A 60,948-nucleotide genomic window follows, 5' to 3' on the forward strand; every position below is an offset into this window, starting at 1 on the left:
TGTTCCTCTTTGGATCCAAACTGTTTGGGATTATCTATGCTTCCTGGATTTGTATGTGTTTCCTTCACCAAATTAGGAAGTTTTCTTTCATTATTTTTTCAAAAACTTTCCAGTTTCTTGCTCTTTTTCTTCTCCTTCTGGCATCCCTATGATTTGGATGTTGGTACTTGTGGAAATGTCCCAGAGTCTTCTCATACTCTGCTTATTTTTTTTTGAATTCTTGTTTCTTCATTCTGTTCTGGTTGAATGTTTATTTTTTTAAAATTTATTTATTTATCTTTAGAGGGGAAGAGAAGGAGAAAGGGAGAGAAACATCAATGTATGGTTGCCCTTTGTGCATCCCCTGCAGGGAACTGGCCTGCAACTCAGGCATGTGCCCTGACTGGGAATCGAACCGTGATTGTCTGGTTCGCAGGCCTGAGCTCAATCCACTGAGCTATACCAGCCAGGGCCTGGTTGAATGTTTATTTCTTCCTTATTTTCCAAATTGTTGATTTGAACTCTGGTTTCCTTCCCTTCACTATAGGTTCCCTGTGGATTTTTTCTTTATTTCACTTAGTGTAACCTTCATTTCTTCCTTTATGCTTTTGCTGTATTCAACCAGTTCTCTGAACATCTTATCACCAGTGTTTTGAACTCTGCATCTGATAGGTTGGCTATCTTTATTTTGCTTAGTTCTCTTTCTGGGGTTTTGGTTTGTTCTTTCACTTGGGCTGTATTTCTTTGTCTTCTCATTTTGGCAGCCTCCCTGTGTTTGTTTCTGTGTATTAGGTAGGGTTGCTTTAACTCCCTGTCTTAGTGCGCCTGTTAAGTTGTATAGGGCATGGCCTTATGTATTTACCTGCTTTATCTCTTTGTGACTCTGTGTCAGGGAAAGAGGTCAGAGAGGGGACAATGCTGCTACCTGGCTGCTGGAAGTTTGCTCAGCACTTTCCAGTCATTTCACCCACTTCCCCATGAGCAACTGGTGCCCATCTATCTGTTGCCCCACTGGTGGTTCCCAGAATTGGCGGGTTTGTGTACATTTTAGGGCCCTATGGACCCTTTAAATGGGCTCTCCTGCGAGACCCACAGTTTCTTTTGCTGGCCCAACCCCCTGGTTTTTAAAGCCAGAAGTTATGAGGCTTTATTTACCCACTGCTTGAACCCTGGGCTGCACAGTCTGGCCTGGGGCTGGGATTGCTCAGACCTTTTTTATCCCTGCCGATTTTTATCCACCCCATATGAATGTGGGACTGCCTGTCTGCTGGCTGCCGCTGCCACCCCCTTGCCATGCCTCTCTGATGCTACACCATGTCCTCTCCACCCCGCTCCCCATTTCCACCCCTCCTATCTGTTTGATGAATATGGCTTCTTAAAATCCTTGGTTGTGGACTTCCGTACAGTTTGATTTTTCTGGAAGTTCTAGGTGTTTTTTGTTTTGATGTTAGCTGTGATCCTTCTCGTGGTTGTGTGAAGCATGTCTACCTACACCTCCATCTTTACCAGAAATCGTCTTCTTAAAATTTTAAGAAAATAGTTAACAACACAAAAAGAAAGAGAATGTAGTGTCACACACGCCTTAAGAAACTTGGGAAGATTGGAAAATACATTAATAAGTCCTAGAAAACAAAGCCTTATGTTTGTATGCCAGTCAGGTGACTTGCAGGGTAAGCTGGTCAAATCAGCTGGACAGCTGACTAGGTTTTGTTCAGTCATTTGGTTGAAGGAAATCCCAATGATCTGTCCTTAGCATCCCCAGCCAATGCTGCACTGACTTCCAGTCAGCCCCATTTAGAAATACCCCACTTGAAGTCACTTCTTTGTCTCTCCCACTTGAGGTCTGGGCATCTGCATGAAGCAGTGAGGAAACATCCATTTTCTGGGTTACTCAGCCAAGGCCCCAGCAGGAGACCATCTCCCGGAGGAGAGGATGAGCCAGGAGACTTCAGAGGAGCCAACCACAACCAGTCCTCCCTGAACCATGAATAAGGCATGGGAACCGAGGCAGCGAGAGTCCTGGGAGTAAATGCACAGACAGCTAATTGCCTCCTGCTTGGTAAAGCAATCTGATGACTCAATTTTTTTTAACTTGGTTCCACTAAAAAAAAAAGAAAAGAAAAAGTGCCAACACAGTAAGAGGAGCCAAGGAAGTATTAGTTCTGTTTTTTTTGTATTGCTACATTTTCCGGTCAAAAATTGACTGGAAAATGTAGCAATCCATTATCTACACTGTCCTCTCTGCTTCGCGGCTCTAGCTTTCTTGCTTTACGGAGAACCCTGAGATTTCCCCATGTCTCTACAGCAGCAATTTTCAACCTTTTTCATCTCCCGGCACACATAATCTCATCACTGAAGTTCTCTGGTACACCCAAAAATATACTTTTTGTCATTCTGACAAAAAAATTAGTACAATTTTGATTCATTCACACTGGACAACAATTGTGTTGGCTATTGTCACTTTTGTTTTTTGACAATCTGAGGTAAAAAGAGGTCAGTGCCCCTGACTGGATAGTCAGGTGTGGCTTGTTTTATCATTCTTGTGGCACACTGATTGAAAATTTTTGCTCGAGAGTATATAAACTTATTGCTATATCTCAAATGATCTTCGAACTTGTGAAATGTGCCCAGATTCTCAGTCTGCAGAGGGGTCAGGAATGCTGGGCGATTTTAGGAGAAGCCCTGCATCAGGCTTCCCCGAGAACAAAGGTCGCACTGGGCACACGATGCCATTTTATAAAGCTCTGTTTCTTCTGTGCACAGATTGCTGTTCTGAGGATCAGTCCTAGGCCAAGGCTCACTCTCCTATACTCTCTGGGAGGATGGGAGGAAGACAAAGAAGAACTATAGCACTTACTGTTTTTTAATGAAAAGGACTTTTTTCTAGCAGGTGTGAGCTTAGAGCACAGGTTTAATAATAAAATGTTAGGAACTCCACTTGTTAGGTGGGTGAATCTGTTGGGACTCTGTGAATTCCAACTGAGAAACATCCCAAGACCAGTAAACTTAAACAAAGGGGAATTTCTTGTCTCGGGGAGATCAAAAGTTCAAAGGTGGGGCTGGCTGGATACATAACTCAGATTAAATGATGCTGGGAATCAATCAATCTCTCCCTTGCTAACTATTCATCTTATCTCCTCTGTTTTGGCTTTGTTTTCAGCACACTCTCATGTTGAACTCCTAAACAACCCAGGCTTGCAGCCAATTAGACTAAAGAGAGAGAACTTCTGTCTTTTTAAATAGCTCTACATAAGTCCCAGGACTGATTCATACTGAACTGACTTGAGTGACATGCTCTGCTTGAACAAATCAGGTGACTTGAGATGTGAAATTAGCTGACTGGCCACACTTAGTCCTCCCCCTGCTTCTTCAAAGGGAAATTGAAGTGATGTCACCAGAAGAAGGAAAGGATAGAGGTCAACCAAGAATATCAATGCCCCCCACCATGGGCTTGTGGTGGACTTGGGCAGAAGACTGTGTCAGGTACAGGCAAGGAGTGCTCAGGGGTCAACAGTTCCAAGCATCAGTCACGTCAATCATCCATGATCTCAAAAAGGCCTTCAAGAGAGCAGGAAAACAACTCTCAGCAATCCGCATCAGATTGTGGTCTAGAGAGAGGATATACACTGGGTGGGCAAGGGTGAAGACAAAAGAATAAAAAAGGTGGCCCTCTTGCCTGGTCTAGGGAAGATACTGCTTATAGCAAAGGGCCATCACACAGCAAGACTCATTTAGGTAGCCTGGCACCACACTGCTGGCCTGAACCTCCACTGCTAACCCTACCACACCACTCTCTCAAGAGGTCAGGGACACCATCCAATGGCCGAACCCGAGTCACCTGTCTTTCCCAAGGCTATTCAAGGCAGGAAGTGGCCCCACCTGGGCTCTTGAGCTTCCTCCCAAGACCATACACAGAAGTGGAGAGGGAATCTACGAAAGAATATCAGGGTGCTATGGACAAAGGTGATTGGTCAGACATCCCAAAGCAACAAATATGCATAGCTTTCTCCTAAGACTCATGACTTTTCAACTCATTATAGCTGTTCACTCTGTGCTAGATCCACAAGCGTAATCATTACCAATCATACCCAAAAGAAAACAAATCTCTAGTCAATACTAATTTTTTTTCATGCACCCATCCATAAAATCAAAGGTCAAAAAGATGCTTATTTTATTTATTCTTTGCTGGCATCACATCAATCTATCTTCTTATTTCTTTCTACATATCCCCAACCCCCAATCCAAAGGTCTTCACTACCCTGTAACTTATGTAAGTAAGAAGGAGTACTGAGAAAAATATCCAAGACTATCAGTTTAAAAATCCTTCAGATGGGCACAGAGTCCTTTTAATATGGCAGCGAGGAGAAACCTAGTTCTAGGACAGGATTGTGCTGGTATGGGACCTGAAAGAGATGCTTCTGCCATGACACCCTCCTGGCAACAACTCCATCCTGGGAACACGCCTGAGATCTGGGGCAGGGAGGGAAACAGCAGGAAAGCAGTTGAGACCATGGCAGAATTCTCACTAAAGCATCAGACACTGCAAGTTTCTATGTCTATTCCTTTATTTGTTAAAAGAGAGAGAGCTAGGCATTAAGTATGCCAGCATATAATTTAATGAAAGTTTCACATGCACATGTATCTACCCAAAGCTGGGAAGAAAAACAACCTTCACAAACTTGGAAACCTTTGTGTATGGATTTGCAATAACATCCAAGATATTGTTTAGTGGAAAAGGCAAGCTGCCAAAAACTGTGGTGAGTATGGTGCCCCCTGAGTAAAAATAAGGAGTAGTCACATATACATTCATACTTGTATATGCTGGAAATATCGCAAAAGGGTACATAAGTAAACTAATGAAAGTGGGAGCAGGGACTGGGGATGAAAAGACACTTTTCACCAATTTCTCTGGTGCAGTTCCTCTTGAAAGTGTTGTGAAAGCAAAGAAAAAAATTGAGATGCACCAGTTTATAGTGCACCATAGATCTACCAAACAATGGAACATCCACATGTATTTATTATCTATTCTAAATTGCAAATGGAATAAGAGAGAAATGCATTGCATAGTTAAGTCAACAGGAAAGTAAGCTGCAGTACTGGGTTCACCAGGGTGATGCGCCCAACCGCTCTCCTGGGAACACAGCCTTGTCAGCAAAGTCTTGAGTAAATGGGATTAAAAAAAAAACAAACTGGAATTCCTCAATTGCTTGATTGACATTATGATTTATTGAGACCTGAAATTTACTTTGAGAATTTGTTTCTTGTGTTTTTTTGCTTTCTATTTATTCCTTAATGAGTAGAAGAACAAGAATTGGCAACGTGACTTTCTAACATTTGTAGAAACAATGAAACATGGGTGAAGGAGATTCTAAGAAGCCAAGAAGCGCAAGAAGAAAAAAGCGCCCAAATGCTTTTTTCAACTTCTTGGGAATTTCTTGCACATATTCAGAAATGTCAAAAAGAAGATTTGCTAGAAAGAAAGGAAATTTGAAGGCATGGCAAAGGTGAACAAAGACCATTATGAAAGGGAAATCAAAACCTACATGCCCCCCCAGAGAGGAATTCAAATTATTGTTCTATTAACTAAATATTACTACTCTATAATTGAAAAATAAAAAGTTGTGAGTTTATTGTTGACATTCTGAGCACAACTAAGTAAACACATTTTTAATAATAAAGAAAGAAAGATGATATCGGCTGTTTGAAAGGAATCCTCCAACATTGCTTAAATAATTGTTTTCAAAGATTTGCTCTTATCTGTTGAAAGTGTGAATTGAGGAATGAAGAGAATTTGGTATGTGGGCACTTGATAAACATCATCTGATTTAATCCTTACAACCGCTCGGTGAGGTACAGGTACATGCTGTTTTTCTCCTCCTTTTTTCAAATGAGGAAACAGGCATCAAGAGGTTACGCATCTGCCCATGGCCTTTTGTTCACCTGGAGCAGCAGTGCAGGCTCCTCTGTGGGGAGAGGGCCATGTCTGCAGGGCACTAAGAATCTCCCTCTCGCTCTTAACCTTACTTCTATTAGGGCCAACCTAATTTCACACATGGCCTGTATCCCCCTGTGCTCAAACTAATTTGTAACATTGTCCTACATTTTCTTTGGATAGTGACTATTTGAAGGTTCTTCGTCACAAGGGCACAGACATCTCTTCTAAGTGGGTACCATTCCTGCTAATTGAGGAAGACTGAACATGGCAGCAAGCAGGAGGGCAGTCTTTGACTCAACCTCTCTGGCTTCAGCAGTGAAAATGGACCCTGGAGACGTCTCTCAAAGAGGAGAGATGATAAAAGGCACGGCTGGGATGCCACCTCTTACCCCGCTGAAAAGCATTTGAATACGGCTTCTGTCTGAATCAGAATTAGGGCTTCTACCACTGAAATTTGCTCAGACAGTCATCATAAATATCGCTGCCTCTTCTCTCTCCAAAAGTGCCTCTGGAACCACAAAAAATCTCAACTCAAATATTCCAGAACACCTCCTCCCACTGGCAAAGGAGGACCAAAGTTGTCTAATTTTAGGGTCTAACAGTTGGCATGCGATTAAAAGTATACTTATTATAGGCTTCAGGGGAGAATAATTTATTTATGGGTAAATTAGGATCATGGCAATACAAACATGCTCCCACGGATCAGGATTTAGCTATGCTCAACCAGGGACCGCAAGAACTCTGCCATTTTTACAACATGAAGCTTATTGTTTCAAAACAAGCAAAAGATCAGACACTTCTAGTCCACTGTTCAGCCTCAGTCCCCAATGTTACAACAGGGATCCAGTCAAGACCCTGTGTTTCAGCATTGCTAATGATCGGGGGCCAAAGGAAATTACAACCAAGACAGTGGTTGAAAAGAAAAGGAAGAAAATCAATTACATTAGTTTAAAGTTCAGAGAAGCTGCCCTGGCTGGTGTAGCTCAGTGGACTGAGCACGGGCCTGCGAATCAGAGGATCGCAGTTCATTTCCCAGTCAGGGCACATGCCTGGGTTGCAGGCCAGTTCCCAGCAGGGGACGCATGAGAGGCAACCATACATTGATATTTCTCTCCCTCTCTCCTTCCCCTCTAAAAATAAATGAATAAAATCTTTTTAAAAAACGTTCAGAAAAGCAGACTGAATATTTTGTTTCTGTGGTTTTCTTTTTATGCTTTAAAAACTTTGCTGACCAGAAATTTAGGCTGGGATAGACTAATTTCATTATGCCAGTTTATTTTGTGTTATTGATTTGCTAAAACAAAGTGGAAAGTGCATTCTTATTATTTAAATAATAAGTAAACAATAAAAATAAATAAAGTAACTTACAGTCTGCAACCACTGGTCTCCTGAGAACAAGGTTACCATAACACTCTTGTTAATTCAGGATCACCTTTTATCTAGTTTAAGAGTTTTCCAGCCTAACAGGACATGTTTCCAACTCCACCTCAGCAGCATTATCGAAGATGTAGAGCATATAAAACTACACAAAAGCATGTGCCCCTTCCAAATAAACAACTATATCACAATGTTCGTGGAGGCAAAACATTCTGAACTTCTTTTTGTGGTCTATTACAGAAAGAAGACTAAAACCTAGAGTTAAGAGCTAAGATCTAAAACTTAGAGCTAAGCTAGTTTTGCAGCTTTATTATTTGATTTACTCTCCCCAGATTGAGGGCTTTAAATGATTGGTAATCTGTGACTGCATTCTCTGGATTATGTTTCTGCTGCCTTTTTTCCTGCCCATTCACTGTTATACATTGGCCCAGATATGAGTACTTATGCATGATCTCTAACGAGTACCTTTACGGTCAGACCCATTCAGCATAAAGAGAATTGGGGAGCTGATAATTATCCCTGAACACCCATCCCAACTGAGTACATAGACACCCTCCCTTTTGGTCTGCCTTCATCATAGAACCTGTTATGTTTTCATGGAAACATTCATCACTCTATGAAATAATATTGCTCACTTATTTGTGCACTTGTTTATTGCCTTTCTCTTCTTACTAGAACATGCTTTCCACAAGATTAGAAAAGTGTCTTTCTAATTTATCCATGTCCCTAGCACCTAGAACAGAGTCTTGTCACAAAACAGAGATTCAACCAAAGTCTGCCGAAGCAATGAATTCCCTAACACTTTGGGGAATACAGTGGATCGACACATGAATCCCTAAAAATAGAACTCAAGGGTATTAGAATGGATAGAAGAAATCTCCTAGGTTATTCAGAGTCGGCAGATTTTTGTTAAAGGACCAGACTGTGAAAATATCAGACTTATGGGCCGTGTGGTTACTGCCAGGACTACCAAAGTGGGCCATTGCAGCAGGAAAACAGCGACAGACCCCGTATGCAGGAGCATGGCTGTGTTTGCGACAAAACTGTGTGCACAAAAACAGTCACTGGTGAGCTGAAGTTTGCGGACCTCTTCTAGACCAACAGTTGCCCAGCAGAACTGTGGCCCATCCCACTCCCATGCTCAGCCACTTCCTTACTTTCCTCACATAGTCCTCCTGGTCACAGGCCTATTGGATTTGCCAAAGCCAAGCCCCATGCCGAGATCTCACTCCAAGGGAGGAGGAAAAATAAATGTTGATTTCTCCAGCCTCTTTGAACAGGTCAGGTTAGAAGTGGGTTGGCGTGGGTTTCCAGGAAACCAGTTCACAGCCCCTTTCACGGGAACCGCAGGCCCGGAGCTCTTCACCTTTACCTCCACACCAGTTCGGACTACCTCAGGGGACAAGGGAGCTTCAGCCTGAAGGCCCATGGCATAAACACATTTTATGGAAGAAAAGTAACATCTCAAGTTGCCTAGTGGATTGATACCCCAGGAATTTTTTCATCTTGTTAGCAAAGTCACACAAGTAGAAAAAGTGAAGAACTGGGGTAAATTACCCAGGTATTTCATATCTCATCACAACTTTGCCTTGTCACTAAAGCAAAAAAGGTACAAACAATAAAAAATATCCCTCAAAATTCAAATAAATGCTTTAGTCATATTTTGCACTTGTAGACACCACTTTAAACCCTGGAGTTCGACTGGGTGGGGTTGGGAATTGCTCCTTTTTGGCGGGGCACATTGACTTTTGCACACACCTTTCAGAGCCAAACAGGAGTATCAGTGAGGTGACTCACCCCTGAACACAGGGGAACACACAAAGTCGTTGGAGAAATCACATTGGCTTCTTTTTGACTATTAATAGATAATTACTGAGTTAAGAGCTGGGAACAGCACAATTATGCAAAGTAAGTTTGACTTACAATGAAGTTTGTTTGATGTGATAGTTCCATTCATCAGAGACCAAATTAGACACACCCAAATTTCAGTAGTTGTTATGCCTAAATAATGGAATTGTAATGACATTCTCTTAAATTAAAAAAAATATGTATACACTGTGTGCATGATCCTTTTTTGTAGATTTATTGCTTACTTGGTCATTCCATCAGCCACTCCAGAGCCGTCCTCTGTCTGCCCCGCACACAGGACCTGCCCGGTGTGGGCAGCCTCGCCCACCCTCCTCGCTGCCGCCGGTCAACTACTCTAGAGGGAGACACCGAAATGGAGTTTCGAATACATAGTCCTTTTGTAAAAAGACAGTGATTTGCTTTCAAACAATGTGTCAATATATAGGCATTTATTTATAATGCATTTTATTATCTTTAACCCTTCATTAAATGTTTATGGTCCATTAAGTGCAGGATGATATGGAAGACATCCAAGCCTAAAGGATGTTGGTGATATTATCCTTTTCTCAAGAAGCTCACAATTTAATGACCAAATCTCATCATTACAAATACAACAAAAGGCAAAGTATCCTTAGAAATATTTACATTAAGAGAAACTGTTCATGTTTTAAGGAAATGTAATTCTTGGATGCATGAAGTTTGTTATGCTGTGAGTAGGTGAGGGGCTGGTGAACAGTTGAAGGAAGCACATCACACTGCAGGGAAGAAAAACAAAGACTCACACAGAATGTTTAATGTTGCTGAGAATCTCAGCAGTGTCCTCAATTTCTTAATAGAATCTGGTAACCAAAAATATCACTTGTGAATAATTGTGTAATAAATCCTCTTCAGGATTAAAAACACATCACAAAAGTCACAGCCACTGAATTTTCTAATGAATCAAGCCAGGACAAAAGATGTTATGTGTCTCAGTTTAATTCGTTTGGGCTGTTACAACAAAATGCCACAGACTGGGTGGTTTATACATAATAGAAATTTATTTCTCACAGTTCTGGAGGCTGGAAGTCCAAGATCAATGTATTGCCACATTCATTACCCTATGAGACCCCGCTTCCTGGTTCAGATATTGATGGCCATCTTCTCCCATGGCAGAAGGGGTCAGCGAGCTCTCTGGGGTCTCTCTTATAAGGTCGCTAATCTCATTCGTGAGGACGTTGCCTAACCACCTCTCAAAGGCCCCACCTCCAAATACTATCATGCTGGGAATTAAGTTTCAACATGAATCTGGGGGGGGGGGGACACAAATATTCAGTCCACAGCATTACATCCTGGCATTTGCAAACAGCAGGCTAAAATGGCACGGGGTTGCCTAGCATGTTCTGTCAAAGCCAGCAGCTCCAGAACTTCTTTGTCCACTAAGTGTCTTCACTTACCGAATTAGAAAGTCAAACTTTAAAAAGATTGTATCAAACCCTGTTCTAATTCTCTTTCTCTAGATTAATGTGAACATTCTCTCCTAGGCTCCTGGTCAGTTTCCAATCAAAGATGCTTAGAGTGGAGTCTACTCAGGTCCTGAGGACTTTTCCTCCACCAAATAGGAAACACTGGTCTGTTGCAGCCTATGAAATGTGTTTAGGCAGAAATTTAAAAATCTACTTTGGATGGAAAGTTGGCCTAACCAGCCTCTAAGATCCCTTCCAGGGTACCTATGTTTCTAGGTAAAAAGTGGGCCCCAATGTGCCACTTTTGTTCAGCTCACATGCATGTACTTGAGAAAGTGTTAAGAGAACGCAAGAAGCCACCTTTCTTACCTTGCTGCCCTGCTGTGACAGTTCATTTCATGTGTCAATTTGAGTGCGCCACTGGGTGCCCAGGTATTTGGTCAAAGATTATTCTGGGTGTTCTGTGAGGCTGTTTTAATCAGCAGAGTAAATGTGGGTGGGCTTCCTCCAATCAGTTGAAGGTCTGAATAAAACAAAAAGACTGACCTTCCCCCTAGTAAAAAAGAACTCTCCAGCACTCTGCCTTTGGACTTCATCTGCATCACTGGCTCTCCTGGGTCTCCAGCCCAACAGTTCACACTACAGATTGGATTTGGCAGTGTCCGCAGTCTCATGAGCCTATTCCTTAGACACACACACACCCCACTGGTTCTGTTTCTCTGGAGAACCCTCACTAATACAAGTGCCTTCTCAGTCTCCTTTGCTGATCTCGTCTCTACTTCCCAATTCCTAAATGTTGGAAACATTTTAAATCTAAGTCCTCAATAATGTTTTCTAGGTATATCTTTCCATAGGGGAGACCAGCTAGTGCCATGGCTTTAAATCTCATCCTGTACATGCTGATGGCTTCCAGATTTATATCCAGCCCCCACCACTCACTGGGCCTACAGACTATACTTCATGTTTCTTCTTGGACATAATAAAATCTCAAATTTGACATATCCAAAACAAAACTCTACCCTTACTACCACTCTTTCCCATTCATCCACCCATCTTAATTAATAGCTTGACCATTCACAGTTGCTTGGACTCCATACCCACAAGTCATCCTTAATTCCTTCTTTACCCTTCATATCCAACACCCAATCCTTTAGTAAGATGTATTAGTTACATCCAAAATATGTCACAAATCTCCCATTTCTCATCCTCAGCATTACCACTCCCTGCTTCTATTCTTGCTCTCTTCTGTCTCTTCTCCTTAGAGCTGTGAGTGGTTTTTTAAAAATGTAAATCTGATCACATCACTTCTGTACTCAACACCCACCATGGTTTCCCATATTGCTCAGAATAAGGTCCAACACCTTACGAGAATACTTCCAGCATTCTTCTGCTAAACAGCCCAAAACAGTTTTTATTAAAGCCAGGATTTGTTACGGTACATACCTTTGCCTCTCTGACCTTATGTCCTACCACAATCGCACCTTTCTGCTGTTTCTGGAACATCCAAGCCAGTTCCCACCTCAAGGTCTTCACACTTTCTGTGTCCTCTGCCCAAAATACTCTGTCCCCAAATCTTCATGATGGCTTTCTCCTTCACAGAATTCACATCTCAGCCCAAATGCCCCTCTTCTGAAAGTTTTCCCTTATCTCCTTTCCTCCCTACCATCCACCTCCTAACACTGCTTCAGCTTCTTCATGGCTCTTAGGTTTGTCTTGAATAGGTTGACCTCTAGATGGAATCCATACCGCTTGCTTCCCGGGTTCCCCTAAAAAAGAAGCTGGGCCTCCAGACTACCCAAAACTTAACTAGCCAGTAGTAGAGGAAATTGCTGCCTCACAACCTGTAGAACCCTGCTAGCAATGGCAAAGAAAAAGTCTCCTGAAGTGCATGTAGAAGGTGAGCTCTGACCTGACCCAGATGAGCTTGCTACATGGAGGACAGCTGTGAAGAGAGACTGCCATTGGTCATGAGGTGCAGGCTGGCCAGGGAGAAACCTGATGGAGATGAGCCCCAAGCTCTGCAATCAGATATTACTTCTCCTTGGAAGTAATGGACAAAGAGGAGTACTGAAAGTGAGAGACTGTTCATGGAGACATGAGGTCTGGGAAGTAGGGATTTCTCTACCAATTTAGGGTCATAAAAATATTGTTTGAGGTGAAAAGCTGAAAAGCAAGTTGATGAATTTGTCTCTAGAAGACCCTCCTCCAATCCCAACTCAATACCAGAAGAAATGCAGTCTCAGTGATGGCATTTGATACCTTACTATTTTATGTGGAAAATTGCTCACACTTTACTGGTGACTTATCTGTGGCAAATTAAAGCCTACATTGCCCTACCCCCATCACCAACACCTCTTCTACATGAACCCGGTTACATAACTTAATGATCTTCCTACTTCTCCTGTCTTTCATGTCATTTGCAAATTAAGTTGCCTCTCTCTTTGGTGGCTGTATTATCTTTCTGTATCTCTGTGAATATCATGCTAAATTGTAGGTTCTTCATTTCAACCAAGGTAGCAATACAGAAGCAACAGACTTACTGAGCAAAATGACATGATGGTGAAGGTGCTTTAAAAAAAAAAAGAAAAAAACTAAACACCCTCTCTTTCTCCCATCTTCCAAATGCACCTTCATCACTCTCCATGGGTTGAACGCTAGCCCCTGTCCCTGCCGAGTCACATGACCCTGCAAGCCTGACTGGCCCAGCCTGATCTGGGCCTTGTCTTTGACCAGGACTTCTACCATCTCTCTGACAGCAAGTCACAGGTAAAAGAGTGGCATTTTAATTGATTGTGAATACTTTTGAAGACAGAAAAAGCAACCAAAACTGAATTTTAAAAAATGTATGACATGTAGTTGTTGTTTTAAAACATATATAAAGAGCATCTATAGGAATAAGGGCAGCTTTAGCTTGAATGAATATCTGTATCACACCAAGAAAGTCATGGGAACTGATGTGGCATCTAAAGCCATTTCTAAATACGCATATTCTTAACACCATTATCTTTGAGTCTTAGCTATTACTAGGTATTTAAAGAGCACACAAGTCTCTACTTCTAGCATTCTTTTGCAAAAACAGTCAAGCAAAGTTTTATTAAAGCCAGTTTTTACTAAAAAAGACCAAATTTAACTGTTTCAGCCAAGATTCTTCTATGGCAAGCAATAGAAACTAACACCAACTAACTTGGCAAGAAAAGAGATTTATTGAGGATAGGATAAATGATATTCACTAGGGAAAAGCTAAAGAACCAGGTCTCAACAAGGAAGAAATTAGGCTGCTCCGAGAATGCAGGTAGTTGAAATCAAGAATCTCTTCAAGATGCCATCATTGAGTTCAATAAGTTCCATTTTCTTTTGTTTGTTCGCTTTAAATCCACAGAGATAGAGCATCTGATATCCCTGCCTTGGTCAGTGTCAGCAGGACAGTCCCACTGAGACTGTAATCAAGGGGAGAGGGGAGTCTATTAAACGTAATCAGGAAGCTGTGACTAGAACACAAGAGTGCGTGATGCTGAGGAGTGGGGTTGGGGTTTGGATGGTGGGGGGATGGATAAAGGTCCACTTTAAACCACCAATCATTTATTAATAGAAGATGTTTCCACCTTAGTCATGTACTTTCAAGTATTAATTTGGTGACAGTGACTAATTTATACATAAAGAAAAGTCTCTTTCTGCATTCGCTTAGCAATCGAAGCCAGCTACACTGTATGGTGATTGTCTTGAATGTGCACCAGAGGAAATGCCCCATGTTCCACTGAGGGCGCTGTCTCCCTTTCCCATTAGCTCACAAATCCTTTTCATCCATTTCTCAGGCTCCACATCCCACACATTTGCTTCCCTTTTTCTGTTTTACGAGTCAGGGGTGTCTAAATCCCTGCACTTCTTGGAGAAAATACAAACTGAACATTGTTACGTTTTTTCATTTTTGCACTATTGTTATTTGGGGAGATATATATACTCCAAACATGGGTGGTTAGACTGTCTTAATATTTCCTCCCATGAACTTCTAAGTAGGCAAACATTTTTTAAATGGCTTTTTCATTGGGGATTTTATTTTTACGGTCTATGCGAATCAAAGTCATTTGCATAGTTCATTTATTTATGCCTTTGTTTCTTTTTAAAATTCTAACAGCTACTTTCAATAACCCGTGTAAACCAAGTATCACTTGTGGCATGTGTGTGTTGAGCATGTGTGTAGATGAATTTCTTTTTCTTTTTTAAGATTATAACAGCTAAGGAAACATTTGTCTTTCCTTTTTTGAGCCAAAATTAAAATTAAAAAATTTAAAAAAAACACTTTTAAGCTTCAATTGGTGAAATCCCATCCTTGCTCACAAGTGCAAATACATAACGCCAGTCACTGCTGCTGTTCCGGGGATGACAGAAATGTCTGGGTAATCACCAGCAGGTTGCCTTTTGTTTTATAACTGTTAAGAATGTGACAAGTTGCCAAGCATTTGTTGAGAGCCCCTGATTCCTCTTCTTCTAACACTCATCATGCAATCCATCAACACTCCTTTGGGAACTCCCTCTCAGCCTTAGCCTCTATCCTTCCGCTTCTGTTTTCATTACTATAACACTAGGTCCAGTCACCATCATCTTTCATCTGGACAGTATAGTAAGAGCCTTCTAAAGTTTCCCAGCTTCCACTTACAACAACTGATTCTCCAGACAGCAGCCAGAGTTATCTTTAAATAACCTATAGCATGGCAATTAGAACCTTCTAATGGCTTCACATCACACTGAGAATAAAATCCAAACTCCTCCATACAAACACCAGGGCCTGAAATAATGCACCTGTCAACCTCTCCCTCTCATATGTTGTGTCCTTGTCATTCCTTAAATAACCAAGCTAGGGCCTACGTCAGGGCATTACACTAGCTAGTCTCTCTGTCTTGAACACTCTAGTCCTGAAGGTTGTGCAGCATTCTGTTTCTTATTTCTCAGTCTTGCTGCACATGGCAGATCCTTGGAGAGCCTGAAGTGATTACCCTTAAATTGCCACTACAGTCTCATTCCTACTCACTCTCCACACCTCTATATTGCTTATATTTGTTCCTGCAGAGTATATTATTACTATCTGAAACTAGTCTATATGTCTTTCTTCTGTTACAAGATAAGTTCTAACTTCTGGCCAAGATGGAGGCATAGGTAGATGTACTTTGCCTCCTTGCACAATCAAAAGGACAACAACAGATTTAAAACCCCAAAATAACCAGAACTGACAGAAAACCGAACTGTACAGAAGTCCAACAACCAAGGAGTTAAAGAAGAAGCATTCATTCAGACCAGTAGGAGGGGCGGAGATGGGCAGCCAGCGTGGAGAGGATGTGCAGCAAGGCAGCAGCTGGAGGACCGGGTGGGCAAGGTGGTGGCTGGCAGACCAGGAATTCTCACACTTGCATGCAGATAAACTGGGAGGAAAAACTGGGGAGTGAGACAGAGCACACAACCCAGGGTTCCAGTGTGGGAAAAGAAAGCCTCAAAATCTCTGGCTGTAAAAACCTGTGGGGGTGGCCTTGGCAGGAGAAACTCTCAGTCTCACAGGAGTTCACTAGAGAGACCCACAGGGACCTAGAATGTACACAAACCCGCCCGCCTGGGAATCAGCACCAGAAGAGCCCGATTTGCTTGTGGGGCGCGGGGGAAGTGACTGAAAGCCGCCAAGAACCAAGCAAGCAACACTGTTCTCTCTCCAACTCCTCCCCACAGACAGCAACACAATGTGGCAACATGGGCTGCCCCACCCTAGTGAATACCTAAGGCTCTGCCCCTTACAACATAACAGGTGCATGGAGACAAAGAAATATGGCCCAAATGAAAGAACAGATCAAAACTCTGAAAACAGAACTAAGTGATGGATAGCCAACCTATCAGATGCAGAGTTAAAAACACCGGTAATCAAGATGCTCACAGAAATAGTTGAGTATGGTCGCAAAAGAGAGGAAAAAATGAAGGCTATGCAAAGGGAAATAAAGAAAAATATAGAGGGAACCAACAGTGAAGGGAAGGAAACCTGGACTCAAATCAACGATTTGGAGCAGAAGGGAGAAATAAACATTTAACCGGAACAGAATCAAGAAACAAGAATTCAAAAAAATGAGGAGAGGCTTAGGAACCTCCAGGACAATTTTAAACATTCTAACATCCGAATCACAGGGGTGCCAAAAGGAGAAAAGGAAAAGCAAGAAACAGAAAATTTACTTGAAAAAATAATGAAGGAGAATTTCCCTAATCTGGTGAAGAAAACAGACTTCCAGGAAGTCCAGGAAGCTCAGAGAGTCCCAAAGAAGCTGAACCCAAGGAGAAATATGCCAAGGCACATCATAATTACATTACGCAAGATTAAAGATAAGGAGAGAATCTTAAAAGCAGCAAGTGACAAGGAGAGCATTACCTACAAAGGAGTATCCATAAGACTATCAGCTGATTTCTAAAAAAACAAACAAAAAAAACCCCAAAAACCTTGCAAACAAGAAGGGGCTGGAGACAAGTATTCAAAGTCATGAAAGGCAAGGACCTACCTCCAAGATTATTTTATCCAGCAAAGCTCTCATTTAGAATGGAAGGGGAGATAAGATGCTTCCCAGACAAGGTAAAGCTAAAGGAGTTCATCATCACCAAGCTCTTATTATATGAAATGTTAAAGGGACTTATTTAAGAAAAAAAGGTGATTAAAAACATGAACAGTAGAGTAATAATAAACTTGCAACTGTCAACAGCTGAACCTAAAAACAACAATGAACTAAGCAAACGACTATAACAGGTACAGATTCACAGAAATGGAGATCACATGGAGGGTTATTAGTGGGGAGGAGATGGTAGAATGGGGGGAAGGTACAGGGAATAAGACGCATAAATGATAGATACAAAATAGGGGGAGGTTAAGAATAGTATAGGAAATGGAGAAGACAAAGAACTTATATGCATGACCCATGGACATGAACTAAGGTGGGGAAATGCTGATGGGACAAAGGGTGCAGGTGGAGGGGAATAAAGGGGGTAAAAAATGGGGCAATTATAATGTATAAATCAATAAAATATACTTAGATGAAAAGTATATTTTAATCATAGACTTATCATCTATAAGAATAAGAACTTTGCCTAAATTACTGCTGATTCTCTAGCTCCTATGATACTACTCATTACACAACATGATCTCAATCAATACTTGTTGGATGAATGAATCCTCCTACTTCGGGATACAATAGTTATTCCCATGAGCTATTTATGAACCCAGATCATATAGAAAATTTATTTCAGTGTGGAAAATGTGGTATAAAAGCAGCAAACTTGGAAGAGACCCTAGAGATCACAATCATTTCAGATAGTCTCCTCCATTGTACCATATCAGATTGTCCCTGAGAGACTGTCAGTAATTCCCTGCTCTCTGTACCTTGAAGACCTCTAGCAAGAATGCATAGTTGAGGGCATAATACCTTACAAGATGAAAAATAATGAGGAATCAATCATCTGCTCTTTAACAGACTAAAGGAACTAGAAATCTGGCCCTTCCTATAAATCCAGGCCTGTGTCTTGAGAGTATTGAATTTGCCTAACCTCCTTTGCAGTTGTGGTCTAACTCTGACTCTACTTTCCTTAGTTTTTTAAAATGATAGACAGTAGCTATAGTGGCAAGAACTCTGCACTCGGAGTCAGAAAACACAGACTTGAAGTTAGGAGCACTGACACTTAATGGCTTGTGACTTTGGTCAAGTTTCAGATGAACTGACTCTCTTATCTGTAAAGTGGAAATAATGCCACCTACCTCACAGGTGATCGGGGAGGGCTGCAAGGTATGGCCATGGCAGAGCCCTGCCCAGTGCTTTGCGTGGAAGTGCTCAGTGTCTGATAGCTTCCTTCCATGCTTCGAATTCTGCAGCGTTTCTCCTGTCATCCTTCACTCACTCACAAAAGAATGATTTGGCATGCCGTGTATGCTTTTAACAGCATCGAAATACGGCTCTTAAGTTTTGTTTTCCGAGCCTCACATAATCAGATCAGTTATGTCTAAATCAGCCAGAGATGCAGTCTTCTTCAGATAGTAACAGCTTTCGATTTTGAAAATACATTGCCTTCCCTGCAATTTATTCTCTGTGCATCCCTAAAATGACAAGCTGCCTTCCTCAGAATGTATCAGGAATTCTGTTTCTTAGCAACACCCCTCCCACAGGCAGTAAAAGACAGAACATAATTCCCTTTGGGCATTGGGAGTCTGCTCACAATACTGAAAATGTGGCCAATTTTCCCTCAGTTGCAGACTTAGTCATCAATTCTCCACCTCTGAAAGACAATACATTTGAGATCCTTCAAAGTAAAGTGTTTAAAAAGTTTGGAACATTTCTCATTCCAATGCCTACTGTGTCAGGGCTTATTTTCAAAGATAGTATAGAATTTTAATGCATTAGGTCTTATAATGTTGCTCTTCATCATCCAAAATTAAGAATGAAGGTTTTCTAATTCAAAGCTGTTTCCTCCCACCACTTTCCAAGTTCATCATTCAAGGAAGTATAACAACTTTCTAGTTTTAAACACCAGCTGCACTCTTCAGTTTTATATGCTAGATTTCAGAAAATAAAAATTTTACATTCTAGTTATGTATAAAATTAGCTCATTGTACATGTAAAAGTTTATTTAAAGGTTAAAATCAAATAAATCCAGCATTTATCTTATTTTATTATCAACTTTGTCACCAAATAAATGATAGTTGCTACATCTACTAAGAAATTTTGTCCAAGTGTTCTACTTAGCCCTGTCCATTCTTTAATCATTCTTCATAAAAACCAATAGTGGTGACCTAAGATTGAAGTTCTCCATAGGACATAATAGACACTCACTAGTGCTATATTTTCCTGAGGAGATACAAGATTTATCAATGAAAGGTGATGTGGGAAAGTAAATAAATGTTTCCCAAGTATAAAAAAACAAACTCACCACTTTGGGACAGTATGGATTGACCTGGAGAACATTTTGCTCAGTGAAATAAACCAGTCAGAGAAAGACCATATGATTTCATTCACATGTGCAATCTAATGAACAAATTGAATGAACAAGCCATGCAGAGACAGACTTACAGATGGAGAGCAGGCTGGCAGCTCTGGGAGACAGAGGTTATGGGGTGGAGGGATCAATCGAGAAAGAAAAAAGAGACAAAGAACTCATGGACATGGACAACAGTGTGGCAGCTGCGGTGGGGAGGGGCTGAATGGAGGTGGCAGAGGGTTAAAGGGGGACAAATGGGAATGGAAAAATAAAATTTGAACATGAAAAGTAAATAAATAAAAATTTAAGAAACTAAAAAACCCTTATGTGGTAGGTATTATTAATTCTCATTAATTATGGAACTGAGGCTTTAAAAGTACCTAGCTCAACGTCACACAGCTAGTAAAAGAGACCCATGCACTTAGGTAATATATTAATCTTTACACTCTAATAAATTATTCATTAGTTCCCTTTTTTATTTTGTGTTCTGCTCATCAGAACCTATTTTGTTGAATCTAATTAATAAATAAAACCACATGTAATTTTATATTTCTAGAAAAGGTAGTACTTAGTATTTACTTAAGGAAACTTGAACACATTCATAATTAAAACTTCATACTTTGACACTGTAATTGCATGTTACAGAGAAGGCATGTTGAGTGAATTCAATGCAGTAAAAAAGCTCCAGTGACCTTCGACTTGTGTTCTGAGCAGATCGGTTTCTCATCACCAGAGCCAGACTATTTTATCAGCTGTTTGACAAATAGAGTAACTTACCACACCTTCCCCGCAGTTCCATCACGTCCTGGGGGTAACTAGGAGACTAGCAAGCACAACAAATGTGGTCACAATTATTTAAAGTGTGTTCCCATCTAATGGATCTAATTTTTTCTTAGACACCTGACATTTGAATCGCTATCATTTTCTACAGCTAAAAACATTCTTGCCATTATAACCTAATAGGCCACTGCTTAACTTCTACACAAGTACTCCAGCAAATATACTCTGTTACGCTGTTGGCACAATCCAACAAGGTGCATTAGCATTTAGCTATATATTAAATAGTATTTTGAGAGGGATATATTCTCTCTCTTTCTCTTTCAGTATACACTCACGTATATAATATAAATTTAAATATATAAAGTATACAAGTTCTGTCCAGAAAAACTCCAGCCTTTGTTAGTGTAACAAGAGTGGTTTCTGTGACATGGATGTAACCTGGCAGCCAAGGACAGTGGACTGGAATGTATGTGTGTGAACAATGAAGACTCGACCGTACTAGTCAGTGAGTGTGGTAGACACCATTGAGTGAACATGTGTACTGTGTGGCTGTTGCATTCAAAATGACTGAGTGAGTAGAGCAACAAATCTGCATCAAATTTTGCATTAAACTTGAGCATTCCTCTGTAAAAACTATTTGTATAATTCATAAGACTGCGCTATAGCTGGTAATTGGCAGCTTTATCATGACAACATGCCTGCTCATGCATCATGTCTCATGGAGTTTATGGCAAAACATCAAATCACCCAGGTGACTCAGCCCCCATTTGGCACCCTGCAACTTCTAGCTTTCCTCCAAACTAAAACTACCGTGAAATGGAAGAGATTTCAGACTGTCAATGAGATTCAGGCAAATATGACGGGACAGCTGATGGCGAGTGGGAGAACTGTGTGAGGTCCCAAGGTGCCTGCTTTGAAGGGGACTGAGGCCTTATTGTCCTATGTGCAATGTCTCTTGTATCTTCTTCAATAAATGTATTTTTCATATTACATGGCTGGACACCTTCTATTTTTCATATACATGTCTGGACACCTTCTGGACAGTCTATATATGTAATATGTATATATTAAATGAAGTATCTTGAGGGTCAATATATAATAAATAATAAATGGAATGCTTGTGATGAAAAGATATATTAAATATGCATTTCTTCTTTTGATTCCTTGAGCTGTTAGTCCATTGCTAGAGGCATACAAAATTCTCTTAAAGAGCCATTAACCACTAAATGCTCCACATATGTGTAAATAAGAATAAAAATAAAAGTTGTACTTTGTACACCAAAATAACCCAAGCAAATTTTTTCTAGTAAATTAGAGGAAATGCAATATACAAACTTTCATCCTCCTCTTTGACCTGGACATTGAAGGAAGGTTTACTCGAGCTAGGTCTACAGTGACTACAAAGCGAAGACTGCTGTGTGGCTTGAAAGGTTCTCAGTCCCAAATCTTAGCCTCATTACAGGTTGCTCTCAGCAACTTTGCTTTCTATTGTGGCAGAGGAAAAACAATGTTCACATTCAGAACTAAATGCCAGGGGCATACTCAAGGTCACATGGCACGATTATAATTCTATGCTCTGCTGATCCATTAACAAAGTATAGCTGAATCCTAGGGAGAATATCAATATAAGAATGACCTTGATTCCACTTTAATTTATAAAACTCAAAATCTCTTAATAACTCTGGTACTTGTGACCCAGCACAATTAGAAACGAGACCGGTGGACTAGCTTCGTACAGACTATCCACTCATCCAAACACATGGAAAACAGTGGATAAATATACCTTCTCTTCCCACCTCCTCCCCATTTGTTTTTAATACATAGCTGAGTGAAAGAAAGAAAGACTCTTAAGTTTCCGAAATGAAGAGGGGAATTTAAAGCCAAAGTGTAAGTGTACCAGCTAATGCCAACACTGATGATGTGGGGTGTCTAAAGACTAGGGACTAAAAGTTTAGCACCTACAGAAGGCATCTCCTTTAGTAGCAATTAGAGAGGGAGCTGAAACTAAATTCTACATGTGTCGGGAACCTGGGAAAGACTATTCCTTAAGTAAAGGGGCCAAGAAAACCTTACCTTCTAGTCCAGTGAGGCAGCAAAGAGTCTTTGCTGTCTATCCACAAATATGAATTGGGTGAAAAACAATATGCTTCCATGAGAAAGTGGAACTTTCTGCACAGAATCCAAAGTAACTTTGCTCTCTTCATGTAGAATATCCAAGCTGAAATTTTAATAGAAATACTGATTCTGGAACCAGTAGGGTCCTGGTTGCTCTGGAGAGATATTCCCAAAGCCCTGGACACAGAGGCCTTCCACTTGAATACCACCTGCTGAGCATAGCCACAGAAATAGGGTTAGAAACTCCAGGAGGAAAGACTCCCTCATGAAAAAAGCAATCTTACCAAAAAGAGGCTTAGCATCTAGGAACTGAGATAGTATAACTACAGGGGAGCACAAAGTAGGAATTTTCAAAGAGGGGAGAGAAATTGAGAACACAACAAAAAAACTTGAACAAAATAGAACTTCTAAAAATAAGACACAGGCATTAAAATTTTAACATTTCATAGATGTGTTACCATATTAGATAGAAGATAACAGAATTAGTGAATGGAAGAAAGGTTTAAGAAATTAGAATCTAGTACAGGAGATTAAAGATATGAGGAAAGCTCAGAGACAAACAGAGACTAAAGGTCTAACAACATGATGGACAGGAGTCCCAGAAGGGGAGAATACAGAGGATGAGGAAGAGTCAGTACTGAGATACAGTGGGTGACAATTTTCTAGAACTAAAGAAAGACCTGAGTACACAGACTGAAGACTCATACTTACGAGTTATAAGGACACATATACAAATCCCATCTAATCACATCATAAGGAAACAGTAAAATGCTGAAGACAGAGAATATCTCAAAGTAAGTGAGAGGAAAAAATGAGTACACACAATGGAACAAAGAATGACAGAAAACTTAGCAACATTAGAAGCCAAAAGATAATTGAATAGTTTCTTCAAAATGCTGAGGAAAAAGCTGTTAGTGAGACATAGTTTAACACACACAGCACTCACCTCCCGCTGCCTCAAAATAAGAATATTAAAGGTACTTTATATATGTCTAAAGTCTGAAAATTAATAAACAGAACCCTCATTTAAAATGGAATTGGGAAGCTAGAAAAGAGAACTCTCATTCACAAGGCACTCAACGCACAACAGACCACTAAAACTCAACAGAAGAGGCATACCTTGCATCTCCAAAAGGAAGTGATACTATTTTATTGCCTCAGCAGAAGAAAGTTTTCTTGCCTAGTAACAGCTCATCCAATGGGAGACTGCCATAGCTATACTTAGAACTTTCAGCTTCCTCCAACGGATGTTTCATTTACAAAAGTCCCTCCCAAATTCATAAAAGAGAATTCCTCTCCTTTGTTTGTCTGGACTTGTATACAGTTCACCATTTGACGGCAGGCATGTCCCAAACTGCAATTCGTTTTTGTTCTCAAATATACCCATTTTTATAGAGAAATATCTTGTTATTTGTCACAAGTTAATAATAGCAATCTACATTACTTTAGAGGTAAGTAATTTTTCTCTCAAAAGAAATGGAGTGTAAGTAATAAATAGCACTATTAAAACTGGTAAATAAGTACATTTGAGCACAAACTAAAACAACAACCATAAAATAATTCATTTGGATGGAAGGAATATTAAAACCAAGGTGAACCATCATCTTAGGTTTCTAACAGCGTACAAAATTAGATATACGTGGTAAGAGTAAAACATTCCAAGTTCCTTGCAGTATGGATAGATAGCTCAGTAAACCAGTATGCATGTTGCGTTAGTTTTCAAGGGCTGCCATAACAACTCACCGCAAACTTGGCTTAAAACAGTAATTTATTCTCCCAGGACTGTGGAAGCGAAAGTCCAAGATCAAAGTGTCAAGAGGTCTATCTAGTTCCTTCTGGAGGATCTGAGGAAGAGCTTTCCTCTCTCCCAGCTGTTGATGACTGCCAACCACCCTTAGCATTCCCTAATTTGTAGCTACATCACCCAAATCTCTGCCTCTGTCTGTACAGCTTTCCCCTTTGTGCTGGCTCTGTCTTCACATGGCCTTCTCCGCTGTGTCGCCACATCTTCTACTATTCTGTCTAAGAACATTCCTCCCTGGATTTAGAGCCCATTCTGATCCAGAATGCTCTAATCTCAAGATCCTTCCCTTAAATACATTTTCAAAGACCTTTATTACAAACAAGACACACTTGGAGGTTCTCAGCTGATGTATCTTTGAGAGACTACAATTCAATCCAGTACACAGTATGTTAAATATACTGTGTAAACTATGTGTAAAGGTTGCCACTAAAAATTTTTAAGTGAAATATATAAATTCTAAATAAATAAGAGGGATAAAGAAATACAAAGATCAATCTTGAAGGAAGGAAAAGAGAAATAATAGCTAAGCAAAAGCACGGTCAAATAAGATGGTAGAAGTTAAGTCAAAATTAATTAGAAATAACTTTAAATGTAAATAAATTGAAAGTAGAATTCAGATTAGATTAAAAATGAAACCAAACCAAACTCACATATACCATGGCTGATCAAATATTCACAGACTTGGGTTCCATTCTTCTTAATACCTTCCTCAATTGCCTTGGCTTAGCAGGGTGAAAGTACATTCTCATTTGATTAGTGCCCTAAAATCATTTTCACCTGTGACAACATTAATAACAGATTATGAACAGGGGTTGCAGAACAGAAAAAAGAAAAAAGCTGCTTTCAAACCAAATTTCCCACATTCTAATTCAGGGGTGTCAAACCCATTTTCCCCGGGGGCCACATCAGCCTCACAGTTGCCGTGGGAGGGCTGAATGTAATTTTAGGACTGTGTGAATGGAACTCAGCCGTTAAGTGAGAGCTCACCGCTGGCGCCAAGTAGAAACAAGGTGCAGGGTGGAATAAAGCAAGATGGCGGGCTTGTGTCAGCCCACAGGCCATGTGTTTGCCACCTGTGTTCTAATTGTATTTAAGGAGTTAATTTGGGGGGATCTGTTTCAAGGTTTTTTTAAAGTACTTTTTAGATGGCTTAAAAGATTAACAAAAAGTTAAAACTGTGAGATTTATTTTTGATCCTTTACTTATCTTTATTCTTCTGCCAATTTTCTTTAAAAAAATTTTTTTAAATTCCAGACTACAGAAAACAGATGTTGTTAGTGAACCTGGTAGACTATGATTGATTTTCAATCATAGTGAGCACGAACTGTACGGCATGGGGCAGATTTAGTAAGTTCAGAATATAAAATATGTCAGCTGCAGTTATGCATACTCCTGTCATTTTATGTAAAAAAGTAAACATTTAAAAATAAAAGTACAAATAGTACTTTTATACACAGTATATAAAGTACAAATTTTAGCACAATAGTGATGTCAAAAAGATGAAGAAAATTCAGTCAATAGACTATGTGCTTTTCCCCTAAACCTCATTTTAATAAAAAGATGAAAGAGCCAGCTAATCCCAGTGTGAACTATGTTTTTTAAAAGTGAACAATGTAATATACAAGGAATTTTATAACTCAAGACCTAGCTCAATTCTAATTAAACCTAAAAGTCAGAAAAAGCTTCTGCCCCTCAGAATACAGTTGAAGATTAGTTTTGTTTGCCTCCCCCCAGTACTGCTCTCTTCAGTGGTAGGATTGTATTAGTAATCTTTACATCCCTGACTCACTGCACAGTGTTTGGTGATCAGTAAGTTTATCAAATATATGAGTTTACATGATAAATTCCCCCCAAATTAATTTTCCTTTGATCATACAGACCCTTTCCCTTAAAGTTTTTGTATACTGGCAGTTGAGAGGAGTTAAGTTCCAAGAGTCTGATCCAATAACATTCTTTCATGTTATGGTAAAAAGTGGTTGGAGCCCAAAGAAAAGCCAATGCATTCAATACAGAGCACCGTGAGGGTTACCAGCAATTCTCATATTTTAGTTTTTACCACCTTTTTTCAGTATTTAAACAAGGAGAATATTTTCTTTTAATAAATACTCTTAGACAATTAAAAAAAAAAGACTTTTAACTTTGCGCCCACCTACTCCCAACAAACCTCAAACATTTCATTTTTTAAGGTCTATCCAAAGTGGGAGAAAGACAAATTTCGCCAACTGAAACTTTTAATTCTATTTCAGTAATCACAATTCTAAATTTAACATAAAAATCTAGAAAGTCAGCAAAAGCAGAAAGAAAATAGATTCGTTGAGCAATCAGCTGAGACAGGAAGATAGCCATTTTAGATTGCAATAGATTAAACACACAAATTTCTACTTTAACATTTTATACACTGTCTTTTTTACACTTCCTTATTTTGATGGTGAGCTACAGTTTAGTCAGATTCTTACATTACAGAAAAGTTACACTTTGATGTCTATACAAAATAGTCATTAAAGAAAGTTTTTTGGGGGACAAAGGGTGCTGCCTTAAGTAATGCTGGGAAATGGTATCTGGATACTCTAAGGCTAACAACAAAAAGAAATAGAAAAAATATGCATAAACATTGTATCTCATGTGTAAATTTCTCACAAGGTACTGGGTTAGCAATTCTGAAACTACATTATATGTGCACTAGAGTTGAAAGAATAAGTAAATAAATTTCAGAATGAGAGTTAGGTTTCTCACTTATAGAGGAAGAAGTTACAAATAAGCAAAAGGAGATAACTGGGATGAATCCTATGGTACTGGATCAAGAGTTGGAGATAACAGTATACATTCAGGTTTATTTTAAATATATACAGATAAATACAGAAGGCATTATAGATATGTCTGTGAGTATGTACACACAGTCAACAAGAACAACCAACAATCAAGACTGGGATTCTAAATGCCATTCTCCAATTAAAGGAATAGTTCTTTAGAGAAATGGCTGACTCTAGGGCTAGGGCAAAGAATGTATGAAGATGAGCCTAGAGTATCTTGTAGTGCTAGAAAGTGAGGAAGGGCTAAGGGGGGAAAGGGAGGTCATGTCAAAGGACATAACTCCCAAAGGCCAAAGCAAGAATAATTTGAGTTTCAAAATAATCATAGTATTTTATAACACACAAAAATAAAATATATGCCCTTAAGCCTATATGAAAATTAATTAAATGATAAGTAACAAATCTCCCATACATTAAAATTCCAAATAATATATGTGAATACCCCCTTTGGGCAATAGAACTTAATTCCTCTCCTCCATGAGCAGGTGTTGGACTTATGGCTGACTTTCAAAGAATACATGTGGAATTGAAAAAAATGTAGCTCTCCAACAGAGAAAGAGCCTGGTAAGGTTAATATCACCAGTGATAAGTCTCAGTGATATCATGTTCCGCTTATGTGATGTAATAGAAAATCACTTCCACTCTGTGGCCTTCTTCCCCAGAAAATGATCATCCCAGCAAAATCACGAGAATCTATCAGATAGATTAGAATTGAGGGACACTTTACAAACTATCTGACCAGCACTCTTCCAAAACACCAGTATCTAGGAAAACAAGGGAAGATTAAGAAACTTACAGACTGAGGAGAAAGAATAGCTAAAAGGTATTATAGTGTTACATAAGGTCCAGGAATAGAGAAAGGTCATTAGATTAGCAGAAAAACTGTGAAACCCCAATAAAGTCTATAGTTTGACTAACTATTGTTTTGCACCAATGTTAACTTCTTAGTTTTCATAAACTAAATTTGATAAGCAGGTAACACATACGATGTCAACATTAGGGGAAGCTAGATAAAGGGTATACAGGAACTCTGTAACTACTTTTGCGACTTTTCTGTTGATATGAAATTACTCCAAATTTTTAAAAAGTCTTGAAGTAGGCCCCAGTACCTCTCTTCTCAGCTTAGGTTTGACCTACAGGCGCCCGGGAGAAGACGGCCTCCTCGGCAATGTCCACGCTCTCCCCGCTGTTCTGATGCTTCAGCACCCCTGTGGCCATCTGCCACGCTGTGTGGACATTTGTTCAGGTATATGGTGTGGGAGGTCGCTACTCCAGTTCTTTATTCTACTGCCTCTAAACACAATAAACCAGAAGGACAGAAGGAATTGTTGAGAATACAAATCTTGAAGGAATCCAAAATGGCTGCCCCTTTTCAAAGCCCTACATAAAGCATTGCGTTCCAGTGAAAAGCCTGAATGATATGACCACGAAAGAGAGGTTTTCTCCCTTCACGTCCAACTTGGCTTGCTGAAAATGGTTGCTTGAACAGTCCCCCTGGAGTCACTTCTGCCTTTTCTGCCACAGTGAGTGTCCACTGTGGAGCAGTACCATGCAGAGAGCAGTGCATGGTCTGTAAATGAAGCCACTCTTTCTGATTTAAGAACGGTCCTGAACAGCTTCTTACATTAAAATCAAATGTTGAGAGTGGAAGTTAAGATTGACCCATCAATCACGGGTGAAATGAATGGCCATTTTGGATAGAAATATGTTGATATATCTGCAAAAACCAAGATTCAGAAGCTTACGTGGGAGGTTTTCTGAAACTGATTTTTCTGTCAGTGAAAATTCATAAACTTGAAGCAACAATGCTTCCTCAACAGAAATGTCTTGAAGTATTCAAAGAAATAAAAATATTCCACAATTCTAATTTGTATAATTCATCTGTAAAATAAAAAAATAATTCTCCTAATTCAAACATATTAAGACTTGTTTAAAGTCAGCCAGTGATAAAGAGAACACTACAAATGCCAATTTTAGGATTACAGAAAAATCAGAAAGGTTTAAATGTATAAACTCTTTGTGTGTAACTAAAGATTCCACAATTTCTTTATAAAGTTACATTTAGATGAATAGAAGGTATCATAACATCAGGTACCCTTGAAGTAAATAGAAAGGAATTGTTGCCTACTGGCAAAGAATGTGGACTTGTGTTGCTACTTTTCTGGGGGGTCTAAGATACCCTGAAAGACATGGGGAATAGCTCTAATTATCCCATAACACTCCATTATAAGCCGGTCACATTAATTTAAATTCATCGTTAACCTAATTCTAATTTCAGAATTTCCCAAAATTTAGCTACCATATACTACTTTCACAATTTGTCCTGAAGAATTTAAGATTTAAAACACACACACAAAAAAACCAAAATATACCCAAGCATTAATTGTGTATACCTGGGAGAGTAGTCTGGTTTTCTTTTTGCTTATTTTTCAAAGTCTTCTACAATGAATGGATACAGTAATCATCATTTGGCACAGTGCCTGATACTGAAGGATTCAGTATTACTGACTGAGTCCTCAACTGGCATTACTTTTATTAAAGGATCAAGGTGGGCATAGTCTTCCAGACCTGAAACCCAGCAGCCACCTTAGGATAATCCTGCAGCAAGAGAACTTCTGCCTTTCCTGACTCAAACTGCCTGTTCCAACGGTGGACAGGCAGGGAAGGACCGACCAGAAGTCTGTGAAGACCTGAGGTCTCTCCTCACAGGGTTCCCCAGAGGATACTATCCCAGCACCCATCTTCACAGCACACCCGCAGGGAAGCTCACGCCCTGCCACCACCACCAACACATGGACACCAGTCCCTTCTGCCTGGACATCCTGGAGGACAAGTGGTCAGCCCTGTGATACCAGGACCACCCTGCTCTCTGTGCAGGGCCTGCTGGGAGAACCCAACATCAAAAGCCCTCTGAACACACATATCATTGAATTCTGGAAACACCCACACCCTTTAAGAATCTGCAAGGAACATTAGAGCAGGTCTCCTTCCAAGAGCCCCAACCCGGCTGTCCAGCCTGTCTCCCTGCGTTGTCCTTATTTTTGCCTCAGATGGTCTGTCCTTTTTGTCTTCTGTGTAAGACTTTGGTTATGTCAAGCTGTGGTATCATTTTTGGTTTGGTTTTTTTGTTTGTTTGTTTCCAGTTAAGCCCTGTGATCAGTACATTTTGTTAAAAACAAAAGAATCAAGGTGCCTATGAAATTTTAAATTAAACATTACCATATGTATCTTATTTAGTTTTATAATCTACATCTACAAGACATCCAATTATAAGAGTGAAAAATTAAAAAAAATAAACATTAATCCCAGGATCAATTAGTACTGGTTACCTATTATGTAAACAAGGGACTACACTTGCCAAAGTTGTTTCAGAAAAGGAAAAAATTAAATAAGGCTCAAATATATATTAAAAATAAATTAAGTATAGCTCACTTTACAAGAGACTTTATTAGAAAGTCTTGGAAATAATTTTTCTACAATAAGCTCAATCTTTTTTCCCCATTTTTATTTTTCACAATCCTTTAAACCACTCCACTCCTTGACTTACACCAAAGTACACAGTGGTTAATACGCACCTGTGCTTAACTACCACTCACCAAATCCTTCTTTAATGTGAACATGGCTTAAATATATTCCTTTTATAGTTTCAATTTTTAAGGCAGAGAATGATAGTTTCACTTTTGATATCAAATATTAGAAAAGTATGTAATTAAGATAGTAATATAAAGCTGTGTCAACTTCACTAAAGAAAACCTTATTTAAAAGAATCTTTATACAAAATGTAAGGTAATGTGTCACCCAGGAACCAATTATTTCACAACTGCAAAAACCCAAAATTACTCAAGAACCTGCTGATACATGGCAGGGGGCAGGATTTTTTAAATCTTTAAAATCTTGAGTATAGTAGTATGACTTTTTCCTTGTTTAAATCATTAAAAGCCTTATCCTTTTAAATTTAAATTTCCTTTTAAATACTGGTGGTAGCATTCAAGGGCAATCACAGAACCAAGGGTAATAAATAAGACTTTTTAAGCTTTAAAAAGTTGGGTGTCAAAGGATGACAAAGCTTGTACTTGTTATGGATATAGCAGGTTAACTATTCAAAAGGGAAAAGCTTCTTGAAGTGGGTATTTCAATCTAGGCTTGGAGTTTAGAAATCACAGCTAGTGCATTTTCTGGACCTATTAAATCTTTCTGTATTAAGAAACTTAAAAGATTAAAAAAAAAGGTAAGTAGTTAAGATTTTATTGGGTTGGCTAAAAAGTCCATATGGTTTTTTTCCCATAAAATAAAAGACAACAGTTTTCATTTTCACCAGGAACTTTATTGATTTGGTTATTCTGAGTATGTTGGCTATCTCTCGTATGGTATAACTGATTGTTCTCAATGACTGTCTTGATTTGACTGCTATCAACTTCAACTGGTCTACCCAACTGTGGAACATCTTCCAGCAAGAAATCTCCAGCATGAAACTTTGTACTTTTGAAGCATTCAATTGGTCATCACACCTTCTACATACACTGCACAAATCATTTTTGGGGTTTTAGTTGCGTTTTTAAGTTTCTTGAAATAATAAAGCAGAATATGCCAGAAATGTTGCATATTTTCTTCCATCTTCAATATAAAAATGGATACACAAAAATTCACCAATTTTCATTTTTTAAAATGTACACTGATAGTGACAACTGTCACTATACAATCTTAAAATTGTTTCAAATGAAGTTAAAGACAACTAAGCACTACTAGAGCCATTGTAGGGAAAAAACCAAATGAACCAAACAAACTTTTTGGCCAGCCCAATTATGATTTAAAAGTGATAAAAATTTATAAAACTTACCTTTATAGTAATATACTTATGACAACTTCTGATACTTAATACCAAACCAGTTAAAAAAAACAAAAACATGAATACAAGTTGAAAGCAATTCCTCTCCCATGCACTTAACAACAGAAGTCTTCCCATCTTTAGCTTCTGTGATCTTTACTGGAAAAAAATTTAGAATAAACTGTGCCTAAACAATCTTTTTACATAGAAGTATTAACAATAATAAATGCTATCTAAAGTTCTAACTGACCATAAATTAGGTGTTTTTGAAGCAGAGTCCACTATCAAAAGCATTAAAGTAACATCAATCAAATATTAAGTTAATAATACACTTGTATTTGGTGCAAATGTAATTTTATTAAACCTTACAATGAATGTTGTGGCATATCATTTTCCATTGTGTGACAACTTATTGGCTGGCACCTGAATACAGTACTTCTTTTGAAAAATACACAATGGGAACTAACAAAAGGGAGAGAAACTAGTTATAAGGGCAAAAAAAAAGATGAGCAATTAATTTTAGTTCCTTAGTATCTACCTCTAAAATGGTTAAAGTTCCAAGCAATAATGCTGTTACACTGCACAAGAATATTATCTCATTCAGCCCCCAAAATTCTGATAAAATTAATTTACAAAGATTATTATACCTGTAAAATTCAACCTAAGGTTTCTGCCTGGGTAATATGATTTTAAAGAGCTACTTCTTCAAATATGACTTGATATTTTTTCCAACTCACTGTAGATGTGGGGGGGTCTGTAAAATATTATACACTAGGTAGCCACTTACAAGTGAGCAATTACTTACTTTAAAATCATACCAAATTATCTTTTGCTGACTTGGGCTTATATGCCTGTCATATCTATGGGTAAGAAAATGCAATCTTTAAAATCTGTCATCTACTTGTCTTTATAGAATGGTACTGAATCTGAGTGAAGTGACCACTTCTTTTACAGAAATGATCACTGGTGGAACATCTAAAATGCAGCAGGCCTTAACAGGGCATTTTTATTGAAATGTAATCAGAACTTAGATCTTAACTTCAGCCAACATCACCATGCGACAGTGTAAAGTTTAGATTGACTCAAATGAGTACAATTATCTCATTAAATATTAAATTACTCATCTTTGGTTTAAAAAATAACAAAAATTTTATTTTATTCTTTCTCCCAACAACTTTAAGAATACTTTCTGACGAAGGCCTAAACAGTGTCCAAGGTCACATTTACCAAACCTCCTTTAAAACAAAAAAATTAACAATGTTAAGCTAGTAAACTAATTTTTCAAGCACTCCTAATGGCATTTGCAGAGATGGGAAACAAGAGAACTGTATCCTAAATGAAATAAGGCATTTCAGTTATCAAGACTGAGGAACAATTCTAAGTTATCTATAATTGAGCAGTAGAAAAATGCTAAGAAATCCTTATTTTATACTAGAGTTGCACAATTCAAGTTCACCTGTAAAACAGTGTGAGATGTGTCTTCCTGTAAGAGCATGTAGGTCCTCCTACCCCTTCCCAAAAGAGGAGGAGGAAATATTAAATCACTTAAAAATCTAATTGCTCATCTTTTACCCAAAATTTGAGATCAACTAATGCAGATTTATTCTACTTGCAAAGGCTTTTTAAAAAAAGTAGCTCATACATATACAATTCTTATACCACATGGTTAATGTCAATGACTTCAAAATACTGATGTCTGATATTTCTAGCTATTTGTCCAAGTCACAAGTTATTTTTAATATATGTGGCAGTTCATATTTCATCAAATTTGCCCATGGTAAGTAAGATTGAAATTCCTTCATCAAAAGGCTGGAGAGCAATCATTTATATTCAATTCAAATTTGTCAATGGTGAAATTAAATTTACAACCTAGTAAAATAAGGATAGCTTTTTAAAAATTAAACTTTAATTATTTAACCAGAAAGTCAAATGCTGTTCTGTTTATTTACTACTCTTCATTACAGTCTTTTACTGAATAAAGGTGAAATAAACCTAATGTGGCTGTTTGCAATGATGACTCCCTAAATACCATTTCATCAACCCTCAGAATAAAATGTCAACACAAAAATCCAAGTAATCCAGCTCATCAAGCTCACAGGTAAAAATGAATTTTTCTCAAACCAATAAAGTCTTTTTATTCATAACAATTTTATTAAGACATTTGTAGGGCAAATATGCCATCATAAATTTTATTTTGAATAATAAAGTGCTGAATGATAATTACCTGAATCTTTTTTAGTACTTTCCACGTATCTTAAGTTAAAAGAGCCCTTTCTGTGGCATTGGCAAAGCTGTTTAAAAAACACATACATAAAAAAAAAAAAGAAGAAAGAAAAAGAAAAGCTAACTTTCAGTAAGGGAAAAGGAAGCACTGCAACCTTTTATGTTTAACTACAGTGACAAATAATTGAGACCAAAGTAATTCATGCAAGTTATCTTTAAAGGTATACTAAAACTTGAAGAAAGAAAGAACACTTACTGACTGTTGATACTATGGCAGTAAATTGCATACTTAAATACCTTAATTATCCTAGATGCCTAGATCTGGCTTGGCAAGCATCATGCCACTGACATGCTTTAGCTCTTTTTGTAACTAAAGGTGATTTGCAGTTCAATTACTGAATATTTCAATGTGACTCATTAAGCTTCGTGATAAACTTTAGGTTAAATTTAAGCAAATTCTCTATACCTAATCACATCATCAGCACAAGCAAGACAATGCTGGCATAGCATGAAAGGTGGGTCACTTTAAAAAGATTCTTCCTTTTAGTGCATGATATATTAAGATGACAGACCTAAATTTCAACTGGGTTAATGAGTTAGAATAGATTTGTTTCCCAAATTTAGCACACAATAATTTCAGTGGATTAGAGAAAGAAATCTCAGATGTCGGGTGATGGGGGGGAAGCTGGAGCTCAGGTAGCTAACCAATAGCTCTAAAAACTCATGCTACAAGAGTACTTTCATAAAATGAACTTTGTAACAAACTCAACAGTGTTTTGAGTTGAAGTTGACCAACTGCTGCATAGAAAATATGCTATCATACAACAGTCAAGTTTAAGCCAGTGCGTAGAGAAGATAAAGCACTTATGGTAACTGCAAATGGTAACAAGTCCATAAAGTCTGTATGACCTAGCATGGGTCCATAGGGGGTGGGGGTAGAGAATGATAAGCAATGGTTAGGAAAAAATGAAGTGGAAACGAGAGAAGCTTGGAGAAGAGAAGGAAGAAGCAAAAAAAGAAAGACCTTCAATTGTATAAAATTCACAAACCAGGACAATACAGACACCACTGAAGAATGGTTAACTCGGTCCTGAACACCCAACAGCAAGCAAAACCAGAATGAAAACCGGAATAAGCCTTTGGCAGACAACTTTTAAAATCTGAATATGACATTACATTTCTCAATAATTCACAAACAATATATTATATGGGGTATTTATATTAAATACTGGGAAACCAATCCTGTAAATTTGATGCTTATAATGCTTTAGCTAATGAGAGCACGATGATATCAAGCTAAACGAATGCTGGTGTTATCACAACAGTGCTCATTTATGAAACAACTGTTAACAATTCGTGCTTTGACAGTGCTAAAATACAGTCAAATTATCATCTATGAAGTGAAACAAAGGTCTCTAGCTTTTCTGGAATATGCCCTTTGTAATATATTCTATGATTTACTATGACACGAGCAGCAAGACACTGCAATGTGGTATGATTTATGGGCTGGATCAAATTTTTGGCTATTTCCTTCTCGTCCAGCAAGTCACTAGCAGTTTGTTTGTGCAAGTTTGTGGCATCAAAATGTGCACCTGATTTGATAAGGAGATTCATGATGTCTGGATGGTTGTTTAGAGCAGCAATATGTAGGGGACTGTTGTCATCGGAGTCTCTGACGTTCACATCAGCACCACATTCTATCAGTATTGCAGTAACTTGCAGAGATGGAAATTTACAAACAGGGTACCGCCCTACACATGTAGTGTTCTTGTCCACAGCCAGATGAAGAGGGCTGAAGTTATTCTTTCCCCTTGGATGCAGCTTAAGAAACCTGTATATAGTCTGCTTTTTGAAATGGTCCTGTTCTAGAGTGCAAGGAACTTTTTCTAACAAGCAAATTAAGTGCAAAATGATGGAAAGAGCCTTATTTAACTGAAGAGGGTCAGCTGGACACTGAGTCTGTTTGATAGCGCGCTCTATTTCAAGGACACTTTTGCACAGTATGCCCATAAGATCATCAAATGTAACAGTGGTGCCCAGCAGGCCTTTAGCCCTATCCTGCAGCATAAAAGAGAACAGTTCTGCAAAAGATAATAAGCTGCTAGCGGTCATTGGGCTTAAAGGGTCCAAATTGTTCTGCTGCATATCCAAAGCATACTTCCATAGGTTGATGCATCGTTTGAAATTTCCAGAGTCTGCATAGACAGCGCCTCTATATCTAATATAGTAAGAGGTATCAGGATGAGAAGGACCCAAAATACGTTCTCTAATTAACAGCGCCTGCATTCTCATCTCATCAGGATCAGCAATAAGACCTTCTAGCTCTTCTGAACTATTTACCTCCTTGGCATAATCATAAGCCATTATTAGTGTCTGGGGTACTGGTTTGCTAATTATATTAGTCCTATCACTGTATCTCATGTTCATTGCCTTTTTCCAGTATTTCAAAGCCCCAAGTAGATCTCTTTTTTTGTCTACAAATGTTGCTCCCAGAAGCTCTAAAGCATTGATCCGCTCTGTCTTGCTGGTCTGTGCATGATGAGTTAGAAAATCCACAATATTTGTATGACCCGTCACACTTGCTGAGAGAAGGGGAGTCATTCCATAACCATCCTTTTCCATCTTGGCACAATACATAAGAAGCATCTTCATGATGTCCAAACTTCCAGATTCTGCGCAATCATGCAGTGCAGTATTACCTTAAGGGGAGGGGGAAAAAAGATAAAATATTGATACAGTGTAACACATGCCTTAGAACCTAAAGAAACACAGGCAGCTCCAAACCACCTTTGATGTGACATACTTTAATTTGATTAAAAAAAAGAAAAAAATGATCCCCAGGTCCTAAAGCTAGTGTCTGATACACAGTAGGAATTAAAGAGATACTCATTAAATTTGTTGAATAAATGAAATAACCAAATTAGGCATGAAAAGATACCCAAAGATGAAATTCAAAATTAGTCCATGGCCTCCTGGTATTTTTAAATAATGTTTTCAAGTGCATATTTTAAAACTAAAAACTGATGAAATTAATCAACTATTCACAGTTTTGCTGATAGTCACTTAACTTTCTGAGTGGGCTTCTAAATTTGGAAATGAGAAACCTAGTCTATAATATTTAAGATTCCCCAATTTAATTTTAATTGCAGACAACAAGTATTTTTTCCTTATTTTTGACTGCCAAGAGAACTTCAACTGTTTTAGTCAAAAATTCTTGGTAACAAAGTATTTTCCTCAAAAAGCTCCCAGAAGAAGAACAAATCCAGTGAAATCTGAAAAATATGTGGGTAGTTCAATATGAATTTTAAAAGGAGACATCTGAAGTGTCATTTCACAATAGATTATTTCCCATTGTAATTTTTAAACCATCTTTTTAGATGTACTAAATGTTCTAACACTGGTTTGTTCTTCCCACATATGGATTAAACTGACAACAGGCACTGGCACATTAGTGAAGACCTGTGTGGAACATATTAAGACATTATAACCACCCAAGTATTTTAGCTACCTACGTTTAATTATAAACATTTTACTAAGTATCAAAACAAAAATGATCACACAGACCTTTGATGTTCATGTACATTGTTTACAGAAAATTTCAACAGTGAGTCATTTTAGGCATGTGTGTAGAAAAAGAGTTAACATAGCTGGCTGAGACAACTATCAACTGCAATGCCACTGGCTGGCCATCTGGGAACCTACTGCGGAAACAGTTTCAAGACAAAACTTTTCCTAAATGATAAGGGTAGCTCACTGTACAAACAACGCAGTTCATGCTGAAAAATGTATTTTAAAAAATCAGTTTTACGTCATGTAAGAGCTAACAAGAGGACAATAACTGGGAGAAAAAAAATCAGAGATATAAAACCCACAATTTGAAAAAGGTTCCCCCAAATGTCTCTACCAATTCTGGAAGAGGCAGATGAAAAACTGAGCAGAGCTTTTGACAACCTTATAGGACTATATAAGAAAACTGGAGTCTAGAACCCACCAGGGAAGGGAACTTTAAAATCCCCCTATACTTCAGGCTATAGCTCTGAAGGTCTAAACTCTAGAAGTTAAGGTGAACTGCACACTAGCCATCAGAGGAATGAAAATCCAATTTAAAATCATCTCAATATTAAAGTAATCCAGGATTACTCATTTACATAATCAAGAGCCAGAAGCAAATACAAAAACTATTTAGAAGATGTTATCATACTAAGGCTCAAATTATTTTTATATTATTCATATATGATGTTTGGCATCCAATAAAAAATAACAGAAGACAAAACAAGAAACCATAACATAAAAACCAAGAGAAATAAGACCTGATAGAAAAGCCCAACAGAAGGTCCAGAAAATACCCTCACCAGATACCGACTTTAAAATAACTACACTTAGTATGTTCGGATAAATTAAAAAACAATTTTGATAATTAAAGAATCAGAAACTACAAGAGAAAAAAAATGTACATTCTAGAACCGAAAGACTCAGTGGGTGGCTTTAAAAGCAGATGGCATACAGCTGAATAGAGAACTAGGAACAAGAAAATAAAAGCACAGAGATGAAGGGATGCCAAGGCAGGAGACTGTGAGGAAAAGAGGGAATGTCAGAAGGGCTGATGTAGAACCAGAATTCTAGTGGAAGAACATTGCCCCAAAGCCAATACCTAAAAAAATAAAGTGTGAGAATTTTCTGAAGCTGATCAAAGATTAAACTATAAATTTATTACATCTTAAAAAAACACCAAAAGATAAATTTTAAAAAATCACCTTTGAGGCACACTACAGCAAAATTGCTGAAGCCAAAGAAAAGAGAATAATCTTAAAATCAGATAATAGGTAGAGATGACCTACAAAAGACCAACAGTTAGACTGACAGGAAAGTTTTCATCAGGAAAAACGGAAACCAGAAATCAAAAGAATGTCTTTAAATAAAGGAACATAACTGTCAAGTTAGAGTTCTATACCCAACTCAAGAATAAATATGAAACAAAAAGGACCATTTCAGGTGAGAAAGAAAAGCAAAAAAAAAAAAAAAAAAACTATGATATTTACTACCAGCAGATATAAATTAAATACTATTTGGTGCCATTTAGGATAAAGGAAGATAAGCTACATGGAAACCTGGAAATATGGGCATAAACATCAAAGAGTAATTTGTGAGAATTCTAAATAAATATTGTCCTTAAAAATAATGTCTATTAACTTTAATAACTTTAAAAATAATGTCTCAAAGGGCTTAAAATACATACGGAAGTAAAATGCTTGACAGCAATAGTATAAAAGTAAGAAAGGTATTTGGAGATAAACTACAGAGTGGGGCAAATACTGACTAACTAAGTTGTGAGTATACAAAATACAGAGTTTATTCTTGCATTATTATGTATTACCACATTATTTTCCACTTGAACAACTGTAAACCTACTTTTGCTCTACAGTGTATTCTAAGATTTCTGAATTTCTTGAAAAGAGGTAAAATTAGAAATTTATGTTGGCCTTTGATAAGTCAAAGTAGTACTCTCTAGGGCAGGGATGTCAAATTCATTTTCACCAGGGGCCACATCAGCCTCAAGTTTGCCTTCAAAGGGCTGAATATAGAGCTCCTTGCCCCTAGTTAAGAAGTAGTTACATTTATCAGTCCTAAAATTACATTCAGCCCTTTAAAGGCAACCACATGGCTGATGCATTCCTGGGGAAAATGAGTTTGACACCCCTGATGTAGGGTAACCACTAATAGAGAATATACATATAATTACTATATATTCTCTAATGTGGAGAAAAAATAACAAAAGTAATCTAAACAAAGGCAAAAAAAGGAGAAGCAAAGAATGCAAAACAGGGAGGGCAAATAAAACCCAAAAAGTAGTTAGGAGATTAAAACCAAAATATATCAGTAATTAAATTAAATGCAAGTAAGCTCATGTTCCCATTACAAGACTGAAACTGTCAGACTAAGAAGACAAACACATAAAATGCAACTGCATGCTGCTTGCAAGAAACACACCCTAAACATAAGGGGAAAAAAGGCTGAAGTGAAAAGATGGAAAAAAATATATGCCATACTCTATGCAAAAACTAACCATGAGAAAGCTATCTGATATTATAATAATTATTAGATTAAGCAGATTTTAAAGTTAAATGCATGATTAGAGATAAAGGAAAAACATTTTACAATGATATAAAATTCAAAACAATATAAAGATAAAAGTCCAGATTTGTTTTCATCTTTGAATTATATAAAGCAAAAATCAACAGAACTACAAGGAAAATCAGACAAATCCACAATCAGAGGACATCCAAACACACCTTTCTTTTTCAGTATAAAAGACCAAAACCAATAGACTTAGAAGATCTGAACACAATTAACAAATAATTTAACTGACACAGAAATGAACACTAAACTCAGTACCTATAAAATAAAATTTTTCCTAAGGTTACATGGAGTGTACACAAACACTGATCATATATTCTATGCCATAAAGTCTCACACAAATGTCAAGAGATTGAAATCAGAGTATGTTTCAAATTCACAATGCAAATTAAGATATCAAAAACAAACAATAAAACCAGAAAAATATCCATATATGTGAAATTTTAAAATATGCTTCTAAATAACCTATGGGTCAAAGAAGAAATTCCAATGAGAAAGAGAAAATATTTTTCACTGGAGACAGTGAAAACATTAAGTAGCAAATCTTACGAAATATGGCTGAAACTCTGCTTAAATGTACACTAGAAAAGAGGAAAGGCTTTTTGAAAATTACCTAAGTTTCCATCTCAAGAAGTTATAGGGGAAAAGGAGTAAATTAAAACCAGAAATAAAAGCAAATAACAAAAAGCCAAAGAATCGAAAGGGATCAATATGATGGCACAGCATTTTTTATTTTCCACAGTTTTATATAACCATTGCCCCTTCATAATCTTATATTAATAACTATTCAAAGTAGAGAAAATAAACTATTCTTTAAGTAGAAAACAGGGTAAACATTAGTAGTAAAACACAAACCCATGTTTCTCAATTGCCATTTCAGGGTACTGCTCATTTCTGAGTACTGGTCATATTTTAAATGCCAATCGTACTAAACTCCAATGAGTAAGTTATACCTAATACAAGCCCAACCTCATTAATAAAATGCTTGCCAATCACAACTTTCCAACTCAAAAGCTTTCATGCTTCCTCTAAGGAAACAGCTGAAAATCTTTAAGATGGCTTTCAGAATTCTACTGCACTGATTCTCCAAACACCATTTATGTGGGTGTGGGAGGGCAATGAGGAAGAAATCATAGTTTAAACATCATGGTACGTGAAGTAAAGCTTAATTGTGGTTAGTGGGAATACATTATGGGAAATGGATTGTAATGACAAATATTTCCCTACCCTACCTCTCCAGCTTCATTTCTTATCACCTCTAGTATGAATACTCCACTGTGAATCTAGCCCAGGAGATGGCAAACTTTTTTTTGTAAAGGGCTAAGTAGTGTTTTAGGCTTTCCAGGCCATAAGGTCAACTTTCCACAGTTTGTTACCCAAGGTCAACAATGGTCCGAAAATATTAAGTGGAAAATTCGAGAAGGGACAATTCATAAATTTTAAAGCAAATGGATCTTTATAGCAAAAAGGGTCCACAGGCAATATAGTAGTCCCCCTTATCCGTAAGGGATACATTCCAAGCCCCTCAGTGGATGCATGAAACCAAGGACAGTACCAAACCCTCTATGTATATAACTATTCCTATACATATGTACTTATGATAAAGTATACACTACCCTTGCATTTACAAGCCATTTAAATAAAATAAGGGTCACCTGAACATAAGCATTGAGATACAGCAACAATCTGCTTACCAAGGTCTACTAAGTGACCAAAAGACAAGTAGTGTATACAGGGTGGCCACGCTAGACAAAGAAATGATTCACATTCCGGGAGGGACAGTGAAAGATTTCATCTCACTACTCAGAATAGTGTACACTTTAAAATTTATTAATTGTCCCTTCTCAAATTTTCCACTTAATATTTTCAGACCATTGCTGACCTTGGATAACAAACTTTGGAAAGTAAAACTGAGGATGAGAGAGAAACTACTGTATGTTAAATTAATGCACATGGTTGTTTTCTAAGAAAACTTTGCTTATGGACAATGAAATGTGATTTTCCTATAATTTTCACATCATGAAATAGTATTATTCTTCATTTGACTTTTTTTAAACCATTAAAAATACAAGAACCATTTCTTAGTTCTCAGGCAATCCAAAAACAGGGACTGGGCAGGATATGACGATCCCTGAGCCATATACTTTGCCAACACTTATCCTAATCCAAAAGACATTACCAATACCTGCCATACATAAGGCAGATATTCCGCTTATGCTTCACATTACTCTATCCTAAGTATCTCTCCCAGCACCAGGAACATCTCTCCCAGTCTGCTTGTTCACTCCCACCTCCAAGTCTCTGCTCTTAATATTCCTGTAATACACCTTCTTCTTTACCTTTTTAACATCTTGTCCTCCAAATCTCACCAGGAATTTTAGCTGCTCCTTAGTTATACTGTATCAATTTGCCACCTTGAGAATAACTGGTGAATAAATGTATCACTCACTGTAGCAGGTATTCATACTGCATCTACAATTATAATATTATGTAATACCTTACAATAGTATAATGTTACTGCCTCAGAAAGGTTTTTTTTTTTTTACCTAAACTGTTAATATTCCTAAAGTACACAGATCCTATTATTTCCTTTCTATCCCAGATAGCAATTAGCACAGTGTGAAAGGTGAGGTAGATTCTTAAATTTTTAAACTTGGTATCACAAAAAGTGATTCAAACAGCATCTTTGGATAAATAAGTTTAAAAAACAAAATCTTAGAAGGGGATCTTCTTAACTGAGGGAATCTTGTTAATACTCTAACAACCTAAGTATATCCAACCACAACTTTTAAGCCCTGGAAACACTAAAAATATATTCTGAATTATAGCCTATAGCACTAATTAAAAGTATAGAAAACAGAGGCTTTTTTAAAAAAAGTCTAATTTTAAAGCAACTATAATTTTTGTGATGCCTCTAAGTCTCTTTTACATAGTATGTTTTGATAACATTGTAATCGGTAATGTACAACTGTTGCCTGCTTTTCACCTAAATCGTGGTCCTTTTGTCATGTTATATTACCATATGGTCTACATGAACATCATTTTCTTTATGGTGAAGGGTCAAGTGAGGAGGCATGTCATAATTTACATAAACACATCCCCGTTAATGGACATCTAATTTATATAAACACTTCCCTGTTAATGGACATTAGCACTGTTTCAGAGTTTCACTATTAGAATTAGTGCTTAGAAAACCGTAAGGACATTGGGGTACATAGGTTTTTTTGGACTGGAGTCATTATGCTATGTGAAATAAGCCAGGCAGTAAGGGACAAATACCATATGACCTCATCTTTAACTGGAACATAATCAACAAAAGAAAAAAAGCAAACAAAATATAACCAGAGACACTGAAATTAAGAACAATCTAACAATAATCAGAAGGGAGGGGGGAAGGGACAGTGGGGAAAAGGGTTTTCAGGAACTACGGTAAAAGACACATGAACAAAACCAAGGGGGAGGATGGAAGCAAGGGAGGTGGCTTTGGCTGGGGTGGGGGGGGGAGTGGTGGGGAGAAAATGCAGACAACTGTAATTGAACAACAGTAAAGTAATTTATTGGAAAAAAAAAAACCTACAAGGACAGATAACAAACCAATGATTGCCAGGGCAGGGCAAGGGGGTGGTGCTGGAAGAGGGGCTGACTGCAAAGGGGCATGAAGGAAGCTTTTGTTCTATCTTTACTGTAGTGGTAGTTAAATTACAGTATATAACTGTCAAAAGTTACAGAACTGTATACTAAAAAAGGTGGATTTTATTGTATATAAATTATACTCTATAAACAAATGACAAAAAAGTTAATGCCTACCTTAAAACGATCACAAATGTGTAATAACACATTTTTAATTAACTTTCAAAGGAATTATAAAATATTTCAAAAGTCCCACTTTTATAGTATTCTTTCTAAGACTGGAATCAATCTTTGAATTTTGATTTACATTACCTTGATACCTAGTTATATAGAACATTTTTCCATATCTGTTCACAAACTTTATTTTCTTTTATGACATGTCTCTTTATGTTCCAGTTTCTGGGGTTTGTCTGACTTACTATATATAAATAATTTTTAAAAAGATAAACAGTTGTCTTCTATATTTACTGTATACAGGTATACCTTAGAGATATTGCAGGTTCAGTTCCAGACCACTGCAATAAAGCAAATCACATGATTTTTTGTTGTTGTTGTTTTCAGTGCATATAAAATTATGTTTACACTATATTAAGGGGTCTATTTATTAAGTATGCAATAGCATTATGTCTATAACAATGTACATAAGCCTAATTTAAAAATATATTCTTGCTAAAAATAATGCTAACCATCATCTGAGCTGTCAGTAAGTCATAATCTTTTTGCTGGCAGAGGGTCTTTACCTAGATGTTGATGGCTGCTAATTAATAAGAGTGGTAGGTGCTGAGGTTGGGGTGGCTGTGGCAATTTCTTAAAATAAAGGTGACAGGCACTGACTTCTCTCTAGCTATTAAAGTCCTAGATGGCATCTTCTTCCAATATAAGGCTGTTTTGTCTGCACTGAAAATATGTTGTTTAGTGTAGCGACCTTCTGGATAACTTGCTGCATCTTCTGTAGCAGCACTTGGCTGGTTCACTTTGCACTTTATGTTATGGAAACATTTTCTTTCCTTAAACCTATGAACCAACCTCAGGTAACTTCAAACTTTACTTCCTCAGTTTCCTCACCTCTCTCTCCCTTCAATTACAGAGAGTTAAGGCCTTGCTCTAAATTAAGCTGTGACTTAAGGGAGCATTGTGGCTGGTGTGATCTTTTATCCAGACCACTGAAACTTTCTCCATACCAGCAATTAAGGCTGTTTCGCTTTCTTATCATTTGTGTTCACTGGCACATAACTTTCAATTTCCTTCAAGAACTTTTCCTTTGCATCAACAACCTGCTAACCGGCACAAGAGATCTAGCTTTTGTCTAGAAATCTAGCATGCCTTCCACATTAAGCTTGATCACTTCTAGCTTCTGATTTAAAGTGAGGTACTTTGACTGTTCCTTTCATGTGAATACTTACAGCCATTACAGGGTTATTAACTGGCCTAATTTCAATATTATCATGTCTCAGGGAATAAATTGGTAGGCTTGAGGAGAGGGAAAGAGATAATGGAACAACCAGTTGGTGGAACAGTCAGAATACATAAAATATTTACAGATTAAATTCATCATCACATGGGCATGGTTTGTGGTACTCCAAAACAATGATAACAGTAATATCAAAAGTCACTGATCACAGGTCACCATAACAAATAATAAAAAAGTTTGAAACAATGAATTATCAAAAAATGACACAGAGACGCAAAGTGAGCAAATGCTGTTAGGAAAATGGCACCAACAGACTTGTTCGATGCAGGGTTGCCAAAAACTTTCAATTGGTAAAAAACACAGTATCTGCAAAGTACAATAAAGTGAAATGCAACAGAACAAAATATGGCTATATATTTTTGCTTTATCACTTGTTTCATTCAAGAACTTTAGCAATGCTATAATGCAAGTTCTGTGAAAAATATAACAAGCTGAATTTAAAAACTGAGTCACTATTTTGTGACTAGTCTACGCTAAGTTACATGCCAAAGACCAATAAAATCATATTTAATTTGTGCTAGGTAACTCTGTTAAACTTTTGTTAGATAATAACATATACCAACACTTTTTCTGGTTTATATGTTTCTTTAAAACAATTCCAAAATACAATAATTACACTTTCAAAAATTTTGTATTTCTGCCTTGGCCAGGTGACTCAGTTGGTTGGAGCACTGTCCCCATACACCAAAAGGTAATGGGTTCGATCCCTGGTCAGGGCACATACCTAGGTTATGAGTTCTATCCACAGTGATGGTGCTTACAGGAGGCAGCCAATCAATGTGCTTCTCTCTCACACTGATGTTTTTCTCTATCTCCCTTCCTTCCTCTCTACAATCAATAAAAACATACCCTCAGGTGAAGGTTAAAAAAAAATAAAACTTAAAAAAAATTTGTACCTCTACCCCTTAATGTTATTTTGGTCCTCAGAGTAGACAATGAAAATAGTACACAGAGTTCAAAAATATTACCAGGCATCCTAAATAAAATTAAGGATGTTAAGAAATAAAATTAAAGGAATTTACCTTTAGCTTTTAAAAAAAGAGGGAAGCACTGCATTATATAATTATCAATGCCCAATTAAGTTAATTTGCAGAAAAAAATTAAAATTTCTGAAAATGAATTCACAATAAAATACTTTTATGACTTCCCAAAAGACATATTTGTTAAATGGACAATTCTTAAAACTCAAGATAACAGTACCCTAAGTGTTAATTCAGTTTAAGTTTTGTTGCAGAAGATGAAATAGTATGATCCAAATACATTAATTTTCATCTAACTTAAATAGTGCTAAGAAAGTTTAGAAGAATAAGAAGTAGCCATATTCATTGGGATGCTTCTTAGATGGCTATTAAGGGAAAGAAATTATGGGAAATACTCAGGCACTAAAAGTTATACTATTCATTAAAAGACCAGAAGTGCTAATCTTAGTTGCTATAAAGAGACCTGTAATATTTTGATAGTAGAGACCTAAAAAATAGGAATTCACACTCAACTGTGATAGTTTAGGGGCACAGCAATGGGGTCAAGATTTTAAAAAATCAAGCAATCTGAAACAGACTAGTATTTTGAATAAAAACTATATTGAGCCCCAAGAGTTTCCTGGCTCCAAACCAGATAGTTTTGGTTTGATGGAATGTTATCAACCAACCATTTAAATCATAAAAAAAATTTCAAAGCATTTACAAATATCTCAATTTGGGTGAGATTATGTAGACTCACCAGATTTGGAATGAAATCAGCTTCTAAACCACTCCCAAACAGTAAACAGAATTAATTCATCTTTTTAATGAAACAAAACTATCCTCATAAGGACAGTAAAATATTTAACAAACACAAAGTGTTTGTTATAAATTACCGTAGTACTTCTAACAACATCAATTCAATAGATTCCACTGTCTGGAAAATCTTCACACAGTTCAAGCTTTGTGTTTGTGTTTTTTCAGTATAAGTCAGATAAAGTTGTGCTTCTCAAACCTTTGTGTGCAAAATCACCAGAGGATCACAATAAAATGCAGATCTGACTCAGCTGACCTAGGGACGGCTCCAAGTGGTACCTTTGCTGCTGGCCTTTACTATTTAGAAGCAAGGAAACAGAGAAAGAATCTTTTTGTTTGTTTACTATACAGCAGATTCACAAATAATGTTGTTTTATTCAGCATTGTTTAGTTATAACATTGATGAGATGTCACAGGAACTTAACTCTTGTATATAACAATTAGCCTTTGGTAAAATTGGTTTCGTTATACATCCTTTCACTTAAAGTCAACATCAACAACCTTTAGTGAGGACTTACTATATAGATACTGTATTTTACCCTGTATAACACGCTTCCATATATAGTGCTCTTTCATTTTAATTGTTTAATTCAACTTTATTTATTTATACTTAGAAACAAAACCGATTACCATATTCCAGGGTATTATTTTGCATACAGATATCATTATTGCTTTCTAGAGTTAGACTTTTAATGCATAATTATAAATAAAAGAATTAAAAACATTTATATAGATATGGAATTAGTACTACCCATGTGTATTGCACATCCTTATTTTTCCCTTGAAAAATCTGGCAAAAAACTCTACATTATACACTGCAAAATATGGTATTTGCCATATAGCTGAGATATCTTCTAATAGCTATATCAAGTGATATAAGTTTGAAAGGAGAATTAGGCCACAGCCCTATTTTACACCACATAGAAACAAAACTTTACTCTTCCTCTTTAAATTTAAACACTGATATGCCATAGCAGAAATAGGGTGTTTTACAACTAGATTGCACAGCTGATCCACAGAAAAGTTCCCATCTGTGTAGTAATGGGTATCAGTAAATCTCAACCCCACTGCTATGAACCAAAACTATCACGGTTGAGCATGAATTCCTATCTTTCATGTGCATGCTATCAAAAAATTACAGGGCTCTTTAAAATCACAGCAACTAAGATTAGCACTTCATCAGGTCTTTTAACGAACACTACTGATGCCTACTGCTAAAAGCTTTCTTGTTTAAGTCAAACCTAGGTAAGTGATTCATAATCGAATTTTTAAAAATTACTTTGTAGAATATAATTGAAATTGCTGTAAACAACACCATCATCTAAAGAATGAGAAACAATAAAAAAAATGTAAGAAAAGATTTGCAAGTCACATATCTGATAAAGGACTTGTATTCAGAATATATAAATTACTCTTACAACTCAGCAACAAAAATGTAACACGATTTAAAAAGGTGCAAAGGAAATGCAGACCCATCCCCAAAGAAGATATACAAATGGCCAATAAGAACTATGGAAAGATCAGCATCATTAGCCATTGGAGAAATAAAAATCAAAACCACAACGAGCTACAACTTCACACCCACGAAGATAGCTGTCTTAAAAAGAAGGGTAATAACAAATGTCAGTACATTGCTAACAGAAATGTAAAACGGTCAGCTGCTTTGGAACAGTTTAGAAGTGCCTCAAAAGGTTAAACAGAGTTATTTACTGTTGATCAAGCAATTCCATCCCTACCTGTGCTCAAAAGAAAACATACAATCATTCATAGCAGCATTACTCCTAGTAGCTAAAGAGTAGAAACAACCCAAATGGCCATCAAGTAATAAACTAATAAAAGTGGTGTATCTATACAGTGGATTATTCAACAATAAAAATAAAGTTTTGACATGCGATCACATGAATGAGCCATAAAAACATGCTAAATGAAAGAAGTTATAAAAGACCTGTATTATGATTCCATTTATATGAAATGTCCAGAACAGACAAATTGATAACAAACAGAAAGACTACTGGTTGTCTAAAACTAGTGCATTTGGGGAGGAGGGGGGAATGGGAGTGATTATTAATGGATGTGGAGTTTTTTTAGCCAGGGATATGGGTGGGGATGAAAAGGTGATTGTGGTGATGGTTGCACAAGTCTGTTAACATACTAAAACCACTGATTTGTACACTTTAAATCGGTGAATGGTATGTGAAAGCTGTTTTAAAATCAAAGTACTTGTGGTTTTTGGTAAAAGTGTAAATTTTTACTGATATTAGCAACAATGAAAGGGCCTTTTATTGTAACAGATTTGTCTGGAAATGCCCAAATCGGCTACAATAGGACCTGTTTAGCCTGGCATCACTATGCTGGCATCACCACTCTTCAACTTTGTATCTGGGACTAAGCTGAGTCCGTAAGAGGTCCATTTATAAAGATGAGGAAAGGGTGAGCAGTTCAACTGTAAATGCTGATTCCAATAGTTTAATCCTGGAATAACTAACTGGTATATATTGAAGGAGGAAGTGAGGAGCAGAAACACCTTAGGATATCAAAGAAGCAGTAGAAGATTCCTCTGCTTAGAATGTTTCACTTCCCCATGCATATTCTAAGATACGCAAGGACAGGAGTTTGAGGTGAAAGATGAACAAAATAGAATCAAAGGCTAACTGTACTAAGATTACCATGTGCCTTCCCTTCATTAATTTTTTGCATAAGGCACTGAGTTAGGAACATACAGAAGTTGAACAATACAAGTCCTTGAGCTCATGACAAAATTAAATGCTAAAAAATACATGCATCCATAGAGGCATTCTTACCTCTGAGCGGGAAGATGAAAAACTGCCTTTGAAATGGGTCTTGATATTAAGTAGAATTTTCAAGGCTAAGAGTATGTGAACTAAGGAATCAGGACTAACTAATATTAGTGTAATTTGATGAAAATGACACAACATAAAGTTGATGAAAACATCAACATTACAATTCAGATTTCATTAAAATTTCCTTTTCTGGCCTCTCTAAGTCATTCTATTCAACAACAGCTCTTCCCAAAAGGAGAGAAAAAAAGAGAAAGAGATGTTTTAATCAAATTTGCATCCTTGTGACTCCTTTGCTTGGGCCTCTCCAAAACACTTCCACCTTGCTCTTCCATCACATACATTCCTGATGTTTCAACAGACTAAATCTTAAGAATGCCAAGGGCTTCCCGAATTTTGTCTTAATCAAACAAATTTAATTAATCATTCTTGGAAAATCTGATACAGATGAACTCAGTGAGAGAACCACATCTACCCACAGGTCATTAAGTAAAACTTAATATCTGCCTTAAGCTGGTGCTGCCTACAGCTCTTGAAATAGCAGCAGTACTAAGGATTTATTCATTTCAATTCAACTTCAATTCTATGAGGATTCACATTTCAAAATCCAATCTCCAAGGATAGAGCAATACACTACTTTCCTACTGAACTCAATTTACATGTCATCTACAGCTTTGCTTCTCCAATTAGGCCAAATTTCCTGGGATTAAAGAGACAGTACAAGGAGAAACAAGAGGGAAAAACAATTAACACAGAACAACTTGCAGGAGCAACTTGATAATCTGGGATCAAAATGCTAGTAAGTTCAACCTGTCAATTATTTAAACATTTTTAAATCCAAATAAATACAGATGTTACAGGGTAAATAAAAGTTTAAGTCTCTCCTTTTTACTATTCTCTACAAGTAGGTATGTTGAGGTAACAACAGGTGAGAAGTCACGAAGGAAAAGAAAACATCTTCCAACACTCTCAGATAGTCCTGTAGTACACTGGAATAACTTACCTGTATGACAACAATTGTTATCTTTGTCCATTACCTTAATACTAACAGTTAATTTATAGAGTATATTTTTAGTTGAAATTCCTTTGTGTTAACAGTAACATATGTAATTTCTTTCTTTCATTTACATTTTCTTGACTGAGATACATCTATACCCTCAAATACCTATACTGTGGGAGAGAATATAATGCCTGGGGCAAATTTTGCTTTAAACTACTGCAAGAAACAAAATGAGAGGAGAATATATTTTTTAAAACTTTGGAAAATGTGGATAATTGGTGATGCAAGGTTATAAACACATAGTGGTTCCATGTATTCTTCTCTATTCCTACATAAGAGTTAGAAAATATCCATAACAAAAAGGCACATAAACTGTGCAAACTAGCTCTCTCAAAAATCTTACATACTAGCTACATTTAACATGAGCCTACATGAATTTCTCCCTTTTCTAAACCTGTACAGAATTGTATCTGTGCCACTCATTTTTCACAATTATTGTCAATTTTCCTGTGTTTATTTCCACACTGGAAGGACTACAAAACACAGTCCTTGCTAGCAAAGAGCTTCTCACCTTTCCTCTTTAATCCATGACATTCATTTAACAAGCCCATCAGCCAAGTAGACACTCTGGGCCAGATACTCTTTCTAATGCATGCACACAAACACTAGGTCTCCAGCTTCAAAGAGCTAATTAGAAATGTACTAGATTGGCCAAAAAGTGCTTTTTTTATATGCTTTTTCCATAACATAAGACACATTCTTCTTTTTCACCAGTAACTTTATTGATTTGGATATTTTAAGTATGTTGGCTATCTCCCACATAGTATATATAACATTGTTCTCAATTAATGTCTCTATCTGATCGCTATCAACTTCAACTGTTCTACCTGAGTGTGGAGAGCATCAATCATCCCACGAGAAATCTCCAGCATGAAACACTGCAAAGGACTTTTGACATTTTCAATCAGTCATAGCGCTTTCTCCATAAACTGCACAAATCTTTTTTGTGTTTTGGTTGCATTTTTACCTTTCTTGAAATAATAAAGCATAATACACTGAAAATGTTGCATATTTTCTTCCATCTTCAGTATTAAAATGGTTACACAAAAATTCACCAATTTTGATGTTTTTTTAATGCATACCAATATGACGGCTGTGACAATATAATCTAACAAAATTGTTTTGAATGAAGTTAATGACAACTAGGCACTACTAGAGCCACAGTACGGACTTTTTGACCAACTCAATAATTTAGCTGAGTGCCCTTTGGTTTAAACAGCATACCTGCTTCCCAATTCCTGGACCCTCCAAGCATATTTCTCAATGTAGCTTTCTTTATGCCATTTCCTAAGCGTTAAAAACTGTATCAAATGCCTTTTGCAGATTTGAATCCCAACAATCCTTTCAAGGCCCAATTCAACTTCTCCATGGAAGCCTTTCTAGTCAGTACACTTTTATGAAATCCTACAACATAGACTTATACTGTTCCTTTAGCAATTGACAAACGTGATGTCCTGAACCTTCTGATAGCCTCCACAATGTCCAACACAATGCCTTGCCTACAGAAAATGCACAATAATTATATTCTTACCAATTTACATAATTACCTGTGTATCTAAAATGAGCGGCCCATGTATGAGGATAATGTGTCCTCTAGGGCAAAGGTCCCCAACCTCTGAGTTACAGACTGATACCGATCCTATTAGGAACTGGGTTGCACAGCAATGAGCTTGAATGTAATCCACCCGAATCATCCCAAAACCATCTCTCCCCCTGTCCCTCCACTGCCGTCCATGGAAAAATTGTCTTCCATGAAGCCAGTCCCTGGTGCCAAAAAGGTTGAGGACTGCTGCTCTAGGGTCAGCCTCCCCAATCCCAACTCAGAGCTCTTCCACTGGTCTGTAGTGCCCAATCACTTTCAGCTGCTCAATTACCAGTTGAGTTTTTGTATAAAAGCATAATTGAAGGGCTTTAATTAACTTTACCATACATCTGCAAAGTCCTATTCTAAGTTTTAAAAGAAATAATAAGAACAAAAGAAAACCAAAGATGACTAAAACCATAAAGTGCTGAGATCAATGTGACAGTTCTAAGACTGGCTTGTGTAATCACTTCTGATTTGGGGTCTATATAGTTTTAAATAGCAACCAACTCTCCTGTCTCAAAAATCAACTGTTAAACTGGAGCAGTTATTTCTAAATATCTCAAAGTTTTTCTCTCCTTTTTGAATGCCATGGAGAAAGAAGTACCATAATCCACTGTCCCCCCTCAGGTAATGAGTTGTTTAGGGATAAAGTATTTCCAAATATCTAATAAAGTACTACTGTTCCAATTACCATATTGTGGTTTAAGTATCTGCTTATGAACCTGTCTCTCAGACCAAACCATGAGCTCAAGGGCAAAAAATCAAGGACTGGATATCTTGTCTTACTCATCTTTGTATATCCTAAGTCTAACAGCCTGGCACACTGAGGCAATTCAATAAATGACCTCTCCATTAATGAATGAATTCCACCTGAGGTTAAAACATGTTCAAAATGCCAACAGCCTGTTAAAAAGTAATGGATAGAGATAAAATAATATACTCAAATGCCAACTACCTATTAAAAATGGAATGTAGAAGTCACATACATTTTATATTTAAGCAGATCAAGCACAATCTATTTGCATTTTCTTCCTTCCAAAACATTTCCAATGGCTGGCAAAAGTTTCCTGAGAAATTATTCCATTTTAACCCTAGTCTTATCAGTCTTTTCCATTTTTTTTGGATGGGAGTAAAAATGTGGGAAAGATTTTTCTAAATGCTCTCTATCAGATCCTTCTCCAGTGTTCCTGCCTCAGTTTTAATTGGTTCCTGCATTTTGTAGCCCCTTTTCAGGGGTGTCCAACCCATGGCCCACAGGCTGCATGTGGTCCAGGATGGCTATGAATGCGGCCCAACACAAAATCGTAAATTTACTTAAAACGTTATGAGATTTTTTTTTGTTTTCATCAGTGCTTGTGTATTTAATGTGCAGCCCAAGACAACTCTCCTAGTGTGGCCCAGAGACACCAAAAGGTTGGACACCACTACACAGCTTAAAAAAACTGAAGAGTCAATGAGAGTGATTATCAAAGAATGGAAGCTTCAGGATCAGAACAGGGTACGGTATGATGTACATTAATCTACCCCAACAATCATTAAAAATTATTGTTGAAATTAAAATGCACCATGTGAGGTAAGACTACTGCCCACAAAGTAATATAGAGGTTATGTATATTTTTGGAAGACATAAATATTTGATATTGACACTGGGGAAAAAATGACTAGAATAAGTAGACCACTGGCCAAAATAGGGAGTATACACATGCTTACATACACAGCTATATGAAAATAGTGATTAAAAGGAATATTCTTGTAAAATACCAAAGGTAATCAAGTTAAATACTGCTTACAGTTTATTAGGGAAAATGCTCACAAAAAAATTAACTATTTACAGTATAGTTTTCTCAAATATTGTATCTCTAGAAGTATATAAAGCAGTTTTGAAAAGCACACAGGAAAGAGTACCAGTACTCATCTCTACAATGACATAAGAATTTAAAACATACCCCAATTTTACTTCAAATACATGAGTTCAACAGTAATCTGTCCATCATTAGGCAGATCAGTAAAAAGTCCAAAACAAAGAAACAAAGAAAGTCCTAAACATTACATTCGCACAACCAAAAGGAGGACAACAATTTAAAAACAAAAATCAACCAAAACTGACAGAAAATCAAACTGTATGGAAGTCCGACAACCAAGGAGTTAAAGAAACATTCATCCAGACCAGTAGGTAGGAGGGGAGGACTCCGGCAGCTGGGGCGGAAAGAACTCTTGTCAAGGCAGTGGTAGAGGACTCAGGCAGGCAAGGCAGGGGCCAGTGGACCGGGCAGTCCCAAATTCACAAGCAGATAAACCAGGAGAAACAAAGGGGCAGCAGGACAGACTGCACGACCCAGGGCTCCAGCACAGGGAAATAAAGACTCAAACCACTGACTGAAAACACCTATGGAGGCTGAGGTGGCAGTGGGAGAAACTCCCAGCTTCACAGGAGAGTTTGTTGGAGAGACCCACAAGCCCCTAGAATGTACACAAGCCTACCCACATGGGAATCAGCACCAAAAGGGCTCAATTTGCTTGTGGGAAGCAGGAGAGCAGAGCAAGCACCATTGTTCCCTCTCGGACCCCTTCCCACATACAGTGTCACAATCCAACAATGTGGGTTACCCTGCCCTGGTGAACACCTAAGGATTCGCCCCTCACTACATAGCAGGCACATCAAGACCAAAAAAACGGCTCAAAGGAAAGAACAGATCAAAGCTCCAGAAAAAATACAACTAAGCAACAAAGAGACAGCCAATCTACCAGAAGCACATTTCAAAACACAGCTGATCAGGATGCTCACAGAATTGGTTGAATTTGGTCGCAAATTAGATGATAAAAAGAAAACTACACTAAGTGAAATAAAGAAAAATGTACAGGGAATCAATAGTGATGGGAAGGAAACTGGAACTCGAATCAATGGAGTGAACCAGAAGGAAGAAAAAATGACCAAATAGAAAAGAATGAAGAAACAAGAATTCAAAAAAATGAGGAGAGGCTTAGGAACCTCCAGGGCACCTTTAATCATTCCAACATCCAAATTATGGGAGTACCAGAAGAAGAGGAAGAACAAGTGGAAAAGTTGTTTGAACAAATAATAAAGGTGAACTCCCGCAATCTGACAAAGGAAACAGACTTCCAGGAAGCTCAGAGAGTCCCAAAGAAGTTGGACCCAAAGAGGAACACACCAAGGTACATCATAATTACATTACCCAAGATTAAAATGAAGGAGAGAATCCTAAAAGCAGTATGAGATAAGGAGGCAGTTATCTACAAGGGAGTATCCATAGGACTCCCAGTTGATCTCTCGAAAGAAACCTTACAGGCAAGAAGGGGCTGGAAACAAGTATTCCAAGTCATGAAAGGCAAGGACCTCCATCCAAGATTGCTCTATCTAGCAAAGTTTTCATTTAGAATGGAAGGGCAGATGAAGTGCTTCCCAGATAAGGTCAAGTTAAAGGAGTTCATCATCACCAAGCCCTTATTATATGAAATGTTAAAGGGACTTATCTGAGAAAAAGTAGATGAAAATATGAACAATAAACCCACAATAAAAATGACAACAAACTCACAACTATCAACAACTGAACCTAAAACAAAAACAAACAGCCCTGGCTGGTGTAGCTCACTGGATTGAGCTCGGGCCTGTGAATCACACGATGACAGTTCGATTCCCAGTCAGGGCACATGCCTGGGTTGCAGTGCCCAGCAGGGGACTCACGAGAGTCAACCATACATTGATATTTCTCTCCTTCTCTCCTTCCCTTCCTCTCTAAAGATAAATAAAATCTTAAAAAAAAAAAAAAGCTAGAATAGGAATAAAACCACAGAAATGGAGATCACATGGAGGGTTATCAACAGGAGAATGGGAGGGGGAGGGGGGAAAAGGTAGAAAGAATAAGTAACATAGATGGTAGGTAGAAAATAGGGGGAGGGTAAGAATAGTATGGGAAAAGTAGAAGCCAAAGAACTTATATGTAGGACACATGGACATGAACTGAAGGGGGGGAAAGTGGGTGGGAGGGGGTGTGCAGGGTGGAGGGGAGTGAAGGAAGGAAAATGGGGCAACTGTAATAGCATAATCAATAAAATATATTAAAAAACAAAAGAATTAAAGATAATAAAATAAAGCAAAAACAATAATAAAAATGATTAAAAAATCGTGAGGAACAGTTGAAAATACTGATAAGAATGCTTACTGAAAAGCCAGAAGCAACATAAAACTCCATTAATACAAGAGTATGTAGCTACTGAAATCAAAGAACTAAAATTAATGACATTAAAGATAACATTTATTAAGCTAAAAATAGGTTACAGAAGAGCATATAAAATAAAACTGCATACACATATCTATGTATAAATTTAGAAACATCTTTAAAAGGGTTATCTCTAAGTGTTTGGATTTTTTGATATTTTTATATTTCCTCTGGGGGAAAAACATTTTCAGAAAAATCACAATGAGCACGTTGTATTTTTATAACAAATCTTTTCTTAAAGGTAGTAACTTTAATAAATGTATTCAGTAACTGTATGCACTACAACTGTGGTTTAGCATCTCTGAAAGGAAGTCAGACACTACCAAAATGATAAATGCACATTTACTTTGATTCAGCAATTCCAGTTGTAATTATTTATAAAATAGCTATTCTCACACAAGTGTGCCAAGACACATGTTTGTTCAAGAATATTTGCAGCGGCATTGTTTGTAAAGGATATGACCAAAGTGTCCATCAATAGAGACCTGATAAATACCTTACATACAATGAAGTACTGTGTAGCCATGAAACAGACTGAGGTAACTGTATATGTATTGAAGCTGAATGACATCCAAGGTAAATTAAGATTTTTTTAAAAAACAGTATGTATCAACTAACAGATAAATGGGGAGAATAATAGAGAAGTATACTTGTCTTAGTTCTAGGACACACAAACACAACAAAAACTTACTTTTCATTATAAACACTGTAAACATATACGTACTGTTTGAATATTTTTTTACCATGTCTGTATGCTACTTTTAAGTTTTAATACAATAGGTTTTTTTAAAAATTAAGCAGTAAAATATTTTGCTGCTGTATAAATAAATGTTTAAGAAAAACAGGTTTTCAAGTATCAAAATTATACTACCAGTTGTTTTTTTAAGGGTTTAAAATAATTCTAAACTATCATTTGCTGCTTTAAATTCATTACAATTGCTGGAAATTATACACAATTGTAAACCTGAGCTCTTCTGGACAAAGGTTGTTTACGCTGTTGCTAGCCAACAAATCCACATTTGTTTAACCTAATCCTTGTTTTGCTCTCAGTATTGTTAGCAGTTTTTAAAAATCTGTTTTCTTTCTTACTATATTTAATATATGTTCTATACAAAAAGATTTTCTCCTGGCCACACAAAAGGAGAACAGATTTTTCTCCTTTTCCATCGATATTAATCCCTCTAGGTCGGTTTGGCCTAGCCTTTCCTGACAGAACAACAAAAGAAATGCCTACCTAAGATAAACAATAAAATGACTGACTAAATATAGTAGTTTCTACTCCAAGGGTGTTCTAAAAAAAAAAAATGAAAGCTAAGAAAAATATATTACATTGAAGTATATTCTCAAAAAGATTAAATACAACCGAAGGCCTCAGATCCCACTGCCACTAACATGCCCTGTAACTTTGAAGAACCCATTCCCCAGGAATTAGAAGTTACTACAAGTAAGGGACAGAAAATGCTGCTTAACATAGCGGATAGGGATCTTTTTTATAACATTTGTTCAATGTTATCAAATGTCACAGAAACAATCAACAAGGTTACACTGGAAGGTATACATAATCAAAACAATTCTGTCAGTTTTGGCTTATTCAATCAACACCAATGCTTATACTTATGTATCAAGTTTCCAGAAAATAAGTGTAAACAATTAAAATAATTAAAAAGGAAATGGAACTCACCTTTAACACTTTTTCTATTAACATCTGCCCCCTTTTCGAGTAAATACTGAGCAATCTCTTTGTGTCCTTTGTAACATGAAATCATTAAGCAGGTATGCCCATGTCGGTTAGACACTTCCAAATCAGCTTTGTGTTCTACAAGGTACTTCACGATTTCCAAATGGCCATCGAAACAGGCAGCTCTAAGAGGAGTTGAATTGGTTAAAGTCGTGTTGTTGACAGACGCTCCATGATTTAACAAAGACTGAACCACCTTCAGATGTCCTGCTGCAGAAGCGGCCCATAACGGGGGGGCCCCCTCTATGGTTTCACCATCAAAATTGACTGAGCCCCCAATTTCTATGGAGGCACTGCACTGCTCTAGGAGGAATTCCACCATGTCAAGGTGACCATACCTGGCCGCCATCAAGAGTGGCGTGGCCCCATTTGTTTTTTCAGAGATCAAGGAGGAAATCTCCTCTTTGGACTTGCTTGCCAACAACTTGGTGAGAAGCCGGAGTTTGCCATCGCGAGCTGCATTAAATACTGCTGTCTTTAGATCCATTTATGTCCAGTTCAGAGGCTGTGTGTTATTTATCCTTCAAAGCAAAGCTCCAGCTTAACTCTATGGACACAGGCAAGAGTTCCAGGAACCAAAGTTCGCTGTTAATCACTGCACCCCAGGACGGATATAAAACCGCGGTGAGTTTGTTCTGTCCTACTGCCTTCCGACATCTGACAACCAGAACACCAAACTAGAGGGGAGAAAGAGTAGTTTTGAATTTTCCATAGGCAAAGGCAAAAACATTTTGGTTTTTCTTCATTTCTCCTCTGTGGGAAGGGAGGGAAAGCCATACCTTAAAGACCACCGCCTCCAACACCGCCCCCCCCAAAGTGAAAAAGGAGACTACAAAAAGGCATAGAGACCCCAGTGTTTTGGTGGGAGGCGGTCTCTTCTCTATATACTATAAATTTAAACACCATAGGCAACCGGTTTTCTCGCCTCCCATCTAGCCACGCTTTAGTTCTAGTTTTGTTCTACACACGCCCAGGGAGAGTACAACTGAAAGAGGCAGGAGACGCGGGTTCAGAACTGTTTCTCTTACAGCTGCAGAGAGCTGACCGAGGGCGCGAGGCTGGAAGGCCTCACTGTGGCCAGAAAGGGTTTCGTGGAGGAACAAAAAAGTCAGACACAACCAACCACGGCCAGCTCGGGCCAAACCCCCTCGCCCGAAAGATTTTCTTTCCTTTAAGGCTACTCAAAGCTCTCAGGAAATCCGGCTGCCTTTCACATAATTTCTCCCTCCCCGTTTTGATCCCTCCGCCCCCAAGGGATTCGCTGCTCCCCAAACCACAGCCGCCCCTACGGAACCTTCACTTCTACCTTTTCCAGACACGAGCAGCTCCTCCCCAAGGTCCTCCACCGACCACGACCCCTCCCGACTCCTACCAGCCTGTGGCCTCCCGCCCGCTGCCACCTTCAGCTGCCCGGGGCGCCCGCCTTACCCTTCCCGCCCAGGCCTCCCCGCGGGCGCCTCAGGCCAGGGCCCGGGATCCCGCAGGCCGCCGCCGTCACGGCTACCTGCCCGTGGGCTAGTCCTGCCAGTCGCCGCTGGCAGCTGGGGCTACGGCCGCCCTCTTCAAATTCAAACCGTTGTCCTCGCCTCCACCGCCCCAGTCCGCCTCCGGTCGCACAGTTCCTCCATACCCTGCGCCCCACAGGAATAAGTCCGGTCGCGCCGCTCGCCCCGCCCCGCTGAGTTGCCTCCCGCCCTTCCAGTCAACGCGGGCTTCAGCGGCTGCCGCGGCGGATGGTGTAATGGGCTATGAGCCTGGGGCCGGACGAGCCAGAGCACAGCTCCACATCACTGACGCGGCAGCCGCGCCATTGGGCCGGGGGAGGGCGGCGGCCGCAGGGAGCAACAGCCTAGGGGCGGGGCGGCCGGCCGGGGCGGGCCGGCGCGGAGGGGGCGGGGCCACGAGCCCGAAGGAGGAAGTGCGGGAGCGAGACGCTCCGCGGGAGGGTTGGTGGGCAACTGGGTGCTAAGAAGGGGCGGGGTCTTGCAGCGCTGCGTTAGTCGGAGGCCTGTGTAAACTGAGGATATCTGCGGGGGGCGGGGGTCTTCCGGTCTTCTGCGATTTCGGCGCCTGTATTGCGAGGCTTGTCTCGGGGAAACCATGGGTCCCCACTGCCGTGAAACCCAGAGTGGTGGTAACCATCATTACTCTCTCACACACACATTTTCTCAGGCTAGCTTGTTGGGCCCTTCCTTTGGTGGGCCCTGAAATACACCGCACTCATAGATCTCAAAAAGAAAAAGAAAGAAAGAGAGAGGGAAGGAGGGAGGAGAAATTATTAGTTTTGGAGGCTGCCAAACATGACTAATATATTTTAATGCGGACTTGAAAAAATATAATGGCTACAAAGAATGGTAAAACTTAAGAGCAGTACAAGTAAGCAAGGTTGCTTTCTTGA

The 60,948-nt window shown here is 38.0% G+C and overlaps 1 protein-coding gene and 1 pseudogene across 3 annotated transcripts; one reads left to right on the forward strand and one right to left on the reverse strand.

Moving 5' to 3' along the window:
- The first annotated feature begins 25,595 nt into the window (after positions 1-25,595).
- LOC119062554 (ATP synthase subunit O, mitochondrial-like) lies at positions 25,596-28,833 on the forward strand (annotated as a pseudogene).
- Positions 28,834-32,212: 3,379 nt separating this feature from the next.
- Positions 32,213-60,358, reverse strand: FEM1C (fem-1 homolog C). 3 transcript variants are annotated; one of them, XM_037163552.2, is made up of 3 exons: positions 60,181-60,358; positions 58,494-59,227; positions 32,213-36,819 (listed from the first exon to the last, which is right to left on the reverse strand). In XM_037163552.2, the coding sequence occupies exons 2-3, from the start codon at positions 59,035-59,037 to the stop codon at positions 35,510-35,512; spliced, it is 1,854 nt and encodes a 617-aa protein (XP_037019447.1). In that variant the 5' UTR covers positions 59,038-59,227; positions 60,181-60,358; the 3' UTR covers positions 32,213-35,509. The 3 variants fall into 3 exon arrangements, with proteins under 3 accessions (XP_037019447.1, XP_037019446.1, XP_037019445.1); XM_037163551.2 differs by having other exon boundaries at positions 60,055-60,358; XM_037163550.2 differs by having other exon boundaries at positions 59,979-60,358.
- Between the last annotated feature and the right edge of the window lie 590 nt (positions 60,359-60,948).

This window comes from Artibeus jamaicensis, unplaced genomic scaffold, assembly GCF_021234435.1.
Source record: "Artibeus jamaicensis isolate MK-2021 breed Jamaican fruit bat unplaced genomic scaffold, CSHL_Jam_final contig_402, whole genome shotgun sequence".
Classification (NCBI taxonomy): domain Eukaryota; kingdom Metazoa; phylum Chordata; class Mammalia; order Chiroptera; family Phyllostomidae; genus Artibeus; species Artibeus jamaicensis.

Excerpts from the sequence above, each read along its gene's own strand:
- FEM1C (XM_037163552.2), bottom strand. The coding sequence starts at position 59,037 with ATGGATCTAAAGACAGCAGTATTTAATGCAGCTCGCGATGGCAAACTC. Across the intron at positions 36,820-58,493 it reads TAATAGAAAAAGTGTTAAAG|GTAATACTGCACTGCATGAT; the intron begins GTGAGTTCCATT and ends CCTCCCCTTAAG.